This window comes from Pinus tabuliformis, chromosome 7, assembly GCF_031772625.1.
Source record: "Pinus tabuliformis cultivar Carrire ecotype Pingquan chromosome 7, CPIR1, whole genome shotgun sequence".
Lineage (NCBI taxonomy): Eukaryota > Viridiplantae > Streptophyta > Pinopsida > Pinales > Pinaceae > Pinus > Pinus tabuliformis.
In genome coordinates, this window is record NC_142293.1 from 577549490 (window position 1) to 577621578 (window position 72089).

General features: G+C 36.1%; 1 protein-coding gene across 2 annotated transcripts; it reads left to right on the top strand.

Moving 5' to 3' along the window:
- Positions 1-31543: 31543 nt before the first annotated feature.
- On the top strand, positions 31544-48611 carry LOC149248737 (transcription factor-like protein DPB). Of its 2 annotated transcripts, none has more exons than XM_089458539.1 (11): positions 31544-31790; positions 31987-32169; positions 32868-33105; positions 33314-33390; positions 33669-33712; positions 41404-41466; positions 41612-41758; positions 41957-42025; positions 42184-42282; positions 47526-47596; positions 47712-48611. In XM_089458539.1, exons 1-11 carry the CDS (start codon positions 31694-31696, stop codon positions 47989-47991), a joined length of 1368 nt encoding a protein of 455 aa, XP_089314665.1. In that variant the 5' UTR covers positions 31544-31693; the 3' UTR covers positions 47992-48611. The 2 variants fall into 2 exon arrangements, with proteins under 2 accessions (XP_089314665.1, XP_089314666.1); XM_089458540.1 differs by having other exon boundaries at positions 32880-33105.
- The last annotated feature ends 23478 nt before the right edge of the window (positions 48612-72089 follow it).

The window sequence follows — 72089 nt, forward strand, 5'->3', positions numbered from 1 at the left end:
ATTTTAATGTTATCACACAAAATATGTGCAGTTAAAAACATGAACTAACATTATTTAGTGTTAAACACTCAAAATCAAGTCGTTGTAATTGTTCACTCTCAACACACCAAGACCATTATTGTTACACTCCAACATCCAACACACTTGTGCATAGTTCTAAAAGGAAAACACACTTACATAATATAAACACTCTTGCAAGATAGAAACATTCTTGTAGAATAATACCACTTTTTTTTTCCACGGGAAAAAAGTGGTAACCTTTTATTAAAAATGAAAAGTTACACAAGCAGATGCATTGAAGCATTTCCATAAGTTGCCCATTGGGCTTGAGTGCTTTCGCACCCCATGCAACGTTGCAAAACTAATGTGCATTTAGAAATAGAAGATAGAAAAAGAAAAGAAGAAAGGAGAAAAAGGCAGAAAAATTGGTTTCTGGTAGTGAGTAGAGGACTCACACCTCATGTTTTTCTCCCCTTTTTCTTTTCGACCTTGCGCCACTCTCCTTGAGTGGGCTCGATCGAAGCTATGACTAACTGTGTTTCTGCTTTCTGTAGAATAATACCACTTAATCACTTAAGCATTCCCATAGAAAAGAAAATCCTCGTGGAATTCATTCACTCAACATCCCATTCAAAAAAAAAACTCACTACAACATCACTTCATCAATCTGAGTAATCATGTTGTAACATACACACAACAATACATCAATCAAAATCTAAAAGTTGTAGTAGTAAATTAAAGAATATCACACACATTAACAAGTGGATCGATCCAATACTTTTGCTGCTACACAAGTGACAGTGACTACTATTCTACAAATGACCCAAATCAGTAATTGCAATGCAACAGAGGAAATCTATAATCGTAACACAAAAATAACCAAAAAACATAACAAAGAGAAAACTAAACACATTGCTACACTACCTTACTATCACAACAATCCTTGTTAAAGAGGAGGGCCCTTCCTCCTTAGTAGGTAGTTTGTAATGCACAACTCACAAGCTAATCAACAAAAGAATATGAAGCTACAAATCATGAGAGTTGCATTGATACTAGCAAAGGATTGAAAATACACAATTTCTCCAAAAATTACAATGATGTTGCTCCTCCTGCGAGGAAGAGGGATTTCAGTGTTATAGATTACATGATATCTATCTTTAAAACATAATCAACTATGAGAATCTTTCGATCCTCATGTTGCTCAAATTAGGAACCTTACATAACAAATTACAATTTAATCTGTTATGAATAAATAACATTGTAACAATATCTGTAAATAGAAAAAGGTCAACAACTAAAGATCCATAACTGTCCTAGCCAAGTTGACTACGTTATCAAAGGGTAATTTACTTTGTTTGCATAACGGTCTAGGTTGACTGTGACCACTTGACAACCCACATTGATCCTCATTACTATTTTTTAAGAAATACAATATTCAAAAGGAAGAGTATCAACATCACAACAATATTATCAACATGACCTTGTTCTAGGATATTAGCAACACAAAACCTAGAGAAATAGTATGACATACCTACAACAACATTCCAACAAGCCAAACTACCTTGTAACAACCCAATTATCAATCTTGTTAAGAAAAGCTCCAAAAACAATCAACTTATTATTAAAATATAAACAAATCTAAATAAATTAAGGTGACATAAATGAGAGGCACACATTGGTCAAAAGGTGATTACTAGAGTAACAAGATGTGGTTGTCATGGTAAGAATGGTGATGATGGTGGAAAAAATGGACACAAGAAGAGTTCCAATTCCATGCCCCAACAATGGTCATTTTAGAAATACACTCTCTCTTTTGCTTCTCTCACACACATCACACCTTGAATCAACTTCTCTCCAGTGTATCGTTGGCTTCAGGGTTAGTGAAATTAAATATTAAGAGGAATTTTTTACTTCAATTTTTACACCCAAGTTCAAGAAAAAAACTTTATATATGCCCCCATTGATCCGGATTTAAATAGAAACGCGACAAATTATATATATAACCATACATATAGAGATGCAACAGAAATAATACTTCATTTCATTATTGTAAAATATTGAAATATGCTTACAAACAGAAATGGAAATACACTAGCTAGGGCAAGGGTAACTTATGTCTGAGAAGAGATGCGGGAGCTACATGCCTCTGACCTGTGTTAAAATGAGGCTCGAAGGCCTATTTATTGTTGAGAAACAATGGAAAACCCTAAACATCCAAAAACCTAACCCTAGAAGATTAAACACCAAACTATGGGCCCCGTTTGGGTAAATTGGTACATCAACTTCTCAGGGTCGTAACTTTGGCATACTATCTCCGTTTGACATGCAAAATATCTCGTTAGAAAGATCTATCTGAGAACTACAACTTTCGGAAGACCAACATCAGTCCATGGACCCATTTTGCTCCCATTTTTCTCAAAAAATGTCTTTTAGGGCTCAAAACAGCTCCGGAAGTTCAGGACCTGAAAAACTGCTAAAAATAGTAAACTGTGCTACAATTAAGGAAACTAAAAAGCTGAAAGAAACAATGGTGGGGGTCCAAGTGGACTTGGTGGGTGAACACCAATATCCACCTGGATCATTCCTTCCCCCTTAGGAAGCATTGGTCCCCATTGCGTTAAGTTCCTCCATGAGATGAGGAAACTTCTGCTGAACTTGGTCCCTCGTGAGCCACTTGCCCTGGTGAAGGAGTTGGCATGCTTTGACAACTCGATACAGTTGGATATTCTATTGGAAAGTGTGCTTGATCTCTGTGTCCATGATCTGATCAGTTTCAACTTGTTCCATGCAATCTAGATTTAATTCTGTGGGTGTGAGTTGTTCTACAATGTCGGATGTGTCTAGTAATGGTGGAAAGTATGACTGAAGGTGGTCCACATTGAACACTAGGTGCAGGGCAAGGAATGGGGGAATGCTGAGCTCAAATGCATTGTCTCGCACAACCTTGGTAATGGTGTAAGGACCATATCGGAGTGGTTTATGTTTTCGATAGGCTCCGGTAAGGCATTCCTTTTGCAAACTCGTGTGGCACTTGATGTTGATCATGTCGCTGCTTGTACTTGGCATTTGATTTCTCTAGAATGTCGTGGACCTACTGGTGAATATGTTGGATGTGCTCAATGAAATTTTTTGCCTTATCTGTTTTGGACTGGACATGAGCCGAATCTGCGTGAGTAGCTGCAAATGGCATGGCCACATCAATGGGACATAGTGGTTGGAATCCCAAGCCCACCTGAAAAGGGATGTGTCCAGTCGAGCTATGGAGAGCCCGGTTATAGCTGTGTTGAACATAGGGGAGGCTCTCATCCCATGTGCGTGGATGCTTTGAGTTGTACATGTGCAGAATGTGTATGATCATCCTATTGATAACCTCTGTCTAGTCATTAGTATGAGGATGGAAGGTTGTGGACTTAGTGATTTTGGTGTCCAGCATCGACCAGAGACTGGACCAAAATGTATCGAGGAACTTGCTGTCTTGATTTGAGATGATAGACTGTGGGATCCCAGAGTGTACCCACACTCGCTCAAAGAAGAGTTTAGTAGTGGCTTCTGCTGTGATATTCTTCTTACAGGCCGCCATAATGGCCATCTTTTAGAACCTATCGACGACCACAAAAGCACAGTCGTTTCCATGCTTAGTAGAAGGAAGGCCTGACATGTAATCCATGGAGATGGATTCCCAAGGTTGACTAGGGGTAGGAAGCAGGGTATAGAGGCCCTGCTTCTTGATGGTTGGTTTGTCAATGGCGTAGGCAGTGCATGATCTGATGTACTTCTCAACATCCTGTTGAATATTCAACCAATACAAATACTTCTGCAGTACTACCACCATTTTCTCGACCCCGAAATGCCCAGCAGTTCAACTGTAGTGTGCTTCCTAAATCATCTTGGCACGCTCACTTGAAGGAATACAAAGGTGACCTAGGTGGCATAACAGCGCATCCTGGAGGTGAAAATCTAGAACATGTTGACCCTTCAAGAGTGTCTAGTATGTGTGGCCGAATTCTGGGTCGCTTTTGTAGAGAAGTTGCCAATCAGAAGTCTCGTGCCCACAAGAGTTGAGCACGGTGGTTAACGCCATGATCAGTGGTTGAATGAGACAATCTGCAACATTATTAGTGCTTCCCTTCTTATACTTGATATTCAAATGGAACTATTGCAAGTATGTGGACCACTTCTGATGGCGATCATTCTGCAATTTCCCTTGGGTCTGTATGAACTCCAGGGTTCGATGGTCTGTGTGGATGACCATTTCCTTCCCCAAAATGTAATGATTCCATTGTCAGCAAGACTGCACAATGGAATACATCTCTTTGTCATAAGTGGGATACTTCTGGACTGTGTCTGAAAGTGTCTCACTGTGATATGCCACTAGATGCCCATGTTGAGTAAGGACTGCCCCAATAGCATAGTTAGAGGCATATGTCTCGACCTCAAATGATTGTTGCAAGTCTGGTAATGTGAGCAATGGTGCCAAGCAGAAGTGATCTTTCAACTCTGTGAATGCCTTCTGTTGAGATTTAGACCAAAAAGAATTTTTCTTTCGCTCCTCCCTTGGTGACTTGACCCAAGGGCCAAGTGATATGAGAAAATCCCAACACGAACCTGCGGTAAAAGTTGGCAAGACCAAGAAAGCTGCAGAGCTCTGTTAGAGTGGTTGGAGATGGCCAATGCCGAATGACTTGGATCTTGGCTAGATCCACATGCACCCCTTGTTCATCAATAATGTATCCCATATACTCAACCTGGGTCATGCCAAAAGTTCATTTCTCCAAATTGGCACATAACTTGTGTTGTCGCAGTGTTTGGAGAACCTGCTAGATGTGGTGGAGGTGCTCTTCCTAACTCTTGCTAAAGATAAGGATGTCATTCAAGTATACCACTAAAAATGAGCTGGTGAATGGCCACAAGATGTCATCCATTAGCCTCATGAAGGTTGCAGGAGCATTCATCAATCCAAAAGGCATAAACAACCATTCCAAAAGGCCCTCCTTGGCTTTGAAGGCAGTCTTCCACACATCAGAGGGTTCGATTGGTACCTGGTGATATCCTGACTTCAAATCGATCTTGCTGAAATATTTTTCCCCCTTCAGTTGGTCCAAGAGGTCATCAATTCGTGGGATTGGGTACCTATTACAAACAATGATCTTGTTCACCACTCGATAGTCAGTACAGAGTCTCCAAGTCCCATCCTTCTTCTGTACCAACACGATCGAGCTCCCATAGGGCTATGAACTCGGATGAATGTGACATTTCTGCAGCAGCTCCTGAATTTGCCTCTTGATTTCATTGTACTCTAGAACGGAGTGCCGATAGATTGGTCCATTGGGCAGCGACGCACCTAGGGTCAGATCAATTTAGTGCTTGACCTAACAGTGCAGAGGAACCCCTGCGGGGGAGGTGAAGATATCCTCGTACTCCTCCACGACCTTGTCCATCTGTAGTTGTCGTGTGGAGGGGCCCTATCTGGAGGTTGTGGCCACCATCTTCTTCTTTCCTTGAGGGCGTATCATCAGGAAAAAAAAATTCCTGATTTTGGAAATGAGCTTACTGCATTGTTTTGCAGCAACCAAAGAGATGGCGGTAGGCGGTTCTACCTCTAGTATCCTGTACATCTTATTTCCAAAAGTAACAATAACAACACGGGGCCTTGATTCATACACAACATGTTGCTTCCATAAGTATGGTGTCCTAATAATACATCACAAACATCAAGGGGAGCAACATCACACAATACCTCATCCGTGAAGGGCTTGATGTTGTATGGAAGGTGACACTGTTGGCTCACATGAAGATCTCGTCCTTAGTGAAGCCACCCGATGGTGTACAGTTGTGGATGTGTTGTGGTCGGTAAGCCCAGTAGCTTCACGACCTTTGCTGAAATGAGGTTCTTTTGGCTCCCGCTGTTGACAATGAACTGCAGCGGGGAGCCCTTTACCCACATCTGGGAGTGGAAGAGACACTCCTCTTCCTCTGGATCTTCGACTTCCTCCTTCCGGATCTTTATGGTGGCAACAGTGGCGTTGGGCTCCACATTGATAATTTGCTTCCCTTCGTCCTTCCCCTTGTCGGGTTCTGACTCAGAGTAGGAACATGCATCTGATTCTAAAACCTTTAGCTTGGCCACCAGTGACTGCTTTGCCCGACACTCACTTGTGTTGTAAGTGGAGCTCTTATGGAACTCACACCACTTTCCTGTGTCCTTTTTCGGCTTCGTGGTGCTATTCTTTGCTTGCAGATTTGGCGATTTGTCTTGAGCCGCCTTGTCTTGGCTTTGTCCTTTGTTCTGCGGTTTGGGGGCACCTTTCCCTTGCTTTGGACTCGCAGATCCAAAGTCTCGATTCTTCTATTTAAACTTTTGCTTGATCTTGATGGCATATCGGTATGTCGTGTCGAGCGAGGAGATGTTCAAGAATTATATTTCTTCTTGGATGTACTTATGCAGGCAGCCATGGTATTTGAGTACCAAATGCTGCTCTGAATCCTTGATACCCAACTTTGTGCGAAGGGTATGGAAAATATTGGTAAACTCTAGCACGTCTTGGTCCCTTCCCTGCTGCAGCGTGGTCCACTTTATGTATTAATCCTCATAACTTCCGACAGGGTAGTACTGCTCCTTAATGGCAGTCTGGAATGAATTCCAAGTGGGTGCAGCTGAAAACAGTGAGATCGTACTCTCCTCCTTCTGCTCGCAGTAGGTTTCCCACTAGTCCTTGACGTGGGCGGCAGCTTTGAGAAGAGCGAAAGTAATCTTTTCCCGGCTGGAAAAATCATGAACAAAAAAAATACCCTTCTTGCAGATTTAACCATTTATCTACGACATCTGCATCTATCTAACCCTCAAATATGGGAATGTCAAAGTTAACTTGTACCTTAAAGGGTGTGGCGCTTCTAGAGTAGCTACTGGAAGTAGATGTGTCACCCCTGGGTAGCCGCTGAAGTATCTGGGCAAAGTTGTCCATCATGGCGTTCCTTTATCGCTCAAGGGCCTCTTCAAGCAAGACTTTGATAGGATCTCCTGTCCCCTCGTCTTTCTTTTCATCTACCATGGGAGGCCGTCGGGATTTTCGAGGCTGGTCTTGCAAAGGTTCGACTAGTTCAAGCCCTAACTCCTTATATCCCGACCTCGTTGGGGACATGCAAAGAAAGACAGAGAAAGAGAAAATCGCTCTGATACCACTGATTCGGATTTAAACATGAACGCAAAAAATTACAGATATAACCATACATATAGAGATGCAATAGAAATAATACTTCAATTCATTACTGTAAAATACTGAAATATGCTTACAAACAGAAATGGAAATAAACTAGCTCGGGCGATGGTAGCTTATCTCTGAGAAGAGATGTGGTAGCTACATGCCTCTGAACTGTGTTAAAATGAGGCTCGAAGGCCTATTTATTATTGAGAAGCAAGAGAAAACCCTAAACATCCAAAATCCTAACCCTAGAAGATGAAAGGCCAAACTGTGGGCCCCGTTTGGGTAAATTGGTACATCAACTTTCCAGGGTCGTAACTTTGGCATAAGATCTCAGTTTGACACGCACAATATTTGGTTAGAAAGATCTATCTGAGAAATACAACTTTGGGAAGAGAAACATCCGTCCATAGACCCATGTTGCTCCCAGTTTTCCCAAAAAACGTCGTTTATGGCTCAAAACGGCTCCTGAATTTCAGGACCCGAAAAACTGCTAAAAATAGTAAACTGTGATACAATTAAGGAAACTGAAAAGATGAAAGAAACAATGGTGGGGGTCCAAGTGGACTTGGCGGGTGGCCACCAATATCCACCTGGATCATTCCTCCCCCCTTAGGAAGCAATGGTCCCCATTGCGTTGAGTTCCTCCATGAGATGAGGAAACTTCTGCTGAACTTGGTCCCTGGTGAGCCACTTGCCCTGGTGAAGGAGTTGACCTGCTTTGACAACTCGATACAGTTGGATATTCTGCTGGCGAGTGTGCTTGATCTGTTTGTCCATGATCCAATCAGTTGCATCTTGTTCCATGCAATCTAGATTTAACTCTGTGGGTGTGAGTTGTTCTACAATGTCGGATGTGTCTAGTAATGGTGGAAAGTATGGCCAAAGGCAATCCACATTGAACATTGGGTGCAAGGCAAGGAATGGGGGAATGTTGAGCTCAAGTTATTTGTCTCCCACAGCCTTGGTAATGGTGTAAGGACCATATCGGAGTGGTTTGAGTTTCTGATAGGCTCTAGTAAGGCGTTCCTTTTGCAAATGCAACCAGATTTTGTCGCCCACCTGAAACTTGTGTGGCACCTGATGTTGATCATGTCGCTGCTTGTACCTGGCATTTGATTTCTCCATAATGTCGTGGACCTGCTGGGGAATATGTTGGATGCGCTCAATGAAGTTTTTTGCCTTATCTGTTTCAGACTGGACAAGAGCCAAATCTACGTGAGTAGCTGCAAATGGCATGGCCACATCAATGGAACATAGTGGCTGGAATCCCAAGCCCACTTGAAAATGGATGTGTCCAGTCAAGATGTGGAGAGCCCGGTTATAGCTATGTTGAACATAGGGGAGGCTGTCATCCCATGTGCATGGATGCTTTGAGTTGTATATCCACAGAATGAGTATGATCATCTTATTGACAACCTCTGTCTGACCATCAGTTTGAGGATGGAAGGCTGTGGACTTAGTGAGTTTGGTGTCCAACATCGACCAGAGACTGGACCAAAATGTATTGAGGAACCTGCTGTCTCGATCTGAGATGATAGACTATGGGATCCCAAAGTGTACCCACACTCGCTTAAAGAAGAGTTTAGCATTGGCTTCTGTTGTGGTATTCTTCTTGCAGGCCGCCATAATGGCCATCTTTGAGAACCTATCGACGACCACAAAAACAAAGTCGTTTCCATGCTTAGTAGAAGGAAGGCCCTACATGTAATCCATGAAGATGGATTCCCAAGGTTGAATAGGGGTAGGCAGCCGGGTATAGAGGCACTGCTTCTTGATGGTCAGTTTGGAAATGGCACAGGCAATGCATAATCTGATGTACTTCCTGACGTCTTGTCAAAGATCTGGCCAATAGAAGTACTTCTGCAGTACTACCACCGTTTTTGTTATGAAACCAACTCACAAAAAAATAGAAAAGATAGTTGAACACCTTAGAATTCAGCCTCTTCGAGGGGGAAACCTCCTTTACATTACAAAAAAGAAAAATTCTTGGATGATTCAAATGAAAAAACCTCCTTTCTATATATAGGAGTCTAAGGGGTCACAATATAACCAAGCCGACCTAACAATAATAATATAAAGGCACAAAAATAACAATAGAGGGATTCTATGGGGCACAGTAATAACAATATGGGGACAATAGGGGCACAAAAATATTAATAAGGGATACAACTACAATAGTAATGGGGGCATCACTAGTATTATAGGGACCTAACAGTTTTCTCGACCCCAAAATGCCCAGCAGCCCAACTGTAGTGTGCTTCCCAAATCATCTTGGCATGCTCACTTGAAGGAACACAAAGGTGACCCAGGTGGCATAACAGGGCATCTTGGAGGTGAAAATCTAGAACATGCTAACCCTTCAAGATTGTCTGGTATGTGTGGCAGAATTCTAGGTCGCTTTTGTAGAGAAGTGGCCAATCAGAAGTCTTGTTCCCACAAGAGTTGAACACGGTGGTTAATGCCACGATCAGTGGTCGACTGAGGCAATCTGCAACATTATTGGTGTTGCCCTTCTTATACTTGATATTCAAATGGATCTGTTGTAGGTATGTGGACCACTTCTGATGGCAATCATTCTGCAATTTCCCTTGGGTCTATATGAACTGAAGGGTTCGGTGGTCTGTGTGGATGCCCATTTCCTTCCCCAAAATTTAATGCTTCCATTGTCGGCAAGCCTGCACAATGGAATACATCTCTTTGTCATAAGTGGGATACTTCCAGATTGTGTCTGAAAGTGTCTCACTGTGATATGCCACTGGATGCTCATGTTAAGTAAGGACTACCCCAATATCATAGTCAGAGACATCTGTCTCGACCTCAAATGATTGTTGCAAGTCTGGTAATGCGAGCATTGGTGCCGAGCAAAGGTGATTTTTCAACTCTGTGAATGCCTTCTGTTGAGATTTAGACCAAAAGAATTTTGCTTTCGCTCCTCCCTTGGTGACTTGAACCAAGGGCCAAGTGATATGAGAAAATCCCAACACGAACCTGCGGTAGAAGTTGGCAAAACCTAGAACACTACGAGCTCTGTTAGAGTGGTTGGAGATGGCCAATGCTGAATGACTTGGATCTTGGCTAGATCCACATGTACCCCCCGTTCATCAATAATGTATCCTAGATACTGAACCTGGGTCATGACAAAAGTGAATTTCTCCAAATTGGCACATAACTTGTGTTGCCGCAGTGTTTAGAGAACCTGTTGGATGTGGTGGAGGTGCTCTTCCCAACTCTGGCTGAAGATCAAGATGTCATCCAAGTATACCACGACAAATGAGTTGGTGAATGGCCACAAGATGTCATCCATTAGCCTCATGAAGGTTGCAGGAGCATTTGTCAATCCGAAAGGCATAATCAACCATTTGAAAAGGCCCTCCTTGGGTTTGAAGGCAGTCTTCCACACATCGGAGGGTTCAATTGGTACCTGGTGATATCCTGACTTCAAATCGATCTTGTTGAAATATTTTCCCCCCTTCAGTTGGTCCAAGAGGTCATCAATCTGTGGGATGGGGTACCTATTACAAGCAGTGATCTTGTTCAGCACCCAATAGTCAATATAGAGTCTCCAAGTCCCATCCTTCTTTTGTACCAACACAATCGGGCTCCCACAAGGTGATGAACTCGGATGGATGTGACCTTTCTGCAGCGACTCCTGAATCTGCCTCTTGATTTCATCATTCTCCAGAACGAAGTGCCGATAGATTGGTCCATTGGGCAATGGCGCACTTAGGGTCAGATCGATGGAGTGCTTGACCTGATAGTGCAAAGGAACCCCTGCGGGGAAGTGAAGATGTCCTCGTACTCCTCCACGACCTTGTCCATCTGTAGTTGTCATGCAGAGGGGCCCTGTCTGGAGGTCGTGGCCACCGTCTTCTTCTTTCCTTGAGGGCGTATCATCAGGAAAACAAATTTCCCAGTTCTAGAAATGAGATTATTGCATTGTTTTGCAATAACCAAAGAGATGGCAGTAGGCGGTGCTACCTCCGGTATCCTGTACAACTTATTTCCCAAAGTAACCATAATAGCACAGGGCCTTGATTCATACACATCATGTCGCTTCCACAAGTATGGTTGTCCTAATAATACATCATAAACATCAAGGGGAGCAATGTCACACAATACCTCATCCATGAAGGGCTTGATGTTGTATGGAAGGCGACATTGTTGGCTCACGCGAAGATCTCGTCCTTAGTGAAGCCACCTGATGGTGTATGGTTGTGGATGTGTTGTGGTCGGTAGGCCCAACCGCTTCACGACCTCTGCTGAAATGAGGTTCTTTTGGCTCCTATTGTCGACAATGAACTGTAGCGGGGAGCTCTTTACCCACACCTAGGAGTGGAAGAGACGCTCCTCCTCCTCTGGATATTCAGGTTCCTCCTTCTGGATCTTCGTGGTGGCAATGGTGGCGTTGGGCTCCGCATCGATAATCTACTTCCCTTTGTCCTTCCCCTTGTCGGGTTATGACTCAGAGTCAGAACATGCATCTGATTATAAAACCTTTAGCTCAGCCACCATTGACTGCTTGTCCCGACACTCACTTGTGTTGCGAGTGGAGCTCTTATGGAACTCACACCACTTTCTCGTGTCCTTTTTCAGCTTCGCAGCGCTATTCTTTGCTTGTAGATTTGGCGGGTTTTCTTGGGCGCCCCGCCTTAGCTTTATCTTTTGTTCTGCGGTTTAGGGGCACCTTTCCCTTGCTTCAGATTCCCAGATCCAAAGTCTTGCTTCTTCTCTTTAAACTTTTAGTTGATCTTGACGGCATATCGGTATGTCGTGCCGAGCGAGGAGATGTTCAGGAATTCTATTTCTTCCTGGATGTACTTGTACAGGCAGTCGCGGTATTTGAGTACCAAATGCTACTCTGAATCCTTGATACCAAACTTTGTGCGAGGGGTATGGAAAATATTAGTAAACTCTGGCACGTCTTGGTCCCTTCCCTACCGCAGTGTGGTCCATTTTATGTATTGATCCTCATAGCTTTCGATAGGGTAGTACTGCTCCTTGATGGCAGTCTGAAATGAATTTCAAGTGGGTGCAACTGAAAACAGTGAGGTCATACTCTCATCCTTCTACTCGCAGTAGGTTTCCCACCAGTCCTTAACGTGGGGGACGGCTTTGAGAAGAGCGAAAGTAATCTTTTCCTAGTCGGAAAAATCATGAACAAAAAAATACCCTTCTAGCAGATTTAACCATTTATCTATAGCGTCTGCATCTATTTGACCCTCAAATATGGGAATGTCAAATTTGACTTGTACCTTAAATGGTGTGGCGCTTCCAGAGTAGCTGTTGGAAGTAGATGTGTCGCCCCTAGGTAGCCGTTGAAGGATCTGGGCAAAGTTATCCATCATGGTGTTCCTTTGTCGCTCGAGGGCCTCTTCGAGCAAGATTTTGATAGGATCTCTTGCCCCCTCATCTTTCCTTTCATCTTCGATGGGAGGACGTCGGGATTTGCGAGGCTGGTCTTGCAAAGGTTCGACCAGTTCAAGCCCTAACTCCTTATATCCTGACCTCGTTGGGGACATGCAAAGAAAGACAGAGAAAGAGAAAACCGCTTTGATACCACTGATCCAGATTTAAACAGGAATGCAACAAATTACAGATATAACCATACATATAGAGATGCAACAGAAATAATACTTCATTTCATTATTATAAAATACTGAAATATGCTTACAAACAGAAATGGAAATAAACTAGCTAGGGCGATGGTAGCTTATCTCTGAGAAGAGATGTGGCGGCTACATGCCTCTAAACTGTGTTACAATGAGGTTCGAAGGCCTATTGTTGAGAAACAATGGAAAACCCTAAACATCCAAAAACCTAACCCTAGAAGATGAAACGCCAAACTGTGGGCCCCATTTGGGTAAATTGGTACATTAACTTCCCGGGGTCATAAATTTGGCATACGATCTCCATTTGACACGCACAATATCTCATTAGAAAGATCTATCTGAGAACTACAACTTTGGGAAGAGAAACATTGGTCCATGGGCCCATGTTGCTCCCAGTTTTCCCAAAAAACATCGTTTAGGGCCTTAAAACGGCTCCGAAAGTTCAGGACCTGAAAAACTGCTAAAAATACTAAACTATGCTACAATTAAGGAAACTAAAAAGCTGAAAGAAACAATGGTGGGGGTCCAAGTGGACTTGGCAGGTGGCCACCAATATCCACTTGGATCACCCATATCACTCTTAATCCTCACATTGCTTAGCTCTTTATCCCTCTTGTAATATTGAAAGGTCAATTGGAAACAACACTTCATCAATCCTTGTTGACACTAGGTGTCAAACAACTCAACTCAGGTATGGGTCAATTCATTCCCACTCAAATTTTGATTTCATTTTATGTATTTATTTTGTGAGTGAAATTTTACATCTCCATCAATGGCCCATATTCTTATCTTTTTCACTTTTAAGCAACTCACTCACCCCTTTCTCTCCATCAATTAAGTGGATATAACACTCCTTTCCAAGTAGAGGGTTGTGCCATGACATTTCCCTTCTAACCCTAACATTTTCTTGCTCTCCATGTGCTCAAATCACCTCATATGGCCAATTATTGAACCTAGGAAATTTCCTCAACACATGAGAAGGACCTCACCATCTCCAAATTACTGATCACATCCAATTTCGTTTTTATTATGCCCTAATATTTTTACCTAGAATCCATGAATTTTCTCTTGGCCCCTTGGTCAATTTCTCCATGCCATTAAAACCCTAAAATATTTCAATCCCATACTCTCTACCATTGTGCATTTCAAAAATTCATCTTCTTTGTTTAAACTCACCCAATTACCTAGATTTTTCTGCCCCGGGCACCATATTTGTGCCCCTGGTCTATATTTTTCATTAAAGTTTGTCCCTATTCTCAATCACAAACACACTAGTCACTTCTATCCAGGTCACATGAGCACATGAATATGTCTCATAGAAATCCTAGCCTCATCCTTTCTAACATAGAGAAAAATATTTATGTTGCTTTATGAAACCACCCTAGTAAAGATTATGATTTCATGTACTATAAGGTCATTCATACCACTGGTCACTCTTCATCAGTATTTCCTTCCCCTCTCCACAAAAACCTAATACCTATGTCTTGGTTTGAAAATAAAAGAATAAACCAGTAGACAAACAGAAGCAACCTCAAGCCTAGACTTCATAGTTCCTTGGATTTAATTCTTGTGAACTAATATTTATATTGGGTGTTTGTTTTAATGGGTCATGCATGGAAATCATGTACATGTCACAAAAAATGGCTTGCAAATCCCATTTGATTGAAATCCCATATGAATATTCATCCACTAGATCACCTGGTATTGAGTTCATCAACACTCCTTGCTTCATTGACTACTATATAACATATGCATGGTTGTAGGTGTACAAGTTTTTCCAAAGAGCAAATCAACCTTAGGCAACCCAAACTCAAAAATATATAGGGTTGTTAGAAAATATTGGTTGTACAAGTCGCTTCCCATCCCCTTGTCTTCCCATGTGCAGAAGCAATTGAATGGATCATAAAACATGTTGAACCTAAAGAAGCCATGATCAAGTATAGTCACATGAGATATTGAGATGTATTACAAGTTCCCAAGGAATAAATAATGATGGATGAGTACTAGCTAGAAAGTTTCAAGATCCTTCCCAAAGAACTACTAAAGACATGGTGGATCAATAAAGGAAGCTTCAGGTCCTTTCCAAACAAGGAGTATCCTACAAATCTATTGAGGACTCCCTTCCAATTGGTGGATGACATGTTATGTATGCTATATGGTCAATCCAATGTAGATACCTTCTATGAAGGATGGGTTCAATTGATGTACTCTATAGCACTTGAAGGAGGAATTTTTATCTGGAATGATATCCTCTCTCTCTCCTTGAAATACAACATTAGGTAATCTCAAAGTCCAAGGGAAGGCCAACAACCTTAGTTCTTCATGGATATTGTATGTGTAAAGCATGTGTTCCCAACAATGGGATGGAAATGGACATTTTAGGGGGAGCTAGTTCACATATACTATAAAGTCCTGTGGGAGTCTCACTATATCTAATCATACACCAAAATATTGCAGGACATTTTGATGCCACTCTATGAATTCTTGATTGATGTACCTACACTATGCATGTCTAAAAGGGCCAAGCAGATGATGTCCATAGTTGGTGATTGGTTTGTCGATTAGGATTACACATATATGAGAATATTTAGAGTTAAAGCCTCCTCACTTACTATCCAATTTTGTAACTAACTAGGTGATATTGCATGAAATATCATATTAGGTATACACAAGGGTAGATGGAGCACTCTCTAGGGGTAGGAAGGCTCCCTAACCACACATGCAATTACACCTAGGCTTCTATTAGTTGAAGAACATAAAATAATCTATAGTATAATTTGACACCCTAACCCTCTTCTGATTTCGGGATCTAACATTCCACATATATGATCCTATATCTCTAGTGAAAATAATTGGAAGGCATGTAAGTACATGTGGGACTACCAATCAAAGACAAGGGATGAGGAAGTGAAAAAAATAAAAATAAAAAATTTTCTCAAGGGTCATTTCCATAATAGGCTATAACCATTCTAAAATGAAAAAGGGGAGAACTCAAGCAGAGAGAGAATCCCTTTCCTAGAAGTAGGTTGACCAAAAACAAGCAACTCAAGTTGCATAGGAGAAGAAGCTAAAATAGGACCAAGAAGAAGCCATGACAGCTTAGGAACTTGAGATCAAGGAGAAGGAAGAGGAAAGGATGAGGAGAAAGAGAGAATGAAAAATAAAGATAAAGAAAAAAAGAAGAAAATGGGAAGAAGAAGAGAAGATACAACAAAAAAGAAGTGGAGGCTAGTCCTATAGAAGAAGCTATAAGTCCCATCAAGAAGAACATAACATAGGAACATGATTCCCATTAGGACACAATTTTAGTGGACATTGACCTAGTTCAGCCAACAACTCCCATCATCATAGATAGTCACTTACCAATTACAGAGATAGGAATTATACCAACCAGAAAGAAGAAGGGAGTTAACTTGGGAAGATTTAGATATGATCCCACTATGAATATGATAGTGGAAAACAAGGAAAAGACATTGTCAACTCCCCCTTTGCCTCCAATGTTAGTCACTATTGAAAGGCCCATAGTGCAAGACACCAGGAAAGATCCACTTACTATGGCCTCAATAGGAACTACTTTCTCTCAAGCCATTCAGAGAAATATGAAGGACCTTCTAGAACACCTAACATTAAATGATTCCCACATAGCATAATTGGAACAACAAGTCAAGCTACTAAAGGTTGACAATGGAACCTTGAAGAAGGAGAACAATATAATGGAGAATTATCGAGCATGTGCTTATGAAGTGCATGATTCTTACAAGGCCATGGTCAAAAAGGTTTACCCGTACCTCTAGGAACTCCAAAATATCTCCACCAAGCTATTGCTATTGTAGTAATTGGCTGAGGATATAGGTATTCAACTTCGAGGGGTGTTGAATGTTGTGAGTTAACTAGAGAAATGGCCCAAGGAATATCCCTAGGCCCCATAGGAATTCCTTATAATTAAAGAATAATAATTGAAATATGAATCCATTGTTGTCAATGGGAACCTAAAGATTCAAGAAAAGTTGGAAAAGGATAACTCTAGGTATCTGGATTAGTACCGATATAATTATTCATTAGTTCAAAAGCTTAATCAATATGAATAGGTTGCTAGTTATTGTGGTCCAATGAGAAGCCAAGCTAAATGAAGAATTGTACAGAAAATTGGAAGATATGCTAAATGCTAAAGAGATTTATTTTAGTATCTTCACCAAAAAACTCACCAAATACAATTTCAGGTAACACATTGTGGAACCCTCCAAAAGACAAACAATTCTAAATTCCTTCATGATCTCATTAAAGAAGGATGTACAAGCTCTCTCCTAGCAAACACATAATACTATGTCATTACGGAAGGGTTGTTAACTGATAGTATTAAGATAAATTCATCATATTATGAGGTTTGGGTAGCCTATCTTCATGAAGTCTCGAGGATCCTAATTGAGGATTCAATAATATTGTAGTAGCTGTCAGATTCATTTTCTAGGAATTTTAAAAATTATTTTCCTTAATTATATCTGAAAATAATAAGAAGCTAAAAGGTTGTAACTTCCTTGGGGAAGCCCAAAAGTCCCAAGAGGTAGTTACTAATGTAGCCTATAAATGTTGTAAAACTCCTAGTGATAAGGAATTTTGATCTTTTGGAAATCCTTGTAGATAATATCTAGAAGCTAGGGCATTTTGTATCAATTGATAAATAATATTAAGAATCCTAAGAAGGGCACACCAAGAATTGTGGCTTGGCATACATTGTGGTTTTTCTTTAGACTAATCCTAAGTAATTCCATTTATGTGTGCATTATGTTAGATTTATTACTATTGGCTAATGAATTATTATGTGAACTAAATATTTTTTTTTTTTCTTGCATAATTACTACTTTTGTATCGTAGCTTTATTTAATGATTACTTATTAGAACAAAGACCGAATACTCTTTATTTTATCTAATAAGTATAAATTTCAGTTCTAGGAAATCAAATTAACCATTTTCTTTATTTAGCAATTGTTGTGTTTTTTTGCTCGTCTCTTCATGTCCTCACCTCTCTTTCAGTATATAGTTAGTTTATAATAGTTTCATTTTTCATGTATATAGTTTTTAATTTATTTATTGCATTTTTTTGTTGTGACAATACTTCAATATCTCACAACATACAAAATCAAACATGGCTACCATGCCATAATATGGATGGGTCTATTATCCCAAACAATGTGAGGTCTAATTGGGACCTCATACTAGAGAGAACCCGTGTAACTGAACTATAGGTGCCTATATAGTTGGAGAGTGGGGTGGGTCTAGCTTAGTCATTAATGGACAACCCTGAATCTTATCATCGAAAATTTTGCATACGATGATTAGTAAATTAATATACAATACTAGTTGATTCAACATCTTATCCTCCATTCAAATTAGGAAAAAATCTTTCAAAATCTTGGTTATATGAACTTTTAGACATATCTTCTTTTCAAGCCAATTGTTAAAAAAGCTTTCAAGTTGATGACAAGTAACGTTGTATATTGTTGACTTAGAAATATGCTCTAGGAGAGGACAAAATTGCATGGGAAGGTCAAGGAATTCTACCCGTAGAGAAACAAAGTTGGATGTTTTTCTTTGTCAAAATTCCTGAAACTAGTAAGTGAATATAAAGGGTATTGTAACACATCTAAGAACCATTACAATGATTAGCATCAGATATAGGCTCTTTAAAAAAAGAAAATAAACAATACCTTTACCTAAGTTGTAAACACTGTAGTAATGTGATTGTATGATTATCATACTTTATTCATTAAAGTTAAGCCATGGAATCCAAAGGTAAGCAACAAATAAACTACCCAGTAATATATACTAGAAATGAAATTTTAAAAATCTATTTATATCCCAATACAAGAGGAATATGTGTAACTATTACAATGCTTAACACATAGTTCAATTGATCTTCTGGAAAGGATGACCATTCATAAAGTATATACTTCATCGAAATTTATCATTTCTATAACAACTAAATTATTACTATTTGTAAAAGACATTCAAAATTTTAAGAAATTTGCAAAACATATTAATTCATCTAGGGAGGGAGGCCACACTCCAATCCTAAGCTCCCAAACTGGTGAGGAAGTAGAGCATTTAGATCTGGAAGCTCTTGTGCACCAAAGTCACTAGAACAAGAGTGTTCCTTAGTGGTCTTATTGATTAAAAGTTACAATTCTTCCACTTGCTAACATAGACTTGAAACTTCATCTTCATTTCTTTTCATAGTAGTTTGGTTTTCAATTAATAACTTCATGAATGTAGTCACACTAGATACTATCTAATTAACATGTATTTTCAAATTAAGGAAGTCTTCCTGGAGGTTGGAGATGCACTCCATTAATTATCTAAATTCCTCACTTTTAGGAAGCATATTTAGTTCTCTCCCAGAATTTCCTCAGTTCCAATAATATAAGCAAAGAGAAGCTCCAAGAAGAGATACGGGTTATGAACTTAAACTTAGTTTTTTCCACTCTTTCCTTCCTCTACAAGTATTCTAATGTTGTGCATGGTTTTGGTGAAATTGGCCATGCTCAGATTGATCAAATGTTATCTTCATAATTTGAGGCAATATAGAAGGTAATTGAAGTAACTTAGAGAAAGAGTATTTGGCCTTTGTAGTCTTGACCTCCAAAGTATTCTTCAACCCAGTATGAGTACCTACCTTGCATAACAATTTTTTTATTTTTTTTCCACCCAAGCTATTAAAAGACCCAATGCTATAAATTTAAGCTACCATAACCAGATTGGGATCTCCTAAAACAATTCACAAACCCAATTGCATTAGATGTCCCAGGAAAAAAATACAGAGTGAACAAGGGGAAATGTATACCCAATGCTTGTGAGGTATTTGACAGATTGATAGAAAACTATTTCCCTCACAATTAAAGCATTCCATGAGGTGATAGTTTCTTCAACTTTCAATTCTAACCAACTACCCTTCACAAACAGATTGAAAACCAAAACATTATAGGAAACTACCAAAGCAAAAAGCCTTCAAAACCACTCTTACCTCTCCAACTACCAAGCCAATTACCAATTTTGAATTCTAACCTTGCAGGATGCCACCTTGCCATCCTAGATTTATGGATTGTGTGCCTTCTTTTCATATTTCCTGCATGATTTCTAAGGCACCCATGTTGCATGTCTATCATCATTTCCATAATTTGAATTACATCACCCATAATTCCTTCACATGGCACAACTCACAAACATTGAACCAAAGAACTTGGAACGAGATGCCATTAATTCTCATAATCAGATCGTTGTTACAAAAGTAACACAATAGCTCCAAGATCTCAAGTCTATTGGGTTCTGTCATGTTCCCACTCCCTGATTGAACTTGGGAAGACTTTGTACCCATCTCTAGATTGTACACTCCACACTCGCTTAGTAATGATGCTTGAGACATGGGCATGTGAACTCTTCTCTTTCCATATTATTTCATTAAAAACATTTCATGATTTGACTTCCTCTTGGATGCCACATGGCTCTCCCAAACAATATTTATTTTTTCAACCATCACACTATGGTAAGTGATTGAACATTTGAGTGACATTAATCCTTAATGTCCCTTAGGCTAACAAGGTTTCTGCTTTAGCCAAGGAATCTACTAAGTTGCTATTTTTTCCAAATTATGATGGAACTCATAAGAATTAAGCTTCTTTAGGATCCTCCAAATGTTCTCAAGGACTACCTTTAAGGCTAAGTATTTTGGGAGAATCTCCTTAATTAGATTGTGAATGATAAGATGTGAATCTCGAATTATTGAAATACTAGAGATATGTCTTTCCTGAACAAGCATTAGACCTTGGAGGAGGGCATAAGATTTCACATGACTATTGGATCGATGCTCCAAATCCCTAGAAAATGTTAATTCTATAGTTTCATCAAGGGAAATAATAGCCCCTCCCACCCCGATTAAAATAAATATTTCAATGTCCACCTTAAGTAAAATATTTCAATGTCAATTTTATATAAAAGAAATTGAAAGTAAAAAATTTCTTATGGTTAAAATATTTCAATAGTCTGTTGCTTAGTATGATGGATATGTGTGTGCTCATTATGAAGTTGAAGTGCACATACACATTTAATCAACGTAAACCTATCTTAATTATATGAAGACTTGAAGATGAATCAAATCTATTGAGGTAAAAAGAAAAGAAAAAATTTAAATTAAAAATATTTGGGAAAAAAATTGCATTACAATGGAAAGTTAAAATAAATTTACATTGATATACCATCACTATCTAGTCATTGAGCCGAGAGGTTCATTCTACAACCCAGTATGATGTGTAAGGGTGTCCATTCGTCATCAAAGTTGAAATTTTTTTCATCTCAGCCAAAATAAAAAATTTAAAAAATCTAAAATAAAAAAATTAAATAAGTATATAAAACATTTAAATAATGTTGGCTCATAAAAAATTTGAATGTGAAGAAATTGGATCCCTCTTAGCTCGTGTTAGATCCGTATTTAAGATGGATCTATGCGGGTCTTATAAAAATGAAGAACTTCCTGCTTCAAGTTCCCACATCTAAGTAGATTAAGACCCACCCCTATGTCTTTCTTTTTATAAATTAAAAAGAAAGAAATCTAAGTGATTGAGGTAGCCAAGGTTCAAAACTAGTGAAGAGACACAAAAAAAATCCAACCACATTAAGGATTGGTGTGGTCCAAATAAAATCTGATCCTCAAATGATATTATGACTTAAATACACTTAGATAAAGATTTTTTTAAACCACAAACTAATCCCATGAATCATAAACATACTTAAAAAAATCCCATGTACAATTTTACTCATTGTAAAAATATTTATATTTACACTAAGATGATTTTAACGAGCAAAAAAATCAAGAGTACCCATTGGCAAACATGAACTTCATCGGCTTCTTGAAATATGTCAACCAATCTTTAGGGATTTGGTATTACAGATTTGAATAATGTCTTATAAATTTTAAAATTAAATAAGAAGACATAATTATAAAGAAAAGTGAGTTTACTTCTTTAATATTGATTAACTAAATAGATCTCTAAAGTAAAAGATATTTTGTTATAGATCAGATGTCTTGCACAGGTCATCCCACATACCATAATTATGGCAAAAAAAAAGAAGGTGTGAAATGGTCATAAAAGGATTGGTTGAGCATTGTCAATTACTTTTCCAAAGGTTGAAAAGACATGTTCTCAAATTTAGGTCTATGCTTGAGAATCCATGAAAATTAAAGAAATAATGACTTTGAATTACACAAATATATGTCATTTATTCTGGAAAGCAACACAGGAATAGTCAAAGAATTCACATGGACCTATCATTTGGTCAGACAAGTGTAATATTTGTCAAATAAAGGTGGAAAAACGGTGACCCTAGATACATATTGTACTTAAAAGGAATATCGAGTACTCGGTAATGATGGATGACATAACTTTAAGGATAGGAGAATCCACTAGAGTTTTCCTTGTCTGTGTAATTTACATGACCATTTTCTTCACATATTTATTGGGAAAGTGCATTCTTGCCATACCATTAGATAGGTGTGTTCAAGTGTTTTGCTCATCTTATAATCATTTTAGAGTATTAAATTTATCTGGGTTTATTAATGAGTGTATGGTAAGGAAATAGGACTAAAATATAATTTTATACTCATCTTATAATCATTTTAGAGTATTAAATTTATCTTGGTTTATGAATGAGTGTATGGTAAGGAAATATGACTAAAAATAAAATTTTATACTGGTTGGGATTTGAATGTAAATAATTGTAATAATGATATATTATTTTCATTATTAAATTACATCTTAATATATATATAATAAAATAAATTAGTTTTTATTTAATTTTAATAATATTTAGTTAATATTTTATTTAGTGGAAAATTTATAATATTATGGATAGAATCTATTTTTATCACTATGTTCATTTCTTAAAATTACTACAATGACTTTTTAATGAAAGAGTTAACTATACTTTAGATTCATATATATATATATATAACTTAATTAAAACGATGAATTAATTCTTAATTATAATTATATGTAGATTATACAAGTGAGGAAAATATAAAGAGTTTTAAACACAATTAAATATATAATTCATTAATTTAAACTAGTTTTTTTTAGTAAATTGTAATTGTTATTTTCTAAAAATTATGAGGAGTATTTTATTTTTGCAAATGGGTAAAATATATTATTAGATATAAATTTGATAAATATATAATAAAATTAAAATTAAAATAAATTTTCTGAGAGGGTAGATGGGGATGGGGTTAGTGTGGCCTAAATCAGGTGCCATTTCTGGGTGATTTTGACAACTTAGATGCATGAGTAGGGATTTTTCAAACTAATAACTCAATCAATTAAGCTAACCCTAAAAAACTATCTTCTCAATTATATATTAAATTATAAAATTATCAATTTTAATTTGAATTAATAATTATAATTATAATTATGTCAACATTTCCATTTAATAATAAATTGATAAAATAATATTTAGTCTTTTTATGTAATCAAATATTATAATAATATGTTATTTTCTATCCTAACATTTTATTTTAAAAAAGTCCAAAGTCTCTACCAATATATTTTGGTTGTTTATCCAAATATCTTGACAAATTTTATGGTTTTTGTTTTTTTTTTCAATTTTAAATTACATTCTTTTTCAATTATTTTATAATTTTTTTTAAATAACTAAAATACAATCAAATCTATCTTAGTTTTTTATCTTAAAGTTTTTATAAATATTAAAATAATATTTTTAAATACATATTTATTTTTTAAATTATATAATTTTTTTAAACCATTAAAATTATTTTATTTTAATTAAATAATTATATATTTTTTAAAATAATTTCATTTAAAAAAATAAATGTCACCTTGAAACATCAAAACAATTCCCATCGCAATGAAATAAAGCATTTTAAATATAAAAGTTAAATCTGAGGCGATCTTACTACTTGCATCAAGAAGTTAAAGGGAACTCCACCTCTTCTTATCATAATCTTGAAATGGACAAATGTTGAAAGCAAGATGCAAGAACATGATTTGAAATTAATGCAATGAAATTCAAAAAAATATTTTAATAATGGTACTCTGCAAAAGTCAAATTCTGACCAATACACTGTGCTCTTTGTGAAACCCACGAGTTAAAAGTAATATTGGCTTTGGATGATGGCCATCATTTTCAATGCTATTTTGGCATCATTTTCATGCTACTTGAGATATGGTTTCATCATGGTGTCCAACATTGCTCAACAAATTTAAGCACATGGGACCCTTACTCATGACATGTCTGCTCTCACTTACTGTCCAAATTCCAAGTCCACCTAAACCTTTTAACCTTTTCCATCCTTGTATCTTTTCAGATCAAGTAGTTAGGTCATGTCATCTCATCTCAATTTTTTAAATGTTAATGAGATTTTGTTTTTTATTTGACTTCATGCATTGTGATCAGGATCTTACCAATTAAGTTGACATTTCATTTGAATTTACAATGTAAAGTATAAACTGAAGACTTTTGCAACTAGGCATATATGGTGAAGACAATTTAAATGAGAGGACATTTCCACAATACATCATTTTTATGATTAATGTATTAATAAAATATATTCAAATTAATAATTAACTAGTTTTTACAACTTTAATGTAAGTAAAAAGAAAATATTTCAATCCATGCGTATTTGTATTCCATTCGTGAACATTATAATATATTATTGGTTATAAATAAAATTTAATTTTAGTGGAGAGGTTAACATTCCCTTTCACAACTACTTTGAATTAAACATTTCAACTACTTTATATTATATCTTCATATTTGAAAAAAATGAGATTATCGCATATTATTTTCTTATAAATAAATTTTAATTTAGTTTATTATCTTCATATTTGAAAAAAATGAGATTATCGCATATTATTTTCTTATAAATAAATTTTAATTTAGTTTATAAAAATTACATTATTATTTAGGTTAATTGTTTTTGTGAAGTAAAAATTGTATTATTTTCAAAACAAGAGATTATATGAAAAGATGAAAAATTTAGATTGATTGGTCATTAAGGAAATTGGACAAAATCTAAATCAAGAAGACAAGCTAATCATAGTTTTGAAAATAGAAAATACATGCATTGAAAATACATGATCCAAAGGTCTTTTCTTCTTTTTTTCTTGCGAATATCAATTCATCCCAAGATGTTGTTAGGAGCGGATGACTTAGAGATAATGGTTGTCTTTTTTTGAGGCATCTCCATTTTCAGAGGGTGCGCAATAACGGTTGCTTCCTTATCACTGTTCAAGTGATCTGATTCATGAAGATGCTTATGTTCGCTCTTGGATGAAGCCAAGGTCATGGTTGTGTCTCTTTCTTCTCCATTCAAGGGATCTAGACAAGAGTGGGGAGATGGCGAAGGAGGAGAGATCCTAGAGTCTCTGAGAGGAGATGGCACTATGAGGGGTTGAGGTGAGGTTGAATGACTAGATTTGGCTATGAATGATTTTTGTTGTTGCATGTTGTCTTGCTTGTCAGATGAGAAATTCTTAGATCCTTTTCAATATTTTGGGTCTTTCCATCCTCGATTATTTTCCTTGGCATCAGGGGGTGAAATTCCCTTGAGAAAAAGGACAAGCTTTCTGGAGATGACCTAGCTATTGATAGGACCTACAACGGAAAGTAATGTTTTCGTAATCCAAAGGTTGCAAAAAGGTTAGACCATTCTAATTGATGAAGATCCTACTAGGTAACTCTTTGCTAAGATCTATTTCAAAATAGATGTGTGCAATGGTTACAATACCCCTCCCAAGCTTGTTTGTATCTACCTTAATAAAATGGCCTAGTGAGTTTGCTACAGAAGCTAAGATCTATAGAGTTAACAAATTAATGGACATATTAGGAAGTCTTACCCAAATTGGAATAGCCAGAGTTGTCATGGAATAAGAGTTGAATTCAGGAAACCATGGTTGAAAGTAGAGCCTAGAGTGGTCCCAAAACCAGAGTCCTTGATAAAAAACTCTTTGACGATCCTCTTGATTTTTGAAATAAACCACAAAGAATCCCTTTGAACAAAATGTAGATTTATATTCGAGGACCAAGTTTGATGTACCTAATCTCAAAGCACATATGTTGATGGCCATAGCCCATTAAAACACGAAATTTTGACATTTTGGTCATAGGTTAAGCTACAATGATTAGATTGGGAGTCTTTCACCTCTATAATTGGAATATCTTCTACTTGTTCTACAATGAAGGCTAGCCTTGAGATATCTTTGGGAGTCAGTTGCAAGAGCCCTAGCTTTAGAGCATACTTAAAGGATTATGATTGAGAGGAAGAGGGAACACTCTAGCCTTTGGCTCCTTCGTTCAATCTTCAAACTATAGGGATTAAGGCATCCTTGGCTATACCATAATCTTTGAGCAAAATCCATTCTTGAAGCTGCCTACCCCCATGTAGGAGCCACATTGAGATGGAAGGGATTCTTGTTCAATCTTGAATTCTGGCTGCGAGTGTAAAGATAAAGTTGGATAATTTCACCTGTAGACAAAGTGTACCCCCTAAAAGCGACGTCAAGAAGACCCAAAATCTCGATAGGTTTGAAGCAATGGCATCACCTTGGAGGAGGGAAGACCCTTGTCGCAAAAGAAATTCCTTGTGGTTTAACAGATCTAGAGCAATGACACCAAAATGAGGGAGCTTCATATGAAGGGAAGAATCCTACAACCGAAAATCCCCCAGAGACAAGGCGACGATTGAAGAATTCAGGGTTTACATTGTGATCCTAATATCATAGTGATATTCATTATGTTATTATTATTTTTAAACGGAAAAGATAGGAATTTTTATATTAATAAAAGTCTAGGTTTTAGGTCAATACCCTTACATTAGAAACCTTATATCTTGAGTCATCCACAAAAGGGAGATCTTTGAATGACTAAACATAGTGTTTACTGTCTCCATTACTAACAAAAATCTTTAGTCGAAAATGATGTGCTCCATAGATTCTACAGAAAGAGCCTAACAAAAAGCAATATTTACAAGCTAGCATAATTGATAATTACACGACAAGAGCAAACTAATATCCACAATAAAAAAATATTTTTAGAACCACAATGGGTAGTCACCACAGGCCACGTTCAAAATCTTCCGAGCCATGAGCTCAACGAGTCCTTCTATGCCCAGCACGGGCTTCAACATCTCTACCCTCCTCAACATCCCTTCTATCACACACACTTGAGATTTCCAGAGTTACCTAACCTCATAACTTAGTCTATCTAGTGAGGACTCCATGCCAGCATGGTGCTCCAAAAGCTTATCCTCCACAAAGGATGGGAAAGAGCATCATTGTCGCTCTATTAAACTCTCTAACTTGTTGATAGTGGAGCCCAAAGCCTTCATAGAATCCAACAACTTGTTAATTAGCTCCGAGGCTCTAATAGTCTCTTGGAGCTCCTATGATTTATCCATACTTTCCATGAAACCCACCGTGGAGAGAGCAATACTATGCCAACCTGCCTTGAGAGGGACGAGAGTAGAAAGAGCCAAAACACCACTGTTTATAGAGCTTAAATTCCCGGCCCCAACAATGAAGACCTGAGAAAGCGAATAACTTCCATAGAACCATATATAGTTGAACCTGCAACTGAAAGACAAGCCCAACTAAAGCCAACGATTTCCCATCACAGTGAAAATGGCACTAGGACATAGGCGAAATGACCTAATATTCATGCCATACATTGTAATTGAATCCACCCTGCTATGAAGTGAAGGGATCACTGCAGCTAACGAAGATAACAATAACTCAGTTCCAGGGAGAGTTAAGATGATATGATAGAAGAGAATGAGCATCAGGGGCCATTTGTTCATCGGAGAATTCCATTTGTACACATGTCACTTAAAGGATTGAGCCTGACCATACTGTCATGAGACTTTTGTCGATCCATAAAGAGATAAATCTCGGGGAGTGGAGTACATAAATCGCCCCCCTTCAATCCTTAGAAAACAATAATTGTATTTCATTTATGGGATTGGGAATGAGATTTTTGCATTGATTTTGAGAATCCCTTGAGTCAAAATGGACCCTCCTTTTGCTAATTCATCAACGTTTGAGTTCAAATTTCTATATATGTGATAAAATTTCACTTTATCGAATTATGTGAATGTTGCATGTATCATGAGAATCAAAAGGGAAAATAAAGAATTGATAATTTTCTTTGCTTTAATGAATTGCCTTATAACCAATAAGGAGTCTCTAAAGATGATGATCTACTTAATTCCTCGATTTGAGGCAAGTTCCAGTCCTTTCCAAAGGGAAAGGAACTCAATATGATTATCTGTGGCTTTTTTGAGCCCCCACACATATTGCAAAACCATTTGTTCACCAAGGCCAAAAATGACCCTGCCCCTCCCCATCCCCCTCCAACCTCCCCATTCATTATGTTAATTAATAAAATTAAAGTTTAACGATTTTTTAATATAATAATATAATTTTAATATATTAATTTATAATTATCTTAAATTACAAATTATAATATTTATTAAGTCTTAATTTAAGTATGTTAAGTTTTTCTTATCTTATAGGTATATTTGGCAATAAATTTTGCTAGAAATTCAGTAGAGATTTGTTAGAATCGCAAATTTAAGTTATACAATATGGACAATCAAAAGGATGTTAAATCCATTTATACATTTAAAAACACATTTTAAATAAAAAAATACCACAATTTCACCCAAAATTATATCATCACATCATTTTTTATATTTAAAAACACATTTTAAATAACAAAAGATCACAATTTCACCCAAAATTATATCATCAATTTTTTTTTGTAAGCTTGGTAGGACCTCTTTCATTAATTTACTTCAAAACATAGGTTACATATAGAATTCAAATCATTAGGTGGCCTCAACCTACCCAAGGGGAAACTAGATTTATTGGCCACCTAACAACATTATATGTTGTCCAAAAGCAGAAAAGTTTAAGATTGTCAAGCATAGCTATATATGTTTGAATATCATGTAGCCTTCTATATACTAAATAACTAAGATCAAAAACTAGAAATTGTAAGTACTGCATATGACAAAACAAAAGCCAAAATTTAGCCAACCATGCCACTAATCATCTGAATAATCCACTGGGGCTGGATCCTTCACATTGGGTCTTAGAAGTTCGGATTGATGGATGCACAGAATGTGCTGCTCAATGCGGTTGAAGCATCCATTCTGTTGTTGGAGTTGAAACTAAATCAGCTGGAGATCCTTTTGTTCCATAATCTGTCTTGGAATATTCGGCTGGAGGGGTAACTAAAGCTTTGGCTACAATGTTCTTCATTATCCAATAAAGATAGACTGTTTGCTTGTATTGGGAGGACCTTCCTCTGGAGTGGCCCACATCAGGCACCAAATCCTGCCAATCACCCAAATCCACATCTAATTCTGTTGCCTTATGGTTTAATTCAGCTTCCTAACTAGAGATAAGTTGGCGAACCTGAACCGAAGTTCTAGTTTAAAATACATGGGCTGTGTCATGAATGAGCCGAGAGGTAGTTTTGTGGCCCCAACTTCTCGGTGGCTGAGGTTGGGATTGGCTAGTACCACAGTGTAGCCCTTGCTTTCTACCACGTCCACGAACCCCCTAGCTGAAGAGCCAGTGACAGATGAAGGGTGTGCCATGAAATTGATAACCAGAGGACCACTATAATGGCTAACCCCAAGACCCAAGCATTATATTTGCAGTTGCTCGATTGGTGACAAACTTGGGATCCCAAAACCCTCTCAACACAGAAAGACCACTAGGAATGTCCAGGCGTACATACAGATTACGACGAGTTATGAGTCTAACGTCCCACCAATTGTAGGTAAAGAGCAGTGGGTATGGCTTGAGAGATTAAGATTACCACCCAAGTCTCCCCGGGTTGAAGGAAACCAAGATAATCAAAGAGACAAAATAGAACCATATTAAAAAATACTCAGGATATGTGAAGCACAAGAACTAGGATATTGTCATGATCGTTCCCATAAGCAAACCAACATGTAAAAACAAAAAAGTCCCAAATCAAAATACTCAAATATATCCCATGCGCAAAAACAAGATACCAAAACATTACCATATAAAAAAAATTAGACAAAATTATTTATTAATACAACAAATTAATTAATATTATTATTATTTTCAATAAACACTTTGAGTAATGACATGTAACAAAAAAAACAAATTTCCATGTTTACAAACACTTTCACTAACGTAAACAAAAAATCCTGAATACTTCGAAACATTGGATCCGGAAGCATTTCTTTAAGAAGGCATTTAGAATATGGCGTTTTTCATAAAATAATTTAAAGTTAAAATTAAAAGGATAAGATAAAGTAGTAAAAAGGTCGTTTAAAAAAGTTGCCACTCGATTGGACACTTGACATGGAATTCACATGGTCCTAGGACATCATCTACATGTAAAAACTTTGGTCAAATAAGTCATTTTCTCTCATTAAATCTACAAACTTTTAGGAGTGTATAATCCAAACAAGTCATTTTCTAATTAAAATCCACATAATACAAACTCTTAGGAGGTAGAGGGTATAATGCAGATAAGTCTTTTTTTAATGGTAAAATCTGCATTATACAAATTTTAAAAAAGGTTAATTTAAATAATGAATTTATATAGGTGAGGATGGTTTTAGATAGAGGAGGAATGATTTGTTATAGAATTTTGTGAACCTAATGTTTCGCACTGCTAAGTGAATCTATCATTAGAAAATGCGACAATAAATATTTTTCAACCTTAATGATGTATCCATAAACTATATTTAAAATATATATAAAAATTATTAAGAAATGATGTGAAAAATTAAATCGACGATTCAAAACTTCAATAAAAAAACCATCTAAAAACTTCATACCAAATTAAGGTCCCTGGGAAAAGTTATTATTTCGATGTCTTTATTTTTTCAAACTATAATCGGTGAATATATAATTTTGTAGGATGGCATATGTTCAAATTTTAAATACACATGTTTCTAGAGAATAAAGTCTAGGTGGAGACCTGCTAACTACCATTACAACTATTGTGCTTTGACTTAAACATTTTATTAATTAATAAAAATTTGTGCTTTGACTTAAACATTTTTTAATTAATAAAAAATTATAAACTTAATAGTAATGTTTAAAGTCTTTATGAGTTATTCATTTTCTTTAATTTATATAATTTATCATATTTTTATGTATAAAAATAATTTATAGTTATAGTTATTACTAACGAATGAAAAATAATTTAATATCTAATTTATTAATGAGATAATTAAGACTGAATAATTATAATGAAAATAAAAATATATATATTAAATAAATTACCAATATTCAATTTCATATCCTTCATTTTATATTCAAAATATAAATACATATTAATATAATTAATAAATATAAATATAAATATTAAATTAAAATATATTATACATTTCAAAGATAACTTTTCAACGAATACATTTGAAAATTATTACCTAATAAAAATATAAAATTCAAAGCCCTTTACAAAGTTGGCCGGTGCTACCCTTCCAGCGAGAGGAACATTAACTGAAGTGAACGCTAAATTCAGATTTATGCAGGAGGGAACACTACCCAATATCACTGCGATTATCCATGAAATTAAATTAAAAATAAAATGAATGGTTCACATGGAAATGGTATGGTAACAAGTGTCCAGATAAGATAAAATGAAGGGTGGAATGAGAGGAATGATCTGAGAATGACCTTTTTATCTCGTGAGCTGGTTAACTGTCCGGCACACTTTCTCAGTATTGGAATAGCTATGAGTAGTATACTGTAGAGAATATTGTGAGTTGATTCCTCCTTTTTCTACTGAAATCCCAATTGAAATGTTGTCTGCTCATGGGGTTTTAGGATGACCCAAGTGCAGTTTGATCTCCAAACGATCTTAATCTTGTCAATGCTCTTTGTGGGTGCGTCTCATTCTCAGTCTTCCGCCATGTTTCCTGCAGGTTGGTTTTATCACCATTTGAATTTTTATGCTGCAAAACTTCCTCCTTATTTTCAGTCTTTCCGCGTATGCTAGCTGTCTTTTTTTTCTTTTCTAATGATTATCTTGTATGTTTGGTAAAGTAATGGATTTAGTTTATGCTAGTTTATGCATTTAGTTTGTAATGATCATGTGTCTGCAATTTGAGTTGGTGACAGGTTCAATCCAGAGTATGAGCAACGGAGTTGGGCTGGTATCAGCTCCTTTCTTAATTTCAAATGTACCCAACAACAAGAATTGTCTGCAGAGGGATCTTATAAATGAGCTTCATGAAGCTGGCATCTATGATTACGCTCAGAGTCTGGGAATTATTCAGAATGGGGTTATTGTTGTGCAAAATGGTAAGTTTGTCTGTGTCCTCAGCTGTATAGATTGCTTTTCTCGTATTGATTTTGAAATGCCAAAATTGTTCCTGGAAAGAAGCTGATATGTTTGTTTAGTTTTCTTTTAATATCCTCTGACGCCAATCTGGTCTATAGGACCTTGTCTCATATTGATTTTGAAATGCCAAAATTGTTAAGATTTAGTTTCTGTGGTTTAAACTATTTCCTTTATGAAATGTTTTAGTTCGCTTCATGTCTAGCGGGTTCAAATTTATGCTATGGCCGTGTTTTTTACAAGTAATTTGATCACCCATATATGAATCTTCCATGGTAATGCTCAACCTGTACTGGCCACATTTTGCGATTTTTATTTTTTTGAATGACTAAGCTCGTTCTACATTGGCCAGCCTGTGGTCATGAGTTCGATTCTGCAGAGAATCTTCTCAATACATTATGTTGAATCCAAGCCATGATGTTTGACTCCCTTTGGAGTCACTTATAACTACTAACCCCATGAGCTAAAGCCCTGTGGAGTCATTTACCGCATTCATCATATGGATCGGTTGCCTTAATTTCCGAGAGAGTATTTAGGTTCAAGTTTCCTTCCTTTCAATTTTTTCGTAACTAAATTATGCTTGATTAATAGGCATGCGAATCAATAAAATCCTATTTCCATTTTTTTTATGTAGGGATGAATACTGATGAAATTTTTTCAGAGTTATGGCCAGGGGCGGGCGCGTATTCGTTGCCTATCTCTAATGGGACACCTACCACTTATCCACAATTTAACCCATGCCCATCAGTGCCATTGGTTTCTGTGGATACTGGAAGTAATGGTTCTTCATCAAGAGGTAGTGACGGGGCGATGGCCAGACTTGCATCAGACAATATGATGGCGAGGTTGAACCATTTGGATGCTGAAGGGGACGAATTTGAGTCTCCAGGGACAGTAGGGTGAGTCTCATCTTTTCCTATGTCTTCTGTGACAGATTGATTTGAATTTAGTCAGGGATATGCTTAGTTTATGGATTGCTCGTCACTACCTGGATTGTTGTAGCCTTTGGTTGAAATGTTATGATTTTCCTGCAAATAAATATTCTGCAATGGCTTCACATGTTACTATTTTTGCCGGCTAATTTTAGCTTTGGGTTGTGAATGGCAGGAGGAAGAGAAGACGAATTCATCGATCCAGTATTGGTGTAACTGGTGGCAGAGGACTCCGGCATTTCAGCATGAAAGGTGCTTGCTCTGCTTGCTTAAGTTAATTTTTTCCATCTCAAACATATCATTCCCATAATTATCTGATCATTTGCAGATAAATAGATGGTATTTATTTTTCACTGTCATGAATGATAACAGTCGTTGTTTATGGAAGAAACCTTTTTTGTTTGTTTCATACTGTCACTTGCAAAAGTGCAAAATTTCCCCAAAAAGGGTAGTTGTGCATTTACGTTTTTAATTTTATTATGCTGTTGGTGTTTGACTCAATCTGTTGTTTCAATGTTCATTACATGCAGTTTGTAAGAAAGTGGAGAGCAAGGGCTGGACAACATACAACGAGGCACGTAAATTATCAAGAATGTAATTTGAAATTATAGTATGAATGGCAAAATTCTTATTTTTACCCTTTTCTGATTTTATTGGTCAAAATTCTTCTTTATACAGGTAGTAAGGAATGGTAACCTTTTATTTCAAATCATCTTTTCCTTTTTTATTTTTTTTGTCAAAATACTTCTTTGTAGAAGTAGTATGGCTTTACTTCCATTTTAAGCAGGTTATCTAGATATTTTATTTTTATTGTAGTTGTTGCATATATTACTTCATGGAAAAAAAGTACATCATAGATCTATGAACAGAGAGTTACATCGCATCAACAACAGGGGTATCAGGAAAATCATTTCCTTTGTGACCGTCCATGAGTTCTTTGGTTGAGAAAAGCTTGACTGGGAGATTTATCTTGCATTAGTATATATCGTGCTAAACACTCATGTCAGGGAAGAAACACGTTTTAGATGTCTGAATTACTCTCCATTTGAACTCACCTCTTGAAATGAATAATCATGCACATTGTCATGCAACATTCTTTTATGATCCAGATCTAGTTTTCTTTTTAGCCCATATTAGCATTTTGTAAATTGAGTATTTAATTGATGTACATGACTCGGCACAGCAATTCATCCTTGAGATATGAGCAACAGTGTATCTTCATATTTCCACCAATTCATCCTTCAGATATGAGCACAAGTGTATATTTATATTTCCATGCCCTTATCTAAATGACTATTGTGAATTCTATCTAATATTTAATTTTCTATGTGCACTCCCCATATATGCTACATCATTTGCTTGGACCAACTATAGCTGTTCCTTGACTCGGAATTTCTATGAATTTTCTTATGTAATGTCACAATTTTTCACATTTAGATCTTCTTGATTTGATTTCTGTGCATTTTCCTGTATAATGTCATAATTTTCTACATTTAGATCTTCTTGGCTTGTTATGTTAGTAAGCGCATTCACCAAATGGGATTAATGTTTAGCGAATACTGTTTTCAATGCCTATTTTTTTTTGTAAGGCACAGTTTAAAGAGGTGACTTTTTGGCTTTTTTGGCCTACATGATTCTTGATGAAATTGTGATGTTTGGTTGTTCAAATTGCATTTTTGAATACAGAAATTTTAATGCTTATTTATTTGTTTTTATATCCCTTTTTATAAAGAGCAGTCTAACTAGGTGTCTTTTTGGGTTTTTTGGCTGGAATTTAGCTACATGATTATTGATGAAATTGTGATGTTCTGTTGTTTAAATTACATTTTTGAATACGGAAATGGATTCAATGCTATCAAACACCAACTTAAAACTACCATTTTCTCGATTTCTGCCCTGAGTAAAATTGACAAAAATTTCTGCTGAACACTACTATTTTTACACTTATAGTCATGGTCTATTTTGGAACAGGGCTTCCAGAATTTCCATTCTTTAAGAGAGAAAAAATTATGGATGGTCTAAATTTAAAAATGTAAGAATATCCTTCATTGTATACACAATTTAACGGATGAAATTAAGGGTTTCTAAACAGTTTTTCCGTTCCCGACCTCCACTATCTCCTGCCTATAGAGATTCTCACCATTACACATGGCACATAAATATTTTGATTCCTATCTGCATTTATCAGCCATTTAATTTATATGCCCGTCCTAGTTTCAATAATTTTGGATAGCCGATTATTGGTACCTCACTTGACTTCTATTGATATATTGTATTGTTGTTGATTTCAGTTTCCATTCTTTGAAGATCATTATTTATTTCAATTTGGATTCTTTCAAGGGCATTCTCGGATGTTATACATCTGCCTGATGACGTGCAAATTCCATTCTTGACATTGTTGGTATTCAAGAGTCTGTAAATTATTAACAAGAGCAGAGAAATAATGAAAATATTAAGAATAACATAAAATACATGAAATTTACATGGTACATCCACGGGGCAAGTTAAGATATTACTAATCAAGAAGAATTTACAATCAAACTTATGAAAACTATTATCAATTTCGTAAACGAACACCATTAAAGTAACCATAAAATTTACTTAAATAAATTTAGGCTTCTACATTTTCTTTTGACTAATTGTTATCCCACTCTAGTGGACATCTATCACACTCTGAACTGTTCCATATGTTGATTCACACCCAGTGTGAGTTTTACTTGTGACTCAGGTGTCCCACATCTTTATTACAGTCTACTGGTTCTCCTAGTTCTTCTTTAATTTGTTTAGATTTATGATATGCTAATGCATATTTTGTAAGATGTTAAAAGGGAACCATCTTTTTTATATCATCTAAGAAATTCAATTTGCTTTTGTTTCACATTTCTTCCTTATATCTATGTTACCAGAAACGAGAAATGGGAAATAAAATGAGAAACAAGAATGGTACGAGACACGGAGTTTGGAGGTTTCGCATATAAGAAACAAGGAGAGAAAAAAACAAGATTAAAGGTGAACAATATAAACAAAGCATTAATCATAAACATCCAATGTTTCTGCTTGTGAAATTGTAAAGAAACATTCATAAATATTGATTTAGTTTTAAGAAAGAAGTGATAATTTTGTAGATCCAAAAATTTAGCCAATCATTAATTCCAAGAAAATAGCAAACATTTATAAGAATAAGATATTTGAAATATAAATAATTAAATGCATAATTTTGAATATATATGTATTTCTAAAGTCACTTCTAACAATTCATATGCAAAATGCAAGTAAACCTAATAATTTAGATTTTCAAGCTCATTTTCTAGAATGGTTGTTGAGTTTGATAAAATTCCAAAAGCATTATTTTGGTCAGTAGACTTCGTAGTATCATCAAGCATGTTTTCAACATTGTCTTGTAGCACCTCAAGTGGAAGCTCAGCGTCTCCATCATTTTGTGAACCACCATAATCCCACATTCTCATGGTCTAGTTTTGTATCCTAGTTGTTGTCGAGATGACAAGTGTAGATTTGAGTGTACAAAGACCAAATCTTGTGCCATTTTTGTGCATGGTGATTCCTCTTTGTTGAATGGATTCACTCCAATTTTTTTCACATGCAGAGGAACTAGTCACTTGCAAAATAAAATTAGCATTATGTTAGCCATAGTCATTTGAAATTTTAAAAGGAAAACAAGTCAAAATGAACATTAGACTTAATTGTTTATACAATAAATCAATACATTAAAGATATTTATTATTGAGCATACTTGTGAAAGAAAACAAATAGCCAACCGATGATGAAGGGGTCCTTGTACCATATTGTATTCAGAAGTCTATGGGTCCAAGTTGTTCTCTATTGTATGCACAATTTTCATTTGCAAAGTGGTTCTCTGATCTCAAGTACTTTCCTAGCTCAAGCCGTAAAGCAGTGCGATCCTGACGATCGTAACACTTACTTATAAAAGTGTTCCAGTTCTGCATCACCTCTACATTTGAAAATGGTTTCTTATGAAACCATTTAGGATTGAGTAGGAATGCAATTGAATGAAGAGGGTTGTGAGGCATTTTCCACCTTGTCAGACTAAAGTTCCCACACTTCATTTCTTGTGTCTTTGTTGATCCTAGAATTTTCATCTTCCATTATGTGATGAAGTTTCTCTCCCATTTGATCGATACTCTTAAACACATTCCCTAAGCATGGTTGATCACTACTAAAATATGTGAAGGTTGGAAACAATAGGTGTAATGAGGGTGACAATATCCTCCACTCTCCTCCAAAAATCCTCTGAAGAAATACCAATAGTAATGTCCTCAACTTTTGGGCCATCCCTAATATGAGAACCCTTCCACCTTTGCCAATCTATTGATACCACCATCTCTCTCAAAGATTGATGCATTTTAATAAGGCATTGAAGCATAATGAATGCAGTTGTAAATCTAGTCTCGACACATCGAAGAAGCTGAAGTTTTTCATATTTCCTATAAATTGCTATGGATGCTGCATGATTAACAATAAAGTGTTGTAGCATCTTTGCTTCAGTTATAGTTTTATCAACTCATGCAATTTTATTAGTATCTTTCAGGGGCAAATTCAAGCAGTGCACAGAACAAAGAGTCCAAAAAATTGTTGGATATTTATTCTCAATCAACCCACTAGTAAGGACATTGTTTGAGGCACTATCTGTAATAATTTGGACCACATTTTCTCTTCCAACCTCTATGGCCTCTTTGAGGAGACCCATTAGATATGGATCATCATTTGTCTTTCTTGTGATATCATGGGATTTTAAGAACATAAATCCTTTTGGGCTAAAAACCAAAATATTGATAAGGGGATGACGGTTGACATCTGTCCAACCATCTAAGACAATGGAAACCCCAGATTTCTTCCAACTATCTTTAATGTCATGAAGTCTAGCTTCAACCCGAGTCCTTTCTTCAGATAACATTGTGGTTCTCATCTTTTCATAACTAGGAGGCTTGTAACCTTTAGGAACATTGTTAACTAGATCTCTTACCATTTCCTTCCAATAAAGAGAGCTACAAACATTGAAATCTATGTCATTTGCGAAAAAAAATCATCCAATGGATGGATCAAGATTTCCCCTCCCTTTTACATCCCATAAGTTTTCAAGGTGGGAAACAGAAACTTGATGTTGAGAATAAGAGTGTGGACCACCAATTGTCAATCCACTAGGATTGTTGTTGGTTTGAATTAAACCTTTAACAATATGTTTCAACTTTTCAAGTTCATTAAATTGCTTAATTAGAGAAGCTTTCTCTATTTTAAGTACATTGACATAAAGTTGTTTGTTATTTTTTTTCCATTCCAAATAAATGCCATCGAACTCTTCTTACATTCCCTGATTTCTATATTTTACAATAAGGGCACAACCAAACCTTTGAACTAGTGGTTCCACTTGCTCCTCCACTATAAGATTGAGTGCATTTCACAGCTGCCCATAACCTTGCTTCAAAGGCTTTTTTTGCTTCTTGATATTCTTTGCTTTGGATTTTTTTTTATGCCACTGTGGAAGATTTATGTTGGGAAATGGGTGGTCTACTTTGTGACGCTGATGAACTTTCTTCCATTGCAATGGGAAATGAGTGGAATAAAAAATAGATAATTCTCTGCCACAACCAATTTTAATTTGCACAATTTATATTTGAAAATTAGTTAAGAAAAAAAACAAAAATAAACTGATACTTAATTAGAAAAGTATAATTAACTAAAAATTTGAAGAGATAAATTTATTCACATGCATAGTTTGATGTACTACATGAGGGACTATACTCCTAGAGCAATCATAAATATACTCATGAGGAACAATACTGTTTTAATGTAGAATTAATGGACCAGGGAGTTGGAGGAACTCTTGAAAGCAGGCCTCAACTTCAAAACCAAGTGCAGAGCTATTGAACAGTGTCATCAACTGCCAAAGAAAAGTCATGTCTCACCTTGGGGAGATTAAAAATCGTATCTATAGATTTCATATATTCTATGTAAAGTGTTAAAATGCTATTTAAGACTCTTGGACGAGATGGCAAGACTGGTTCAGGTACCATACGGTGAAACTTGCACAACCTTGATTGCAAATTCTATGCCATTTGGAAATTCAAAGCTCGAAACATTCTTGTGGTTAGAAAGTTTCAGAACATTGTAAACTAAAACGAGATTAGTAAAAAAATGTGGGTGGACAAAACGTTTATAATGACAGAGACAACGAAACTGATAGTTGGTGACCACTACCTATTTTGAAGAAAACCCCAAACTACACCATTTCTTTTTATTTCACCATATTGATTCGAAAAGATTGTACAGCCTTCAAGTAACGACATATTATATGATTATATTCTAGTTTCCTCCCTTCAAAGATTTAAAGTTGATTCATTGAAATTTGCTGCAAATTCAACAATCTTTCTGGTCTCTCACCTGTCGAGCCAAAACCCGAACTGTCTCGCATTTCCCTAAATGCGTCTTTTACATATTCTCTTCCTTTATTCCTAGTTGGGGGCAGGGGAAACGGAAGAGTGGCATTGGATTAGCTACAGACTTATCTGCTAAAGATTTCTCCAAGTCCAAAAATTTGCTATACAAATTTCAAATCCTCCTTGTGCTGTGTTGAATTTATTCGTCTTATTTCTCTACTCAATTGGGATTCTTATTCAACGTGACAACTTTTCTCACCAAACGCATGTTATGATAACTTTTCATGCTATTAAATGAGAAATTGTCTACCATTTCTTGTAAACAACCCATTCCTCTTGCATAATTTTGAATCTGAATGGCTATTTTCCTATCTGCTACGTCTTCACTGTTTCCAAAGCAATCTTCTCCTTCTCCGTCTTATGCGGCCACTGCTTGAGGCTTGAGCATATGGGCTCAAACTAGTCTGCATAAACAATATGTTATTATGTCTGACGACCTTGTTTTCTGCCTGCCAATCTAACAGGGTATAGCCGTCTAATGTTAGGAATGATTTGTCATACAAGTTCATTCCCAATGGAAATACAAGGTCAAATTATTATAACAATAATAGAAGACAACAATAGAATTGCATCAAGACCTTGCCTGCTTGTTGTAAAATACGTTTTACATTTTATTTAAACAAGAGAGAGTGCATCATACAAATTGCATCATCAAGCCAAATCTTGGATATGCAAGCTACCCCCACTACATAGGCAAGAGCCAGTATATCTGTTTTGGCTGAAACTTCAAGAGAACCAACGTCAAGATAATCTTATATCTGTTCTCAAGATCTCAATCCTATCTGCAATCTGGATTTCTGTATCTGATTTGAAACTTTTATTTCCAATGAAAGCAACAAGGGGAATGTAGTACTCAGCAGTAACCTCATCCCAAAAGGTTATGGGCACTTTCCAATCTCACAAAACCAGACCATTACCTAATTCGAATGAGGCATTCATCACACCAATATTAGTAATATGTCGCTATTTGCCTCGATTGGGATTGCTTAAACTACCTATCATTGATTGATTGCTGTCTGTAACTATTAATGATTATAAATTGACATTACCATTTTCATTCCCAACACTACTACGTTATTAGAAAAAAACATCAGTATATACTATAAAATATTAGGATGATTCCTATGTCTGCTTACAGGAGATCACACATTGTTATAAACTATCCCACAACTGCAATTCACTAGAACACATTAACCAAGAAAATATACATTTTAATAGTATGATCAAATTACGATATCTTGTTGAAATAGTATGATAAAAATGTGAAGAACATACATGTACAAAAAATCTAGACAACAGTGAACTGGAGTGCTCTGGAGAAACCTTTGCCAATACGAGCGTAAGTTTTTCATTCCACACTTATTTTGCATCTTGGGAGAGAATATGCTCTGGGATTAATAAAGGAGTTTGGGATTAAGTTTGGTCTATCTCAACATGAGCGTGGTCAACTCTCGTTGACTCAGGTCAAATGCACGTGTGCACTTTACATATATGGATTCTTTATGGCTGAAGTATGTCATAAAGGTCTATTTTGTTTTGGATGTGAAATTATTCAAGAAGGCTGAATTTCGTATCTCATTCTGTCTCTGTGGATTCCAACTTTAAAACCACTTTCTAGAATAATTTTACATGAGACGCAACTTAGAAAAGCAGTGTTAGTAATTCAGATGGCAAGAACATCTGTCTTTGTTATGGCTATTTTCAATAGACTGCATAAAAGCTATTTTCAATAGACTGCATAAAACATAGGTTTATGACACTCATACCTTACAGTTTGTTTTTTGTTATTCAGGTTGCATCTGAATTAGTGGCTGAATTTGTGAATCCAAACAGCACACATTTTTCACAAGATCAGGTTGGATATACGGAATTCTTGCACAGGCTTTCATTTTCGATGGTTTTTCACTGTTATTGCAGTTAATCTTATTAGTAATTTAAATATCTGGCTTAGCTTATAGAAGTCAGATCAGGCTTACAGATCGAAAATGAAATTTGTGCAGCAACAGTTTGATGAGAAGAACATTAGGAGGAGGGTGTATGATGCACTGAACGTACTGATGGCCATGGACATAATATCAAAGGAGAAGAAGGAGATTAGATGGAAAGGGCTACCTACAACAAATCTAAGTGACATTGAAAGGCTAAAGGTTTCCTTTTATCTTCTTAATTTATTTTGGATTCTATTGTATCAAACGCATCGAGTGTACGCATAAAAATGTACAGTATATCAAAAGTGATAAAAGAAAATACAATACTTGTCAAGCACCCTATGCAGTACATAAATGTCTGGATCATGTAAGTTGAGAATCAAAGTTTAACTTACTGTTATTTGAAGATGTTTATAGACTGAGCGAAAGAGGTTGACAAATAGGATTGAAAAAAAGAGGGCTTATTTACAGGAACTCAAAGAACAGGTAAAAAGGTCTTTTCTTTGTTGCTGATTCATGAGCTCTAGTAATATATGCTAGACAAGCAATACATTTGTCCAATGCAGTATTTCTTTGTCAACCCTTTAAGATATCGGTTTAGTAAAAAATAATATTTTGTCTATATTGGTTATTTTTGGTTAAAGATAACAGGCCTTCAAAATCTAGTACAGCGGAATGAAAGAGTATATGGGTCAGGCAATAGTCCTTCTGGAGGTGTGACATTACCATTCATATTGGTGAAGGTATGAACCCTATCTTCAACATCTTCTACATTGTATCCTTAATGCAGCCCTCATCTTTATATTTTTAATTAATAATTATTTTACTCTCATTTTCCTGTCTTTCATTAGCCTCATTGGTTGCTAAAACCTCCAGTACAATCAGAAATTGTAATTTCTGTCTGTGCAATTGAGTTCATTATCCGTTTATTTATTAGTTTCTCCTGTGATTATCATCTAGCTAAGAGGTCCTAACATTGATTTACCTTGGATGGAGTACATATGCTCTGAATATGGTAACAATTTTGCTTACTATGGATTCATTAAATGGACCGACTATCTAGCTCCCACTGCCAATGTCTAAATGTAGCCAATATGGGAAACTGAGACCTGAATCACATATATATCTCTTCTAACTTGGTTTGCTTTCTCTTATTTCCTAGTCAGATAAACAGAGGAAGGTGGTTGTTTTCCCATTTCAACTTAAGTCCTCTGCCTAATATTATGTTTTATGTCCCTTTTCTAGTTGAAGCTATACATGGGAATCTTCTGTAGTCTGTGATATTGAAAATCATGAGAACTGTATCCCAGTATTCTTTAAAGCCTTTTCAGTATCTAGCTTAATCAAGCATGAATGATGAAACTAAAGTCATCAAAGTATTCATTATTCACTTTGAAAGCTTCATGAAATTTCACTGGCCAGATGTTTCAAGAGAAACCTCATTACAGTACTTAGAGTTGGTCTAGGCCTTTCTTACATATTGTACATCTGAGAATGAATCGAATCATAATGAAATGGATAACAATGACAGAATGGATAGGCAAATCCCAAGAAAGCAATGAAGAACCCTGATTCAGAACTGGTTCAGACTCCAGAGTTATATCCAGTTCTTTTGGCTGGTTCTGATTATTGAACATGCACATCACATGGGCATGATGGAAATAGTTGAAATCTATACATTGAGATATAATTAAAGATCTTTCATAATATTGGATAGATAAATCCAAGATTGTGAAGAGGGTGATATGAGGAAAATTTTCAAAAGAGAAATAGGAATCAAATTGAAAATGAGCATAGGATTCTAGAATTGGAAGTTTAAAGTTCAAACAAGTAGATGAGACAGAAGTTAGTAAGCCTAAACTGGCCAGTGAATGGCCATCTTATTCAGGAAATCACGAGGGCATTGTGGAAATCCATGCACTTGACAAACTGGATCTTCCTTTATACATTATGGATAAAATCAGATGTGAAGATGATGGATTATATTGTTGGACTTGCTCTATCAGAAAAAAAAAAGGTAGAAAGAGAATCAATAAAGGATACTGGGACTGGAGACTTCCAAGTCCAGATATGTCCCTTGGTGTGTTAGAAAACTTAATTTACTCACTGAATTCGCATATTATTCAGGAAACAAATGCATCTAAATGTTTTTGAAATATTTTTCAACCTAATCCTGTCCAATTAGGCCGACTTCCATCATTGGACAAGCAAATCATGGGGGTATTATGGAAAAATTTGAAATCTGTGCTCTCAGAAAGCTGATTAAGATATCTCTTTATGTTCTATGAGTAAAATATAAGTTCTAGAGCTGATGGATCGAATTGATGGCCTCACTTGTGAGCACAGTTATTTAAAAGGAAATGGTCATACAGTGAACATAGGATGCTAGAAGTGGAGACATAAACACCTCTGATAGAAAACCATGTCGGGAAGGGTGTTCTTAAGGGGATAAGTTGAAGACATTCCTTTTTCTGTACCATCCTTGATATTCTAAGAGCATTCCGTGTTGGTTCCTGGTAAATATTGAGATGTTCTTGCCTTTGATTTTGGCTTAGATTGCTAGTTAATAGTTTTATTGGGGGGTTATCCGAAGAAATGGTGGTTGGTGCTAATGAGGATAGACATGATGCAGAGCAAGGGTACAGTTCTTGAGGGAAAGCAATGATGCTCGATGCAGGGTAGAGATGATGAAGAGCCAAGGTACAGTGCTTGGCTCAAATCAAGATATGGAAAGTCACATGTAAAAGTTCAGTACAACCTTCTTCTTCCATAGCTACCTCTGGCAACTCTACTAGCTTTCTCTTTTATCTTGTTTTGAATAATAATGGGATGGAGAAAAAAGGACAAGAAGAATAGAATGGAAGAGGAGCCCAAAGGAAAATACAAAAGCAGCTATTCCAATATGAGGAGAGACGAATACTATGATCTTCTAGTTTATATGATACTGCATTTCCAGAAGAGGATATCCGATAATAAAATCAAAAAGTATCTTTGTTTGTTGTTAGGGGTAAATTTGGTCAAGAGCTTATTTCAAAATTGGGTTAGGTCAGTATGATTAAAATTGGGCATTGTGCCTGAGGTGTTTCAGTAACATGGGAATGGTGTTTTTGATTTTTTTCCAGCATGAACATATGGAAGGAAAAACTTTAAAAATTAAACTTTGATTGTGTGGGAACACTACTCTAAGCCTATTCTTTGGTCTCTCAAGAAGACTAAGGAGGCAAAATGGTCATCAGAACCTTTTATGGGTTGAGTTTAGCACTTTGGATCTCCATTATTGGAAGTTTCTAACCCAAGCATTGAAAAAATTGGAGGAATTGTATAGGGTGAACAAAGGTTTGGCTTCTGTAAATATAATTTTTTTTTGCCTTTATTCAACTCAGAAGCCAGAACATCTACCTGCGAGGACAGGTGTCAGAGTAAGGGAGAATGTAGCCTTCTGTTCCTTAGTCAAAATAGCTAACAGACTGCCTGCTATCATTATGAAGAAATGGGCCATTTCATAGAAAATTGTCCCAAATTAATGTGGCATTCGTTCACTGTGCGGACAACGCATGGCTTGCGGTCATAATCAGTTAATTAGTTAGCCAGGGATGCATTGCATGCCACTATAAAATGCTGCATACCGTGTGCGATGAGAAGTGGAACACTACCCCACAATATACACTAGCAGTAAAAATTTTCAAGTGTCTGGGGAGTCATGTGTTGTAACAAATCCCATTCTGAATTGTTTAACTTGTCTTCAATGTTGAGTAAAAAGTTTGATGCACTGTGGGTCTTGGCTTCACAAATTTGATAATGCATTTGGTAGCGTCATAACCTTCATTTGTCCCTGTGGTCATCATAAATTTGATTTTATCTGATGGTCACGGTGCATGTTGGAGGTTGTTTCTGACTCAAGTTGATGATAGGGAGTTAGAATTGCAAGGAGAATGATAATTGGGAGCGATGCCAAAAACTGATGGGAAACAAACATTGACAACTATCTTTGATGTTTTCCAATGAGAAATAATCTCTCTGTGACTCAAACTGGTATACTATTTTTCTCAGCTTGGTGATCAGAACTTTTTAGAGGAGCTCCTAGAGAACTCTTTAAATAGATAATCAAGAAATATGATGAATGATCCAGCATTAAGAGTTTAATGGTTTCATGATTGAAAGAGAAAAGAATTAATTAGATGCCGGAAGTTGAATTTACCTGAGTGGTTCAACAAACTCTTGGAAATTTTTTGATTGATGAAGCTAGTCAGAGTCCAGACATCAGCTTCAGCTGATAAATGCCAAGAATAATTCTATATTGAATTGCAAGAGCATTCTTTTCACCCATGCCAGCTTTGCTTCACCTTTGGAGCGACTGTGATCACATCTTCACAACATGAGTGAGTCAGGTTGGTATGTGGGAGACTCAAAGTGGCCATAGTAGAAAAAGATGAAGGGTCGAGGAGAACTAGAGAGGGTCCAAGTTGAGGCATAGGAATTGAAAAAGAACAGAAGAGAAGACAGTTGCAGAATATACTAGCAAAAGGAGAAGACAATGAGAGTTCTGTGAGTAGTGGCTCGAGTATTAGAGAAATCATGGTCGACCTATTGACAACAGAGCAGAAGAGAGATTCTTGGAAACAAGACTATAGGAAGATTGCTTGACAGATGTTCAAGGAAATGTTACCCTTTTGCCAACCTATTGAATAGAAGACCATAGAGAGATCTACCAAAGAAACTAGATTTCTTGAAGCAATACTTCGAACGTGAGAGAAAATATATGTTCTTGGACCTGGTTCAGACAAAATAATGATGTGAATTAAACAAGAAGGTTGAGATACAGGTACCATAACCATTATCATGTCATAGCTCAGGTTCGCATTTGTTCATGGTCCTTTTAAATGGTTGTGCCATTTTATTACCACAATATTGATTCCATTGTTCAAACTTGGCAGAGATTAAAAGAAAGGTTGAGATCGGGGATTAGAGTTCCCAGTCATGACTGACTCATTTTTTTTTGGTAGAGGAACAATCAAGTGAAGAAGGTTCAATTTTTTTTATCCTATAGTAGAATACTTATTAACATAGAGTGCCAGGTTGACATTTAGTTGAGTGAAATTCAACATAGTAAAAGCTTGAATCAGTTCAAGAATTTGGACCAAAGGCACACAACACTGTGGTCTTCAGAGCTCTTATAAATCTATGAGACATGCAACCTTATTCGTGAAAAGTCCTCCTAAAGGTCTCTGGATTCAGCTAGTCATGCCTTGGTCAAGCTAGTTCTTAGAATGCAATGTTGTCTAGTATCTGAGGCACAATCATTCACAATGTGTAAAACATTGCCTATGGATTAAAATATTCATCTTTAACCTGTCATCAATTTTGTCTTACAAGGTGACTTGTCTTACATCTATGTTCTCTTGGAATGGAGTGCTGAAAGTGTTGCCATCTTGTTATTCATCTGTAACTCTAAAGAACCATGGATCACTTCACTTTTAACTGCCCTTCTATTTACAGCTACCTGCACCACCGCCTAAAATCAAGTTTCCTTTTTATAGATAAACACGTTTCATAACTCTGAAATTCTCCCTTTTAAAATTTATATCAAATAAATTGAGATAGATCCCACATAAAGGAGTGCATGCGAATCAGCATTCAGAATTTGCTCGATGTTTATGTTGGCTTATGTTACTACCACAAAAGTAGAGTTAAAAAGTTTTGATAACCTTATTTTTCGTTACATAATTATGTCTACGTTTAAACTTTAAGATTTAATTAAAAATAGTTTTCATTTTCACTCTAATGAAAGGTTGTGATTAAATAAATTTATTAAGTTAGTTTCATTTTATAAATGGGTATTTGTGATTAGTCGCATTATTAAAATGTTTTTGGAACCCTAAGATTTGAATTCTTCACAACCCCGTTGCCGGTTGTCTTTCTTGCTTGCATTAGGGTCCAAAGCCATTTTGTAATTTATGGTTTTAATGATATTTATCTGCCCAAACAGACTCGTCCCCATGCAACTGTTGACATTGAGATCTCAGAAGACATGCAGCTAGTTCACTTCGACTTCAATAGGTAAACCCCTCTTTCGGTTCTATTTATGACATGCTAGTGAAGCAAGGTTAGTGCTTGATCTCATGGAATTCCACTGATTTTTATTTTACATTTGTGGCCATGTCTGGTGTTGCAGTACACCATTTGAATTACATGATGATGCATTTGTGCTGAAAGCAATGCGATTTTGCAAAACACCAGATAGTAATGGTCCAGTTGATGAAAAGCCAGACAACGAATTTATGAAAAATTACTCAGTTCTATCAACCACGCACAGGGGTACCTCATCCCCTCATTCAACAAGGACAAGTGATACAGATTCCTATTCTCTCTCAAGTATTCCTGGGAAAATCTGCTCTTCCTCCCCTGACCCAGGCATAATAAAAACACGTATTAAGAACGAGAACTTTATATGATGGTCCATGAGCTTGTTGCCAAGCAGCTTCAGCTTTGTACTAGTAAGTGCTCCTGCTCTGATGGGAGTCATACTCAGACCGAGTTTATATGTATTGCTTCTTTTCATTTATACCTGCTTGTCATTACTTGTATAGTATATATGTTTCAGCATGTGGGCTACCTGTTAGCCCAAGCGGGAAGAGTTATATATTGAATTGAGAGAGTAAGAAATGTACATTATTGTGATATAAAGAGGAATTTTCTTTATATTCCAAACTGTCCTATTAGGACATTAAGCAGTCATTTATAGACTTTATGCAGTCTATTCGTGTACTGAGCTCTTCAGTTAAAACCAGAAATATGTTCAATGTTGAACAACGAGGATCACACAGATTGACCCTCTTTTTTTCAGGTCGAGAGGATTTCCTTGATTCGAGTTTTGATGTCTGTTAATAAGTTAAAGCAACTTATTTTCATTTGCATGCTTGTTAAAATTTATACACCGAGGCTAGACTACTTGAGGGATGAGATTGGACTTGTATGTTTCTCAGATTTGGGCTAGGTGGCCAGGACTTTGTATATTATTTGTTGTTTCCTATATATGAACTGTTACATGCCCTAGTGGCTATGTTTTGATGTTGGGGGATTTGTTTTAAAACCTCCCTTATTTTGATTCTGTTTGTGGTGCCTGAGGCTGTTTCTTTTTATAAAATGCCATGTACATTATTATTTAGATTAATAGTGAAAAGAAACATTTTTTAATAGAAATCAGTGTGAAAAGAAACATTTTATAACAGAAATTATGCATACATCATTTCCCATATGTTGTATATCAATCTTTATTTTTCCATTATGCATGAACAAAGAATATTTCTATTTGGGGTTCGTTCAAGAGTGTCCAATTTTAAGTTTTAATTATTAATTTCATTTTATTGTAATAATTAAATTATTATTATGCACTGACAGGGATTAAGTCTAAACCTTTTCTTAAGTTTTAGGGATTAAGTTTTTTTGAAGTTTTAGTGAGTGCAAAATTTTTTTCAAACTTTTTTCAATTTAAAAAATGTGTAATATGCAGGGTTGCTACTTAGTACCGGTCTCTTGTGAAAAAGTATTTGACAGCTAATTTAAAGTAAAAACAATAAAGAAATAAAATTGCTTATATGGTTGGAATGGGCAAAAAATTGGTCAAATTTTGATTTTTTTTTATTGCAAATATAGATGGATTCAACACCGTGAAAAACTTAATATGGAGAATTCAAAATTCAAACTTGTGATTCTAACAAATTTGGGCAATTTAGACCTAAAATTATTTTGGAAAACCTCTAACAAATAGACTCAATCATCCTAATAAAATAAGTTCCGCCTACTTTCGCAAAGATTGTAGAACATGACAGACAAGTTGACTAAACAAAGTTAAAAAGCTCGCCAACGAGGGTGGCAAAAAATACCTTTTTTATTTGTGATGTCGAAAGATCTTTCATATGTATCATTAGATTAGCTTGATTTGCAAACGAGGGATTTCAAGAACATAATTTATGTAACATTAATTTGCAAACGAGGGATTTCAAGAATATAATTTATGTATCATTGCAAACTAGGGATTTCAAGAATATAATTCGTTTTTAGAAGTGAATTTTAACTATTTTAGATTTTTTTATTTATATTTAATTGGTTTTTATGATATTGATTCTATTTATAGAATTTAAATAAAAAAATTAGAATATTTATCTATTTATGGTTTCAGAAAGGCAATTTAAATTAAAAAAAATAGCATTAAAAAATAGTTTTTTTATGATTTTAATTCCATTTAAAAATTTAAATAAAAAATTACAATATCTATATATTTATGGTTTCAGAAAGGCCATCTAAATTAAAAAAATTAACATATCTTTGAAAATCATATCAGGGAACAAATCTAACTTTTATACTTTAATGTCAAATTTAGCTTTCGATGCTCCAGAAACATGGATGTTAACCATGGTTTAAAGTCCATGCTTAAGAAATTGTGGCCAGAGACATCGAGTGCTAGCGAATCATACTAAGTGAGTTACGTAAATGTCATATTAAAGTATTGAAATCCTTAATCAATGTTTGGTGTGAATTATCAACCTAGTAAAAAAACAACTGAATCACGACAAAGATGATATCGTTATACCATAATGACTTTATTAATTATAGCACACTTCATTTAATTGGCTCATAGAAAGACTTTAGAGATACAAAAGTTTCTGTATAATTAGATTTATATAATGAGGAGTGGCTTTTTTATGAAATGGTTTGAAAATAAAGATTTATATGATGAGGAGTGGGTTTTTTAATGAAATTGTTGGAAAATTAAATAAAATATAAATAAAGTAATATGTTATTGATTAATAGTGTTAGTTAAGGTTAATTATATTTATTAAAAATAATATAATCAATGGATTTAAGAGAATTTTTTTTATAAAATGAGAGTTGACATATATGTAAAAGGAAAAAGAAAAAAGAAAAAATTTCCAGTGTTTGAGAGATGCTAAATTAAATTACATATTGCTTTCAAATTTGGTCATAGAATGTAGATGGTAGAGATTTAACTTTCATGGAATATGGCAGAATAATTTTCACAAATAAATGGTTAAAGTTTGTTACACTCATAATAGGGCTTCCAAAACTAAAATTTAATTATCAATAATTATTATGTGGATGGTAGGGATTTAACTTCCAACAAATATACTAGAATATTCATAGTAAATAAAGGGTTATGATTTATCTCTATATTAGTTATGCTATTTTAATTAATTTATCTCAAATTAATTAATTAAAGAAAGTGTCATATTGGCATGTGTTATTAATAAGCCATGATATTGTGGAAAAAGCTATTTACAAGTTAAGAATTTCCATGATAAAATGGAGTGTATCTATATGGTTAAAAATAGAGTTACAAGTTTTTTGAAATGTATATATTTTCAATTTATATATTAATTCTTTTTATAATTACTAACAATAATAATTTAAAATAAAAATTCAATATGGGTAATGTGATATTAGTGTATAATGGAATAAGTGCTTTGATGCTTATAAAAAATTACCAATGCATTGATGCTTATCAAAATTTACCAACCATTTAATTTATATGGTTGCACTAATTTAGCATGATATATAACAAATATAATATATAATATTTACTTAATTTATTAATGAAAATTACGATTTTTCTGGAAGAAAAAAAACAGTGGCAGTAATTTAAAATGATTTGAAATATGAAAACAATAAAATAATCTCTTATAAAAAATATCTTAATCTTACTCTGAATACCCCTTTAAATATAGTATAATCTCCAAAAATCTTAATATCATTGAGTTGAATACCTTTTTCTTTAAATATAGTATAATCTCCAAAAATCTTAATATCATTGAGTTGAATACCTTTTTCAATAGCATAATCTCCCAAAAAAATAAAATAAATCAAATAAATAATTTTAAACAAGATCGATTAAACGTTATCCAAATCAACTAATTTAACTTTTATAAATATCTTAAAAATATATATTAAACTCTACTCAAATGAACTAATTTAACTTTTGTAAATATCGTTTATAAAAAAATATTTTTATCTTATTAAGTCTAAATACCTATAATATAGTTGATGTTAGTTGTATAATAATATTATATCTAGGAACCGAGAGCGAGTTTCGAATGGCAAGAGACATGTCCACCAGCGGATTCGAAGTCGGGTCGGATCACCTCGGCTACGTTCACTGCGACTATTGCAACACAATCCTCGCGGTAAACGTTCCATGCAATAGCTTATACAGGACTGTTACAGTCCGATGCGGTCATTGCAATAACCTCCTGTCGGTAAACATGGTGCCCTTGTTGCAGTCGCTCCCACAAGACCCGCAGCAGCGGAGAATGGAGACGGGTGGGAGCTTGCAGGGTTTTCGACCAAAAGCCCAAACGCGATGGGTGTCTTAGGACATTGATGAATGGATCTTCCGCAAAGATTGGCCCTCCCGAGGAGGTCCTGTATCTATTCCACCAGATGACAGAAACAGAAGTCTTGCAGAATCTCTTCACCTTCGCCAATGTTCTTCCGGCTTGTATCGCCTGGCCATCTCTGCATCTTAGCATGGAGATCCATGGCCGAATCAGCAGAAGAGGGTGTAAGCTCCATGCGGCTGTGGCGAATGCCCTTCTAGATTTGTATACAAAATGTGGAAGGGTAAAGATTGCACGCGAACTGTTTGACGAAATGCCTGATCGAGATGTCAAGAAAATGGCTTCGTGGAACGCAATGATTTCGGGGTTCATGCAGAATGGGCATGCCGAGGAGGCAGTGATTTCAGGATCTGCACAGATTAGGCAAGCTGCGGAGGCAATGAAGATCTTTATCCAAATGCAGGCAGCTGGAGTGAAGCCAGTCACGAAGACATACCCCAGTATGCTCCCGGCCTATGCCAACTTAGCAGCTCCGGAGCAAGAAATCGAGACAGCCCGCTTTTCTGTGGAGAAAATAAGCGATGGAAAGCAGCAGTCGGATCTCTCAACCCCGTTCCAGATCCAGATCGGGCTCCTTTCTGGAAAAACTCTGCTACAATGGGTAAGCGCTTCAGATCTAGTTCAGAACCTCAAGCAAACTCTGGAATTTAGGCTGGGGATTCCCTCCGCTTTTCAACGACTCCTCCACGAAGGTAAACAACTTGAGGATCTTTATCCCCTTTCTTTTTACAGCATTAGAAGAAATGCCTCCATCATTCTTACCCTCCGTTTGAAAGGGGGAGCTGTTGGACAGACATCTTCAGCTGCGGCTTTTTCTTACAAAGATGCAGTCCATGCTCAGAAGCCCAAGAAAGCTGCTCCACCAGCTCAGGCTCCTAAACCGTTTTTGGTGGACAAACTGGAGGAAACCCCCTCCATTGAAATAATGCATCCTTCGCTGGATGAGCAAATCCAAAAGTATGCAGAGCATGCCATTATTTGCAGGTTCAATGGACTATGGCCTCGCACAGCGGATCTCTACCAATGGATCCACTCTCACTGGACCAACAACTGCAAGGTTCTTCTTTGCTCAAAGGGTTTCTTCATTGTAGTTTTTGCTTTCAGCGAAGATTACCAAAAAGCATTAACTGAAGGCCCATGGTTTTGGGGCTCAGCAGGACTATTTCTCACCCCTTGGTTCCCAGATTTTGATCCTTCTTCAGCGATCATCACCAAGCTCCCCATCTGGGTCAGACTTCCTAACCTCCCGGCGCATCTATGGCACTTTGCTGTATTCCAAGGAATCGGCGACTCTCTAGGCCGCTTTCTAGCAACAGACACCTCTAGGGGGGAAAATGCATATACACCTACGCTAGAATTTGTGCAGAAATAGACATGAGCAAAGGTCTACCAGATCAGATTAATCTCAAAATTGGAGACTTCCATTGGACCCAGTCCCTAGACTATGAGAACACAGCCTTTCGCTGCCGAAATTGCCATCACACAGGGCACCTTCAGAACTCTTGTCCCTCGCGGCCTGCCCAAAAGAAGAAAGCCAATCCTAAGCCGAAATCCAAAAGCTGGAAGCCTCATGATCCTCCTCCTATGGATGATTTTGATTCCAGCTCAGATGAAGAGGCAGGGGATGCAGAAGGAATGGAAACAAAGCAGGCACAGGATCCGCCTTCGACTGGTCATGAGGAATCTTCTGTTCCTCCAAACTCACAGAAAAGAACTCATGAGTCCTCTCCCTCGGATTCAGACAAGGAGTCCTCTCCGTCAGCCCAGCTTAGTTTGCAAATCATGCCAGTTCAGCAGAGTCATCTTGATTGGGTCAAAGTTGGTAAAAAGAAAGGGAAAAAATGTCGAATAGTTGATCCTACCCACGTTGGGTAGAATCCTCTGTTTCTGCGCCTGTTTCTCTGTTCCTCTTGTTACTTCTTGTTTAGCAATGTTCTCTTCCTAGTTTCTCTCAGGGGCCGAGGTGGATAGTCAATCCTTTCCGGCTGCCCGTTCTCTTGCTTCTCTTGGCTGTAACTTCTTATTGTACCATATTTCCTCTTAATAGAATTAGTTTTTACCGAGAAAAAAAAAATACCTATAATATAGTTTCTAAATTTTTTAATGTTATTTAGTCTAAAATATAATAAACCTCACTTAAATCTATGTTTAGATTTTTCGGTTTTAATAAAATAGGCAAAAATCTCAGTAGGTGACAACAATCAGATTGTGTTGCTATATTAGCTCTATTTTGTTGGGAGAGAGTTAATGCATCCTATATTTGCTGTAAGAGGATTTATGAGGCAGTTAGATTCTCTTAGCTATAAAACAGGTGTCCATACGGATTGGGATGTGTGCGTGAGTGTTTGAGAGGAAATTGATTCTCTTGTAATCTCCTGTTTTGATAATAAAGATTGCCGATGCCTATGTTTGGTGGACGTAGCCCAGAATGGTTGGGTGAACCATGCTAATCTTCTGTGTCTTTTGTGTATGGTTTATTTGCTGTGTATGATATTTATCTTGCTGCGCACTGATTGCTCTAACAAGTGGTATCAGAGCAAGTTGGAGGAGCGCGCAACAACACTGAGGTACTGTGGATTGCCTGCGTTGGTGATCAGCCTGTTTGGAATTGTTTATTGCCTGCGTATGACTGCACATAGCGATTGTGCGTATGAAGGCCAGCGCATAGACCTTGTGCGTTTGTTTCAGAACCGAACGATTGCTGCGTGGACGGACCTGCATGGTGGCTGTTGGCACATGGTTGAGTTATAACTAGCGTGTAACGTGGCTGAGCGTTGAAAACAGCGTGAAGACTTATACCATATGTGACTGCGTATGTCCAATACACTCCACGTGACATATAACTGCTACGTGGGAGGCTTAAGTGACATCGTTAAACGATGGACCTGCGTGTTATGCCAGATGCGTAGTGATTAAAGGGCGCGTGTAATGCGTGGTGCGTATTGCGTATTGGGTGCTGATGCGTGGTGCGTATTGCGTACTAGGTGCTGATGCGTAGTGTGTATTGGGTATTGGGTGCTGGTGCGTATTGGGTTCCAGTCGCATATTTTGTGCTGAGTTATTTTTTGTTTTGGGATTGGCGCGGAATATGGTAAAACAGTAGCGCCAACAAACAAAAAGGCGCAGATAAGGTTTGATTAAGTGCGCCAATGCGCCAATTTCTTAATTAGCGCAGATTCGAAGGGGATAGACGCGCCATTTTTCATACTCTGGGCGTTTTTGCTGCTGGCGTGGATTTGCTGGAGTGACGATAGCGCCAATGCGCCAATTTTGTTGGTAAAATTTGCTACTCGGTTTTGTACTGTAATTTGCACAGCAAAAAGTTTTTTTTTGAAAAGCAAAGGCAGTGTAATATAAGGCATAGGCGTTTTGTAAATATTAACTTCTTGTATTTAAAAGTTGGATTTGGAGATTGTTTGTTTTAAACGAGATGGCGAAAACTCAGAGTGCCCGGTTTGAAATCGAGAAGTTTAACGGCAAAAACAATTTCGAGATCTGGAAGGTAAAGATGCATGATCTCCTGGTACAACAAGGCGTGGCAAAGGCGCTGTCGGGAAGATCCAAATTGCCTTACCCCGTGACAGATGATGAATGGAATGAATTGGATGGAAGAGCCTTAAGCGGTATTCGACTGTGTTTGGCTGATGATGTTTTATTTAACATCGTGTCAGAGAAGACTGCTGCTGGTTTGTGGACGAAGTTGGAGAAGCTGTATGATTCTCCTGAAGCGGCAGCTATACAGTTTGCGAATGAAGGAAGGTACTTCCATTACTGATCATTTGAATGTTTTTAATACTCTAATGGTGCAATTAGAAAGCATAGAAGTAAAATTTGAATCCGAGGATAAAGCCATAACTTTATTGTGCTCGTTGCCCGAGTTGTGGGATCATTTTGTTACTTCTATAAGTCTTAGTTCATCCGAAACCATTGAATTTGATGATGTCGTCGGAGCTTTTTTGTCCGAGGAGACCAGGAAGCGGTCGAATGCTGACACCTCTACATTAGAGGCAATGATGGCTAGAGGTCGTTCTAGAGAAAGACGCTCTGGTAAGCACAACGATTCGTGTTCAAAATCAAAAGGAAAGAAGAGTAAAGTAAAGTGCTGGTTCTACGGCAAATCAGGGCATTTGAAGAAGGATTGCTGGAAGCGACAACAAACTTCTAAAAAAGCTTTATCGACAGAAAAGAAGGAAGCGAACACGACTGATACAGGTTCGGCATCTGGTTCAAGTATGAGCGACGAAGTCTTATCAGTTAATTTGTCAAATCATGATCAACATTGGTTGTTAGATTCCGGTGCATCAAACCACATGTGTATTCATAGAGACTGGTTTAAGACATATAGATTAGTGAATGATGGAGTCGTGTACATGGGTAATGATGTCACATCTAATATTGTGGGAATAGGGAGTATACAGCTGCAAATGTTTGATGGGACAACCAAAATGTTAACTGATGTAAGACATGTACCAGATTTAAGGAAAAATCTAATTTCACTAGGAGCACTTGACACAAATGGATATAAAACTGTAATTCAAGGTGGAGTAATGAAAATCTACAAAGGTATTTTACTAGTAATGAAAGCTAAGAAAGTAGGAAATCTATTTCAGTTAGAAGGAAGAAAAGGGTCAGTTCATGTGTCTACGGTGTCTGAACATGACAGTGGTTTCATTCGCCTATGGCATCAAAGGTTGGGCCATAAGAGCGAAAGAGGGTTAAAGATTTTGGCTGATCGCAAGTTACTTCCTAATCTAAGGTCTGGAAAGTTAGATTTCTGTAAACATTGTCTGTTTGGCAAACAAAGTAAGCAAAAGTTTAAAACAGGCAAACATACTAGTAAAGGAATACTTGATTATATCCATTCAGATGTTTGGGGTCCAGCACCTACAACCTCGTATGGTGGCTCGTCATATTTTGTATCGTTTATTGATGACTTTTCTAGGAAAGTGTGGGTCTACATGTTGAAAAGGAAGTCTGATGTTTTTACAGTTTTCAAGCAGTTTAGAGCATTGGTAGAAAACATCACTGGTAGAACTATAAAATGTTTAAGAACTGACAATGGTGGTGAGTTTACCTCCAAGGAGTTTGACAACTATTGCAAGGATGCAGGGATCGAGAGACATAAGACTACTGTTTATACTCCTCAACAAAATGGAGTTGCTGAACGCATGAATAGGACTCTTTTGGAGAGAGCAAGGAGTATGCTGAGTAATGCTGGTTTGCAGAAGGAGTTGTGGACAGAAGCAGTGGCTACAGCTTGTTATGTGATAAATTGGTCACCATCGACAGCGATAGGTTGCAAGATTCCTCAAGAGGTATGGAAAGGTCACCCTTGTGATTATTCTAAACTCAGAGTGTTTGGTTGTGATGCATATGCTCTAGTGCCTAAACATCAACGAACTAAATTAGATCCAAAATCAAAAAGGTATATCTTTGTTGGATATGGTGATGGAACAAAGGGATTTAGATTGTGGGATCCTACTACCCGCAAAATCATCATCAACAGAGATGTAAAGTTTGATGAATCCTCTCTTGTACAGTTAGATGTAGATAATAAATTGAAACAGGATGATGTATCTGATTTTCAGCACATTCAGTTTGACAGCACTTCTAATGATAGTCATGATGACCATAGTTCAGATTCTAGTCATGAACAGGTTTCAGAATCAGATTATGAACAGGGTTCAGATGTAGGTCATGAACAGGTCTCAGATGGTGATCATGAAGAAGTTCCTACAGATGGTAGTCAGCCAATTGTGGAAGCACCAGAAACATCCTTAAGGAGGTCTACAAGAATCAAACGCCCTCCGAAAAGGTATGATGATTATGTTACTTCAGTTGCATTTACCGCTAATGACGATGAACCTTTGTGCTATCAGGAAGCTATAGAAGGTTCGAAAAGTGACAAATGGAAAGCAGCTATGAAGGACGAAATGATGGCCTTAGGTAAGAATGGCACATGGGATCTGGTTGAACTTCCCAAAGGCAGGAAAACTGTGGGATGTAAATGGGTTTTCAAGGTAAAACGGGGTGTGAATGATTCAGAGGACAGATACAAAGCAAGGCTGGTTGCAAAAGGGTTTTCTCAGAAAGCAGGCATTGACTTTCATGAGATTTTTTCACCAGTTGTTAAAATAGTTTCAATTCGCATTGTGTTAGCATTAGTCGCTTTGCTTGATTTAGAATTACAACAACTAGATGTTAAGGCTGCATTTTTACATGGAGATTTAGATGAGGAAATTTATATGGAACAACTGGAAGGGTTTGTTTAACATCGCAATAAGAAATTTGTCTGCAGGCTCAAGAAGTCATTGTATGGTCTGAAGCAGTCACCTCGACAATGGTGCAAGAAATTTGATTCTTTCATGTTGAGTCAAAGATATATAAGAAGTGAATATGATCATTGTGTTTACTTTAAGCAGTTAAGTAATGGCATGTTCATTATCTTAGTGTTGTATGTTGACGATATGCTTTTAGCAAGCAAAAGCATTGAAGAAATCAACAGGTTAAAGACTCAGATGGCAAAGGACATTTGATATGAAAGATCTAGGAGCAGCAAGACAGATTTTGGGCATGGAGATTTTCAGAGACAGAAACAATGGTAAGCTGTGGCTATCACAACAGAAGTATATTGAGAAAATACTTGTGAGGTTTGGTATGAATAATGTGAAGCCTATGTTAGTCCCTTTAGCTTCCCATTTTAAGCTTTCTTCCAGTTTATGTCCTAATACAGATGAAGAAAAGGAATATATGTCTCGAATTCCATATGCCAATGTAGTAGGATGTTTGATGTATGCGATGGTTTGTACTCGACCAAATATTTCACATGCAGTTGGGGTTGTCAGAAGGTATATGGCAAATCCGGGTAAAGAACACTGGTCAGCAGTGAAATGGGTGCTTCGGTATTTGAGAGGCACAAGTAGTTATTGTATTACTTACAATAAGAGTAGTGAATTTGTTTGCGGGTATGTTGATTCTGATTTTGCAGGTGATTTGGATAAGAGAAGGTCAACTTCAGGGTATGTCTTTACTCTTGCAGGTGGAGCTATTAGCTGGATGTCAAAGCTACAAAACATTGTTGCTTTATCCACTACTGAAGCAGAATACATTGCTGCTTCGCATGCTTGCAAAGAGGCAGTTGGTAGGTTACAGGACAACATCAAGTTACTTTGTGATAGTCAAAGTGCAATACATTTGGCTAAAAATCCGGCCTATCATAGTAAATCAAAGCATATTCCAATAAAGTACCATTTTGTTAGACAGGTTATCACTGAAAGGGGAGTCTCTCTTGAAAAGGTGCATACAAAGGAAAACTGTGCAGACATGTTCACGAAACCAGTTTTGTTAGAGAAGCTGCGTTGGTGTTTGGCTTCTCTTGGCTTGCAGAAAAAATAAGTAATAAAGAAACAGGGCATCAGGCTAATTGTTGTCAAGGTGGAGATTGTTGAGATTTTTCGGTTCTAATAAAATAGGCAAAAATCTCAGTAGGTGACAACAATCAGATTGTGTTGCTATATTAGCTCTATTTTGTTGGGAGAGAGTTAATGCATCCTATATTTGGTGTAAGTGGATTTATGAGGCAGTTAGATTTTCTTAGCTATAAAACAGGTGTCCATACGGATTGGGAGGTGTGCGTGAATGTTTGAGAGGAAATTGATTCTCTTATAATCTCCTATTTTGATAATAAAGATTGTCGATGCCTATGTTTGGTGGACGTAGCCCAGAATGGTTGAGTGAACCACGTTAATCTTCTGTGTCTTTTGTGTATGGTTTATTTGTTGTGTATGTTATTTATCTTGCTGCGCACTGATTGCTCTAACAATCTAATGATTTAACTTTTATAAATAATATTGTTCACAAGTTAATCTAATTTAACTTTTATAATATTACATGAGTATTTGGAATAGCCCAGCGAAGCAAATCAATTGGTGATAAGCATTATATAAACAATATTCAAAATTCAATTCCCATAAATGAAACATTAAAAAAAATAACAATAATTAATTTGAAAGTTAAAAACAAAACAAAATTGTATAATAAATATCATAAAAACGTTGCTTAGCTTTTATAATTTATATATCATAATGTTCCACATTCCACATATTTGAGAATCGCCTCGAATAATTCCTTTGTACAAGACCAAGCCGAGAAAATTAATTTAGGTTAATGCGATAAATGAGATTACGCACATGACCAACCTTGGCATGCCGTGCATGGTTCAAATTCATATTGGCATTCCGTGTATGGGTCAAATCTATAATTTTACAATTTTTATTGGATAAATGATTTACAAGGAAACTCGGCTATTAGATATATTTTATGTATTTTTAAATGAATTTTAATTCTGCCAAATTAATTGTAAAATTTTTAAAATTAGTTTAATTGAGTGTATCAACTAATTATAAATTAGAAGTTTAAATTTTAAAAATTCAGAAAATAAATTTAAATTTCCAAAAAAATAAGTTTAATATTTAATTTTACATAAATTTTGATAAACTTTATAATTAGTTTTTAAAATTTTACAAATGATTTAAAAGGCAAAGCATTTTGACTTAAACTAATTACAATATACTAAAATCACTTTGAAGGATTTGATCTTTTTTTCATTCTAAATTAAGATGGATCTCTCTTTATTTATGTATCATGTGTGAACTTCATATTGAGCATGAGAGGAAATACATATTTCCCATACACACACACTTTTAATTGCTTAATGAATGCATATATCAAGTTGATATTGAAATATTTTACTTAGACATTAAATATTTTATTTATGGTCTACATTGAAGTATTTTCTTTTGTTATTTAATTTGTTTTTAAATGCTACTTGTCAATTTCATATTAAGCACAAAATAGATTACACATCTCCCTTTTACATGGATATAAAAAACATCTCTTTACAAAACAAGAAAAAAATTTATTGACTTGTTAAAGTATCTAGTGTTATTTTATGTAGGAATGAGTGTTTTATAGAGATGAAAACCATAGAAAAGTTATAGAAATTACATGGATGGTAATAAAAAGTGTCTTTTTCTATAAAATCGATCAATATAAACTATTTTAACTCTATATCTACCAAAGGTCGAGAGAGATAAAATTTCTCATGATGCAAACTTATTTTTGAGTGCAAAACTTGAGAAAAGGTTTGCATCTAGAAAGATTTGATTCCTTTGGGTGCTTGGTAAATCCAAAGTCAAGATGCATCTATGCTGGTTCTTAATGATTACTGATTCAAGATGGGTATGATTGTTAATATTAACAAGATTAAAATCATGATAATTAAATTCAAAAAGGTCAAACATGACAATTTCATCTATGATAAAAAGTTCTTGGAGCAGGTTTCTTCATACAAATATTTAGGTATTGATTTTCATCATCAACTCAACTAGAATTATAGAATTGAGAAAAGGATTATTGGAGGTTGGAAAGCTTATTATGAGCTTGAAAATAGTTGTAAGTCAACCGAACTTTGGATTTGGAGTGAAAACAAGTTTCTCTTTGAGACTCTATATGGATATGAGGTTTCGGGTTGCAATATATCTAAAGAATTGTGGAGGAAGATCAAGCTGATCCAAAAACAATTTATAACCTACAACCTCAAGATTAAAGGAAATACTCTTTATCCTATCCTCTTGATTGAAGCTAGCCTTTCCCCCATTGAAAGCATGGCTATGTTTAGGTATCCGATGTATAAAAAGAAGCTTTACAACATGGAAGCCAAGAGGTTCCCCAAAATTGACTCTAAATATTAAAGAATGACAACAATTAATGTTAACGATGTAATTATCTAAGCAAATTTAGTTTTACGGTTGAGTCAGTTTTGTAACTATAGGAAGTTATGTAACGAAATTTTCATATTAAAATGGTGATTATCCGAGAGGCTTGATGTAACACTTGGAGAGTTATTTTTTGACACGGAGCAATAAGAATTCCAATCCCTTGTCTCGTGGAGGTTTCCTTGACACGCTGTCAAGGTTTTACCACGTAAATTTCCTGTGTATGTTTATGTGATTCAGTTTCTCTTTTTTAGCTGCATTTTTCTTCCTTATTTATGTTATTAAAGGGCGCAAATACCTACACTAACTATAACACCCCCTCCCATATCTACTCAGTGTCATCGGCCTACCGGGGTAAACATGAGAGGAAGAGCTACCAAGATATGAACCGACCTCCAAGCTTTACATATGGAAGTGGGGCTGACAACATAACCTATCAACCACAAACTAACATCCTACACAACTTACAGGACATTCATAGGCTAAACAACCACTCCTAGTGCCCAAATCCTGAGTTGAATGGTTATTTCGCTGACCTAGATTCCTAGTGGCAGGCATAACATTTCATCCATGCAATTGTAGGCCTCCATCCGCATGCATAACACTACATCCATGCGACTACAGTCCAAATTTCCCAATTTTGAGCCCGTGACCTTGAAATTTGAGCCACCTTTTCAAGGCTAGTCTCCAAACCACTAGCCAGAACTTGATGAGACTTTCCAAGATAGTAAATGACACCAGGACAAAGCCTCTAACACAAAACTTGATCAAGGAATTGACCTAACCAGACCTAACCATGACAAACATTTCGTCAAACATATGACGAATATGTAATCTACAAGTCATGAATGCATATTTAAACATAGGGGTCTGATACTTATATGAGAGTCGTCAAGAAGGTCTAATGCCATCTCATAATAGTTTCAATAACATCTATTAGTTCATGCATTCATTAACCATTCATCAACAAATCAAAATACTTCAAGAGCCATGGCCAATATACATCTTATAACCAACATATAACCAGAAAATGAACAACATATACACCATGATAGAACAACCATCAAAGCTACATAATAAAAAGTAAAATTACTCATGGAAATACAAGAGGAAAAGAGCCCTTATTAACATAGGAAAATCCAACCAAGTTAGGAACTTCCACATACCACCCGACCATAGATTTGGCTAAACCATTTATCTCTTTCAGCGAATCACCCCCATGCCATATTCCAAGCGTGAATGGGGGATCTCATGGATTAGACCAACCAAAACCAAACTAGGGCTTCTAGAGGCCAAACCACCTCAACCCTCAACCAGTGATTCCACCTTACGGTCAAACATTAGTAACACCAACTAGATCGGTCTCTACCCAAGTTGTCCAAGGCTCCAAAGCGTTTGTCCCAAACATGGTTCTAGGAACTAGTAACTCAACCCACAACCTTCCAAGGCTTTAGAGCTTTTCTCCAACCAAGGCTCCAGGACTAGTAACTTAACCCAAGTTGTTCTAGGGCTTTAGAGCGTTTGTTCCAAACAACGGCTCCAGGAACTAGTAACTCAACCCACAACCATAAGGAACCTGAGCACCAATTAGAAACAAGTGGAAAAACCCACAACAACATGGCTATCTAGGAAATGGAAAGGCTAGGCAAAACCATTATCAATCTAGGAAATCCTCCATGCCAATGACAAATCATAACCAAATAATTGCATGCACATACCATGCATGCCAAAACTAGCAAGGAAATCATACATGCAACTTGATACCTACAAAGTAATCTCCCTGTAGCTGCTGATCCCATTGTCCTGTTGCATTTTTGTGCTTTTCCTTTGCCTTATTTCTCCAAATCTAATGAAAACTAGAGTGCTCCAAGCATGCTCCAAGAATGCTCTAAGTGTGCAAGAGTATAGGAGAGAGCTCCAAAACTGAATTGTCAAAATCTTGAACTGACAAAAGCTAACACTGACAAAAGCTTTGAATTGGTCCTCATAAGCCCTTTTATCATTGAGGCCTCTATTTTCTTCATTTTCCCTCTAATTTCCTTCAATTTCCTCCTCATGTAATTTTGTGACCTTTCATCTTCCTTTTCTCCTATTTTCCATTATTGTTGGGGCAATGATATAAATGATATATCGCCAAAATATTAAATTATCAACCAGGGATTCGTAATTAGTAGATCTGATACACTATATGTGCCGATAACAGATAATTTCTATTGTCTGATGAGTATAGCTTAGATAAAAAACAGTCAAAACCAATACTAACTTCCTCACACAATTTGAAAGCAAAACTTAGAAATAAAATCTTAATAAGATGTAATCTAAAGGTTCTTGCTCAGATAACAAGTTTGTCCATTTACGTGCTCATGAAATGAAAAGATGGATTCAACTCTTTTTTCCTGTAGCAGCTAATTTCAATTAACTTACTGCAATCAAGCATCAAACAAACAATCATTCCTAATCTAACTAGTTTTGAAGGAAGCCATACGTTCTTGTACAGGAAATGTTAAGTATGATAAGGGTCTTCACATAACAACACATGTAGGTGAATGGTGAGATCATTGTCTTTAACTCTTCCTGTTCTTTCAAATTAGAAATCAATACTTAAACCTACAACCTAAGAAATAAGTTTGCATTCATAAAACCAATGAGTTATCACTCAGAAAAATAGATTAATTGCATATGATTGAAGTTAATTATAACAAACACTCTGAAATTGAATTATAATGCTAAGTCACTCTCACACATAAACCAAACTAAATTCACACTAACTATAATAAAGACTTGCCTTGATGGCTTCGGTGGGCCCTTGCTGAGCTACCAAGGAAAGTTGGAAGAATTTACAGGACTAAAGAATCTACTAACACATTGAATTCATCAATTGTTGCTTGTATTATTGATTTCAAAAAAACTATTACAAAATCAAGTCTCCAACATAACAGTAAAGTTAGAACTATGTCTCTCTGTCTCAAAAACTAACTAACTCCTATCATCTACAGGCCTTCTCTTATAGAAGAATGGCCATTACATTCAATGTTAACAGATGTGATCAAATCATTACAAAAATATACAGTTCACTTTGTTTTATATATTTGGCTTCATCCTCATGACACACAGTGCATGAGTGCTGAAGCATATCTCTCGATTTGCCATAAAAAGTAATGCGTTGACCATTAGTTCCCTTGGTCTCATCGAAGGCAGCTCACTCAAACTATCAAAGCTAAATAATCAGATCTGGGACCAGATGAACATAGTTAGTGCAGGATGGACCCAGGTACCGAATGAATGCGGGTATCAGATGAGCACAGTTAGTACCTGATGAACGCAGTTTCTACTGAACGAGCACAGTTGGTACCAGATGAGAATAGTTGGTACCGAATGAGCAAGAATAGGGTCTAAAAATCTATGTGAGCCAATCCAAATAGTTAGAGAGTATAAAGAATCAAATATTTCATTCCTACTAACAAGAAATCATAAAAATCAAGTGTTAAATATAAATTACCTCACATATATATAAGGATGCTAAAAGTTATCTTCTTCACAGTTAGTACTGAATGAGCAAGAACATGGTCTAAAAATCTATGTGATCCAATCCAAATAGTTAGAGAGTATAAAGAATCAATTATTTCATTCCTACTAACAAGAAATCATAAAAATCAATCTTTAAATATAAATTACCTCATATATATAAGGATGCTAAAAGTTATGTTCTTGAAGAAGATAGGCAAGTGGTGAGTAGGTTTTGAGGTAAAGTTGGTAAAAAATAGAGGACAATATAGGGTATTAAAGGCATCAAAAAGGAGACTCAACATTCCCCCATGCCTAAGTCATTACATGTCCTCATGGAAAAAGGATTGAACCATTCCTAAATTTTTTAAAAATGGAGTCTTCTCTCAACTTGCCTGAACATCAGTTGTTTAGATCTAATACGTTCACACCTGGAGATTCTTCCTTCAGTTCCCTTTTAATGACCCTTGTATAATGTATGAGGCGAATAACCTTCTTGATCTTGGTATAGACCTCGTTATACTCATCTTATTCAAAATCATCCAAAGGAAATAAGGAAAGTTTATCTACGGTCCTCCTTCAAAATGCAAAAAAAGTCTCAATTGTAAAGAAAAGTGACTGCATACCTCCCTTCACATATTAGGAATCTCTGCAAGCTATTAATCATTAGTCTATATTCCTCTTTAATCTAGTTCCTAGGAATAACCTTAGACCAATCAGGGTTCAAATGGTTGGGTTCCAAGAACCTTCGATAGATCTCTTTGTTGATATTGACACCCTTGAAGTATTTCTCCCCTACAGCTGGAAATCCTGTAGCTTCCTCTATAGTAGCTTATGTAATTTCTAACTGCAACCCACCTAGATGAACATATTGGCCATCATAGCTTTGAGTGAAGGCGTGAGAAACACCCTCATGATATCCCTTAAATTTCTCTAGTGATCCAGGTGGATATTGGTGGCTACCCGCCTATTCCACTTGGATCCTCACCATTGTTTCTTTCAGTTTTTCTGTTTCCTTAATTGTAGCACAATTTACTATTTTTGGCAGTTTTTCGGGTCCTAAAATTCTGGAGCGTAAGTAAATCACATTGTGGTGATTACATAAGTAATCACATTGGCAGTTGTAGTCCTTAGAGAGATCTTTCCAATGAGGTATCATACGCGTCAAACAGAGATAATATGACCAAGTTACGACCCTGGGAAGTTGGATTCCCAACTAACCCCAATGAGGCCCATAAACTCTTGGTGTTACATCTCCTTGGGTTAGGGTTTTCTATTATAGTTCAATAATTAAAAGGCCCTTGAGCCTCATTGTAACTTAGTTCAGACGCATGTAGCCGCCACATCTCTTCTTAGATATAAACTACCATAGCCCAAGCTATCTTATTTCCATTCTGTTTGTAAGCATAGTTCAGTATTTTTCTATTAATGAAATGAAGTGTTTTTCTACTGCATCTCTGTGTTTATGAGTATACCTGTAAGTTGTTGCATTCCTGTTTAAGTTCAGATCATCTAGGAACATAATCTAGCCAACTTGCTCGAATTTCTCTTTGCATGACTGATATTCCTCTGTTTCTTGATAAAATTAGAACATTAGCTCCTGTTGATCTATCTCGATGCTGGCTTTAAGAATGGGTCTTAGAAAATTTCTAGGGATAAGGCGCAGAGAGGGTTGAGTACCAAAAGCAGAAGGGTACTAGAAATAACAGATTACCAGAAGTAGCAGAGTACTCGAAGTAGAGGAGTACCTGAAGTAGCGGAGTACTGGAAACTGTGTATGTAAACAGTGCAACGGAGCTGACACTGGATGGATGAGTGGAATGAAGGGCGAATGGTATGAAAGAGAGAAATAATGCTCATCTGGATGGCGATAAGTCCTATGCAAATATTATTTAGACATTCATCTTCGTCAATGATGTCAAATTTCATTCAAATACAAATTAGACATGATGGAGAAAACGTGGTTGATTGGACCAGTACATCAGTACGGGGCGGTCAATGTCATGGTTCCGTTAATCATTCATCATAATCATTCAGTTTATGGTTATGGGGTAGCAGTAAAATCATTGTTTAAACAACCCACGGAGGTAAAAGCTCTATCATGAGATATTCAACATATAATTCATTTGCTCAAATTATGATTGGCATTCACCCAATCACACTCATGATTACCCCATTCAATCATATCATCAAAATGATTTTTTTCTTAGAAAATAGGGGTTTAGGATTAGGATAGGAGCTTAACAACTGATAGGAATAAAAGTTTATGAGGGTAATTATATATTCATTACATGATTAATATGAATCTTAATAGTAGAAAACAAAATACTGACCTCATACCTCTATTATCAGATTACACATGAAATATTTTTTGTATCGGATGAAAATTGTTTTGTAGTATTGGATGCACATAGGAAACTGCTTTCCAGTACCGGATGAACACATGAGACTTCTTTCTAGTACCGGATGAAATTTTAATAAGATGCCCTAATGCATAGTCTTCAAATTGGAATCCTGTAGGCTGCTCCTTGTAGCTTAGCATGTTCTGAAGGTCAAGCTAGAGTAGGTGCTAGTGATTACTAATGCTTCTTGTGAATTTGTTCTGCTGGAAAAACTACAAACAACACACTGGTATAGGAACTTTGAAATTGCAGTGGAAGTGTCAGAAAATGAGGCAAAGTAAGGCTGAGGGTCCTAAATGATCTGGAAGAGTTGGAGTTGATGAGTGCCAATCTGATATGCTGAAGGAAGCTGAAAATAATAAAATGAAGATGTTGAAAATAGTCCCAACAACCACTCCCCCATGCTTGAGGTTTTGCATGTTCTCATGCAAGCACGGTGAGGTACTGAAGAAGTGAGGAGGGTTGTTGAGATGACTCAGTACAAAGGACCCTGAGAAAACAAAACAATGGAGCTAATGAGATGAATACTGAACAAAAATAATTCATCTCAGATTTATTAAAATGATGCTAAATTAACACCAAGCATAAAATAAATTTCAAATCACTCATTACATAAGATTTCATCAATCTTTAACAGTTTTATGCTCAAGAAAAGAAACCTTTTATAAATTTAAGGGGCTCTCCTTCCTTGTAGGTAGGAGGCTTTTTATGATCACGACAAATGATAAACCGGTGAAAAATTAGTTATTACTAACCAAATCCCAAAGTCTTATAGTCATCCAAGTATTACATATAAGCTTTGCAGTTGAGTTTTATTAGTTCTTTGTGATCATAGGTCCCACTTCGAAGACAATTAAATCTTAGATATAGTAGGAAAAACCAATGATAGAGGACTCAAGGTTACCTTAAGGCCATTCTTCAACAACAAATTTATGGAGTTGGTTTTTACCCTTGACTTCATCCACACATGCTTCCTTTTTATTGTAACACTATAGAGTAACCATCATACGTGTAGACAAAAGCCTTGGTTTGGTTGACACTTCTTTAGGCAGAATGCCCCATTGCTCGTGAGTGTCCATAGCCCCAATGGGTTTGCCTAGTGGTATCACAGGTCAGTACCCACTGCCAGCAGGCGTCCATAGCCTCGACGGGTTAACCTCTTAAACCTATTTTACACTAAAGGCTCTAGTCCCATGTTTCCTACCATTTTAGATTTAGCTTATGAACATTTCTTTTGCAATTGGTAGATGGGGGAGTGGCTTCAGAAATCCCCTTAAAGGAATAGGATGATACCTTTCAGAGTGACTTAGATTACTTGCATAATGTCTTAGACGCATAAGGTACTTATAGGTACTCAAAGGACATAGCATGAATGAGCCATTTTTAATGTGATATGGATGAGGCTAACCAAAGAATAACCAAAAGACACCTAAATTCCTACTAGTCATAGTTTTCATGTATGATTTCACTTTTAAAGTAGTGTTCCACTATGAACAAAGACTTCATTAACTCTCTTGCAAGGCTTAATAAAGATGCTCAGAGATCATGCTTTGGTGTTATGGTTATAGTATTCAAGTTTCTTTTTCATTGGTATCATTGTATAGACCTCTTAACTTTGTTTTAATCCCTTTGTATACATTGGTAACTATATTCTGAGCAACTGTTTTGTATTGATAATCATAAATCTATATGAATAAGAAAAATGAAATTCAAAAACAGAAATAGAAACTATGAATAGTTTGGAATTATCCTTCAATTCAAATTTTATGAAAATGATTGCTTATATCATCTTTGTGAAATAACAATCTTAAAACAGATAAATCATGAATGCATCCTTTTTAATAACTTAAGGAAAAAGGAAAGATGTCATCAAATACTCCCCTAAGTGTTCCATTCCATTGATGAAGATGTATTTGCCACTTTTAACAACATTCTTCTAGTATTTAAGCATCCCAAATGAACAATACCCTTGGATCCTGCTTTTTCTTGCAAAATAGCAAATTGGTACCAGAATTCTCGATACTTGGTTAGATGAAACATGGTACTAAACAATTGGTATGCAATCATTTCTAACTTTACCTACAATTCCAAACATAATGGTCATAGCTTGCTTTATTAAAAATAAAACTAGAAATGGATCTAACTGAAAAGAAATAATAAGTGAGAAAATAAAGTAATAGTTGAACCATACTGCAGTTGGAAATAAATCTATGTGGCAATTTTTATTAAAATAACATGTAGTTGAAAGAGACCCTAATAGAAACATGAAATGGGAACATAGATCTCCTATTTTCAACTAATTACTTTTGGCTATTAACATCCCTACTTATTAAAAACAAATGAGAAAGATGTTGCACTATATGTTATAACTAACTAACTACCATATGCAACATTTATTTATTTATTTTATTACCCTACTCTACTTGAGAAAAATAAATTCCTCTCCTCAAGTATAGGAGTATTTCCAGTGTAATCATGTGCGTAATAGGTGTAAAAATGCATTCATACTCATTGAGTTTAAAATATAATTTTCAATGCATACCTGATTATGAAGAACCAAATTTTTTAATGATGATGTCAAGAAGTAAGGAAGAATGAAGGATTGGTATGGCCTTACAGTTGCTTGAAACAAATTTCAATAAAATGAAAATGCACTTGGTTTACCTCGTTATTTCGCTCATTTGGCATATCCTCCTTTACCATGCCATGCCAATCTTCTATTACGATATGACTATCCACGTGTGTGTTTAGAGGATCTGTAGATAGGCATGTCAAAAATTCTTCAATCTCAGGTTCTAATGGTTTCTCTCCATTGGATGTGGTCCATGATTATTTAATTTCTTTGACAATATGGCAAGGGTAAATATCTTCCTATGGATGTGGTTCACAGATTTGTTGTTCTTCTATCACTTCTGGAGAGGCAGATAAATTCTTGACTACTATCAAGATTTGTTCTTCCTGAGAAGAAGATATCCCAGTTGCTGCTAGAATTTGAGAGATTTCTTCCAAACTCTTGATCATCCTTGAATATTGCTTTGTTGGTTGCTAATCCCTATCATGCACATGGATTAGTGTATGAAGTTCTTATTAAAAATCCTAAATAAATAAGAAGAAAACACACTTAAAACAATGCAAGAAAACCAATCATGTACTTGAAGTGCCACCGTGCTACTAGGATCCTGTTGTCACCAAGTTATCTGTTCACACAAGTTAGGCTTCTCTTCTTTCCATGAATCAATCTAAAGGAAAACACACTTGCAAAGAAAAATAAATAAAAATGAAGCTTTAGATCCTACCTTTAATTCTATGCATATGAAAAAGAAACTAGAGAATCAATTAGAGACAACCAGAATTTGGAGCAACCCCACCATAGTGGATGCGTGGCTCTTCACTCACATCTTACCATCTTCTCTCCACCCTTAGGTCATCCCCAATATCACTCAAAAACCATAAAAAAAACAAATCATTACCTATTATCGTTTACAACTCCCCGACAATGACGCCAAAAATGTTGGGGCAATTATATGAATGATATATCGCCACAATATTAAATTATCAACCAGGGATTCATAATCAATAGAGATGATACACTATATGTGCCGATAACAGATAAGTTCCTATGTTTGATGAGTATATTTTAGATAAAAAACATTCAAAACCAATACTAACTTCCTCACACAATTTGAAAGAAAAACTCAGAAATAAAATCTTAATAAGCATGTAATCTAAAGGTTCTTGATTGGATAACAAGTCTGTCCATTTACAGGATCATGAAATGAAAAGATGGATTCAACTCTGTTTTCATGTAGTATCTGATTCAATTAACTTATTGCAACCAAGCATCAAACAAACAATCATTCCTAATCTAACTAGTTCTGAAGGAAGCCATACATTCTTGTACAGGAAATGTTAAGTATGACAAGAGTCTTCACATAACAACACATGTAGGTGAATGGTGAGATCAATGTCTTTAACTCTTCTTGTTATTTCAAATTAGAAATGAATACTTAAACCTACAACCAAAGAAATAAGTTTGCATTCATAAAACCAATGATTTATCATTTAAAAAAATAAATTACTTCCATATGATCGAAGCTATAATTATATCAAACACTCTGAAATTGAATTATAATGATAAGTCACTCTCACACATAAACCAAACTAAATTCACACTAACTGTAATAAAAACTTGCCTTAATGGCTTCGACGGGCCCTTTCTGAGCTACCAAGGAAAGCTGGAAGAATTTACAAGACTAAAGAATCTACTAACACATCGAATTCATCAATTGTTGCTCGTATTATTGATTTCAAAAGAAAGATTACAAAATCAAGTCTCCAACATAACAGTAAAGTTAGAACATTGTCTCTCTGTCTCAAAAACTAACTAACTCCTATCATCTACATGCCTTCTCTTATAGAAGAATGGTCTTTACATTTAATGTTAACACATGTGATC

Excerpts from the sequence above, each read along its gene's own strand:
- LOC149248737 (XM_089458539.1), top strand. The coding sequence starts at position 31,694 with ATGACCCAAGTGCAGTTTGATCTCCAAACGATCTTAATCTTGTCAATG. Across the intron at positions 31,791-31,986 it reads TTCCGCCATGTTTCCTGCAG|GTTCAATCCAGAGTATGAGC; the intron begins GTTGGTTTTATC and ends AGTTGGTGACAG. Across the intron at positions 41,467-41,611 it reads CACATTTTTCACAAGATCAG|CAACAGTTTGATGAGAAGAA; the intron begins GTTGGATATACG and ends AAATTTGTGCAG.